Source organism: Tauraco erythrolophus, chromosome 17 (genome assembly GCF_009769465.1).
Source record: "Tauraco erythrolophus isolate bTauEry1 chromosome 17, bTauEry1.pri, whole genome shotgun sequence".
NCBI classification, from domain to species: Eukaryota; Metazoa; Chordata; class Aves; order Musophagiformes; family Musophagidae; genus Tauraco; species Tauraco erythrolophus.
Window position 1 is genome coordinate 13,868,284 of NC_141481.1, and position 69,218 is coordinate 13,937,501.

At 53.5% G+C, this 69,218-nt stretch overlaps 3 protein-coding genes across 4 annotated transcripts; 2 read left to right on the top strand and 1 right to left on the bottom strand.

Annotated features, from left to right (window-relative positions):
- The first annotated feature begins 3,986 nt into the window (after positions 1-3,986).
- Positions 3,987-29,503, top strand: SYNGR3 (synaptogyrin 3). 2 transcript variants are annotated; one of them, XM_086622329.1, is made up of 4 exons: positions 3,987-4,085; positions 15,851-16,091; positions 22,656-22,798; positions 28,263-29,503. In XM_086622329.1, exons 1-4 carry the CDS (start codon positions 3,987-3,989, stop codon positions 28,602-28,604), a joined length of 825 nt encoding a protein of 274 aa, XP_086478455.1. In that variant the 3' UTR covers positions 28,605-29,503. The 2 variants fall into 2 exon arrangements, with proteins under 2 accessions (XP_086478455.1, XP_086478456.1); XM_086622330.1 differs by lacking the exon at positions 28,263-29,503 and adding an exon at positions 24,597-25,212.
- Positions 29,504-29,959: 456 nt separating this feature from the next.
- ZNF598 (zinc finger protein 598, E3 ubiquitin ligase) lies at positions 29,960-47,879 on the bottom strand. Its single transcript, XM_086622000.1, has 12 exons — positions 47,712-47,879; positions 44,608-44,720; positions 42,782-42,911; positions 40,277-40,488; positions 39,472-39,689; positions 38,342-38,459; positions 37,125-37,297; positions 35,794-35,866; positions 34,440-35,203; positions 33,025-33,160; positions 32,037-32,181; positions 29,960-31,905 (listed from the first exon to the last, which is right to left on the bottom strand). The coding sequence occupies exons 1-12, from the start codon at positions 47,877-47,879 to the stop codon at positions 31,558-31,560; spliced, it is 2,598 nt and encodes an 865-aa protein (XP_086478126.1). The 3' UTR covers positions 29,960-31,557.
- Positions 47,880-60,745: 12,866 nt separating this feature from the next.
- Positions 60,746-62,530, top strand: NPW (neuropeptide W). Its single transcript, XM_086622533.1, has 2 exons — positions 60,746-61,107; positions 62,491-62,530. The coding sequence occupies exons 1-2, from the start codon at positions 60,746-60,748 to the stop codon at positions 62,528-62,530; spliced, it is 402 nt and encodes a 133-aa protein (XP_086478659.1).
- Positions 62,531-69,218: the final 6,688 nt, after the last annotated feature.

Here is a 69,218-nt window from a genome sequence, read left to right on the forward strand (position 1 = left end):
GAATTGCTCAGCCGAGGTGGCTTCGCTATAAATACGTTGTCAAAGCTGCTCTGAGAGCAGGGCAGTTTCACATCCCTGTTTTATTTTAGAGATGAGAAAGTGCGGCTGGTTGTTTTGCCTGCCAAATCGGGAGCATCCCACTGCTACCCTCTGCCACAGAGACAACATGGTTGGTCCTGCTAAAGAAATTGGTCCATCACCAGCGTTCCTGCGGGCCAGGTCCCGATCGCCGCGCTGGGGCTGCGAAGCAGAGCGTGTTACCCTCAGCCATCTGCTTGGAAATTTTTGCAAATGCATTCTGCTTCGCAGCGCGACGCTAGCATCGCTTACAGTCCTTCAGCTGACAACAGGTAACTGGGTGAGCTTTCATAAACTGGTTGTGTTTGGCCGTGTGCCCTGGCAAAATACCACCGCTCTTAGCTCTGTACAGCAAGTTGAAATGAGCCCTTAGCTGGGTGGATAGGGCTGACTCGAACACGCTTCGAAGAAGGAGGAAGCCCCACATCTTATCTCCTCAGGGTTGTCCCATCCAAGTACTTACCCCTGGGTAAAAAGCAGATTGTTTTTCTGCGTTGGAGACAAGGATTAAGAAGTCAGCGTGACTACAAGAAGCATGAGGCTAAACCACGACAACTACCCTTAATTAAACTCACGTAAAATCGAAACACTGACAGGTGTCAAGCACTTGTCTGCGTGCTGCTCTGTTTGCTCCCCATCATGGAAATCCAGGGGGAATGGTAAATGCAGATGGCACTTGTTCAAACCGAACAAATGCTCTGGGAAGTGCCATTTCCAAACGTTGTTCTTTCCCCCTATTTGATAAGGAAGATGTTCAAGACGCAATATCCTTTCCCGTAATTGGCTGGCTCTGCGTATCTGTTAGCTTATTTGCAGCAATAGGAAGTGAAACAGAAACACAGTTTGCACGCAGGCTAGAGATAGCTACCGGGCTTTATCTGCGCTGAGCAGGGGGAAAAAAGCTAGCAGAACGTGACGTGAACAACGGTTGTACAAATACACTGCGCACAGCAGAAGTTGGAGAAATGAACCTTGAAGAAAGAGGACAGGTTTAGAAGCTGGGATTTCAGTGAGGATCTTGCCTGAGGCATCACGGTCATGTCCCGAAGCGTATAAACCATACATCTGTCTGGAAACGGTTACTGTTTGTTCTACGGGAGCATCTAAAAGATTCAGGCAGTGTCTCGGTCCCTTGTGCTTTGCATTGTCCAAAGTATGCCTGTCGGGACAGACGAGCTGGACAAGATGTTTTAGAAAGGGGGAGGATGGAAGTGTCTGCCTCAACGCTGTCAGAAAACTAAGAGCAGACCCCAGCAGCTGAGATGGGTCCCTGTGCCGTACGCTGGGAGCACGCTGCTCTCCCGCACGTGCGTCCGACCGCACCGCTTTCTTAGCGCCGTCCGTTGTCCGAGGGTCTGCCCACAGCCCTTCACGTGTGCCAGCTGCTGGCATTGCACGGACCCCCCGGGGTGCCTGGCGTGGCAGTGGCTGTACGGGACACCCAGCCCTGGCACCGGCCACCCTTCGGGAGCGGGGCTGGCTCTGATCCGTGCGTGACTCTGGGCTGATGGAGCAGGATGGTTTGTTCTCCAAGCATGGAAATGATTTTTGAGGACACTGGAACAGCTGCCTCTAAACTGCTGAAGCTGTTTGAAAATCTCACCGATGACAATCCCTTCGAGTAAATACGGTCTTTGTTCTTAATCTGCAATTCGGCGATGAGCTGGCAATGCTCTTGACGCTGGGGTGCAGTCCTTGGCCGGCCCCATGGGACACCTGCCAGAAGAAAGTGGGAGGGACCAACCTGGCACCCTCTTTGTAGCCGTTTCTTTTTTGCATAGTAAATTGTGATTTCTACAGAGCTGATGACATTGAGGAACGAAAGGCTGAATTCTGCTTTTCCTGCTGAGAGTCAGAAATAGATCTGGAGAGATGATGACTCACCTGTAATTGAGAAAAACTGAATGGCATCATCATGAGCTTTAACAGTTAAATCCTGCTTCCACCTGCCAGGAAGAACAGACCGACAAAGCTGCAAAAGGCCAAAGCGATCCGGAGACGTGGCCCAGCGCACGGGAATCCTTCGCTTTACCACGTTTTTGTATGCGAGGGGCTTGACACGCCTGCTACACATGTACCCCGTGTGATCCCACGGCAGCGGCTCCGGTCCCTGCACGGGGAAAGGAGCTGTACGTCAGCAGGTCGGAAGGAGAGCTGGTGGTGGGGCCACAAGAAGCACCCCCAGCCCCAACCGGAGGCCTGCTCCACGCCAGCAGTGCGTGCGTGCTCCTCCCTGCGACTTTCCCTGCAGTTCTTGTCCGAAGCAGAGATGATGTCAGAGTTGTCATGGCATCGGTATCTATGGAACCGGGATCATCATCACGGTGCTATGAAAACTAACTCAGGAGATGGTCCTGGAGCTGCGGGGGGGAACTCCCTTTGCAGTAATTGAGGGTTTCCCTCTGTAAGGTTCCTCTTTTTCCTCCTTCCTACTGTCCCTGGGGAGGGAGTGGGGACGGGGCTTGGCCTCCTCCCATCCCACGGCAGCTCCGGGTGTCTCCTTTCCTGCACGAGGAAAGCAAGAGCTTCAGCCCCGTCAGCCTCCGCTTCCCTTTTCTTGCACCAGCTAAGGGGCGTGCAACGACGTGCCTTGCCACAAAGCCGCTGCCGAACCTTTCCCTTTGCTGCTCGAACAGGCTGCTCTCAGCCAGAGGTGCCAAGGGAGCTGTGGGTGGAGGACCTTGCTCCTGCCTGCACTGCGGGGGTGCTGCCCACTGCGGGGACCCCAGGCTCTCGCACCCCAGGAGAGGCGACAGCAGCCCTTCCTGGTGTTGGTAGGTCTGCAGGGACACCAGCAGGTCTGGGAGGAGAAAAGGTGTTTATCTCAGGGGACACGAGGTGTGCATCTGCAGCAGAGGTGAGCTGAGCCGCGTGCTGACCCCCCTGAGCTCCAGGGCACGGCATCTCCCTCCTGCCCACGGCCCAGGTACTTACAGCCGCATGGGTTGCCCTGGCTGTAGCACAGGTAGCCCTTGCCATTGCACGGTGACCCTTGCAACACCCCCTTACCCCTGGCCACAGCACGCCACCCCCAGAACCAACATGGTGACTGTGCCCGTAGCAAGGTATCCCGGCTGCGGCATGGCGTCCCCAACCACAGCACGCTGTCCCCAGCTGTCACACAGTGACTGCGGCTGCAGTGTGGTGACCCTGGCCTTGGTGCCATCGTTCCAGCTGTAGCACATCTTCCTCGGGTGTAGCATGGTGCCCGTGGCCGTGGCACGGTGTCCCCCACCGCGGCACGCTGTCCCCAGCCATAGCATGGTGCCCATGGCCATGGCACGGTATCCCCCACCGCAGCACACTGTCCCCAGCCATAGCATGGTGCCCATGGCCATGGCACGGTATCCCCCACCGCAGCACACTGTCCCCAGCCATAGCATGGTGCCCATGGCCATGGCACGGTATCCCCCACCGCAGCACACTGTCCCCAGCCATAGCATGGTGCCCATGGCCATGGCACGGTATCCCCCACCGCAGCACACTGTCCCCAGCCATAGCATGGTGCCCATGGCTGTGGCATGGTGCCCATGGCCATGGCATGGTATCCCCCACCACAGCACGCTGTCCCCAGCCATAGCATGGTGACCATGGCTGTGGCATGGTGCCCATGGCCGCAGTCCGGTGCCACTGACTGCCCACGGTGCCCACGGCCGCCCCCGCCGCCCCGGGGCGCAGCTCGGGCCCGCCGAGGAGGGGGGGGGGGGGGGGTGGAGGCGCGCCGGGCGCGCGCACCTGCCGGTGCCCCGCCCCCGCCCCTCCCCGCGCCCGGCGGGTGGTTCCGCCCGCTGCCCGCACGCGGCGCTGCGGACGAGCCCACGCGGGAGGCGCGCGGGGGGGGCGGGCAGGCGCGGGGCGCGCGCGGCGGGTCTCGGCGCGGCGCGGAGCGGAGCGGGCGGCGGGGGAAGATGGAAGGAGCCTCCTTCGGAGCGGGCCGGGCCGGGGGGGCCATCGACCCCGTGGATTTCCTGAAGCAGCCGCAGACCATCCTCCGGGTGACGGGCTGGGTAAGGCGGAACGGCCCGTTCCGGCGGGGAAACGGGGCCGCGGGGCTCGGCACCGGGTGTTGGGCAGTGCCCGGGCACCGGGCAGCGCCCGAGCGATGGGCAGCGCCCGGGCGTTGTGCAGTGCCCGCGCAGCGTGCGGTGCCCGTTGCAGCGTGCGGTGCCCGTTGCATTGTGCCATGCCCGTGCCCGTGCGGTGAGCGGGCAGCGGGCAGCGGGCAGCGTTCGCGCGACGCGCGGTGCCTCTGCAGCCGTGCGGCGCTGGTGCAGCCGCGGCGGGTGGTGCCCGGTGCCGGCCGGGCGGCAGGGCTTGCCGGCTCCCGTGGGTGTTTGCAGGGAGATTCCTTGGGAGCGGGGCAAGGTGCGGTGGGTGGATGTGCCGTTGCCCCTTGCCAGTTTTATCCCTGGTAATAAAAGGCGAGGGGATGGGGGTGTAAATCAGGAGGCGGAGGACGTTTTACTTCCTTCCACGCTCCGTGCATGTGTGTGTGTGTGTGTGTAACAAGAAATGCGAGAGCCAGCTCTGCCCCGCTCCCCCAGTTCTGCTAAAAGATGGCATATTTTCTGGCCGTTTCCCATGGACGGGTTCGTGCTGCGGAGCGGAGAGCAGGAGCTGGAATATGCTGTGCAGCGGCTCAGGGAAGGCTTCGCTCACCAACCGTCTGTGAATAAGCAGCACGGGGGGCTGCGCACTGATGCTCACGGGGGCCGTGGTGCCCGGCTGCCCGAGGGGCAAGGGCACCTGCTCGTTTGCCTCCCCCAGCCCGGATTCACCTGCTGAGCTCTGCAAGTGTGCATGGTCCTGGGAGCTCTGCAATGCCTGGCCCTTCCCAAAAGCCCTCGGTGGGGAGGGTCTGCCTGGCTCTCACCGTGCTGGCTCCTGGCTCCGGTGCTTGGCCGGAGGCTGTGGCCGAGCCGAGCCAGGCCTGGGGGGCTCATCCTCGCCCATGCCGTGCCTCTGCTGTGCGTGGAGGCCCTCGGCCACCTGCGCTGGCTCCGTGTCACCTTCAGCAGTGCCAAACGCAGGCGGTGAGCAAAGGAACGGTGTGATGGGAAGATGCTGTCCCCCCTGCTGCCCTCCTTCCAGCCAACACGGCGATCGCGTTTATGGGGCTCTCTGGGGTGGGGGGCCCTGGCCGAGGCCCTGCACAGCACGGCATGGAAGCATGTGCTTATCTGTAAGCACGTGAGCAATTCCAGCTGTAATCACATGCTTAACATTAAACCACATGCTTAAATGTTTTGCTGGATGGGAGCCAACGTGCTTTCCAGGGCTTTGAGAGAGCCCCCAACTCCATTACTGGAGAAGAACAGAGGCCGGTTATGGATCTGGAGCATCCAGCTTGGGGTGGATGGGGTGTTTTGGGCAGGATTCGGGCACCTGGCAGCATCATTTCCTAGAAGCTTGGCCTCAGTCCAGAAAACTTGGTCTGGATCCACCAGGATCTTCCTCGATCCTCCTTGAGTGGCAGTGGCAAACTGTTGGCAGTGATGTTGGTTTTGGGTACGGTTAGATAAATTGTTGACCCAGTGCTGGTGAGTTAGGCCCCTCGTAAAATAAATCTGCCACCATGCACCCCAAGAGCTCACTATCCTTGTCGTACAGAAAGGGATCGGACACTGCTGGGAAGCAGGAGCAGAATATGGAATACAGAGATAAAATAAAAATTCCAGCTTAGAGGATATTCATGCGTATAGTCACTGGCTGGTTTATTCGATGGCAAAGTCACTCGTTTCAGGGTTCTGCCTTCACAGGGAATCTGGAAACGGAGTGGTTCCGACTACAGAAATGCATCAGCTTAACCCCAAACAAATGCAGGGACCCACGGACGTGGATGAATGTGGGATGTGCACAGAGCTGTCCCAGGCGTAAATGTTTGCGGTGCTGAGTCGGCGCCAAAGCCCGCTGAGCTCAAAGGGACTTTTTTGCTGTTTTCGGTGGGCTGGGGGTCAGGCCATAGGAGCTCACCTCAAAAGCCCTTTTTGACAGCTTTTCCCAGGTCTCCCATTTACTGGCAGATCTGTCGGGGACCCTTCTCTGTTGCTGCTCCAGCTGGGGGGTTCAGAGCCCTGGCTGCCCTGCGCTCGGCTGTTGCAGTGCCGTTACCTGTGTCTTAAACCAGTTCAGCATTTATGGCTCCTTTCCAGTGCGAGCAGGGACTTCAGTGGGGTGAGAGGTGTGAGTGGGGCTTTCCCACCCGCCTGCTTGCGTGGCCATCGCTCTCTCCTTCAGCTTTGCTGCTCTTGCCAGGCGAGACCCGCGTCAAGATGGAGAGCTTGGCCGGAGGAGGCAGCCAAAAGGGTTTTCCTGCGAGATCTCTGCTGCCCTTCTGCTCTGCCCTGACGCTCGTCATTGCCGCCCCGGGAGAGCGCGGCAGTGCCGTGGCATGCAATGGCGTTGGCACCTTACCGCAGCGTGCTGGTGGCCGGCCGGGCGGCACGGGCTGACGCCTCGCCGTGCCGCTCCCTGATTGCCAAAGCAAACAGAGACTTTCCCGGGCTCGCCTGCCTGCCAGCACGGGGGACACGAGCCCGTGCCAGCACGTAACAGCCATGGAGGGTTGTTTGGAAAGCCCTTGACTGAGGCTTTCAGGTGTTGGGGTGGGTTTTCTTCATGTGGTTTTCCTTCCTGTGCTTTGTTGTTGCGTCTTTTTAAACGTGTTTGACCTGTGCAATCGGAGCAAACCTCGGAGACGTAACCCTGCTGCGCGTACGACGTTACGTTCCTTCGGAGTGAAAAGCTGGGAGCTGCCTGGGATGTGCTGGTTTGGGTGGGAGTACAGGTGATGGAGAAGCACCTTTGCTGCTGATCTGGCTGATGGCCATCGCTGGGGTTTCGTGATGAACTACCACCAAAGGAGGGTCCAGCTCCTTTTTATGACTTCGGGAGCTGCTTCGGGGTGGGGAATTTGGACCTTGCGCTGGCAAACACCTAAGGGACTGGCAAGTGAATGGTGACTTCAACGTAGAAATCCCCAACTGTAAGTGATGGCAAAAGTGGTTCCTGCTTCTACCTGACATTACTTGTGCTGACAGATGCAGTAATTCTGAGTATCTGAAGGGAAAAACCCCCTCCTGGCATGAGCTGTAAAATCAAAAGCTGGAAAGAACCATTTAACAGTTCCTCATTCATCTCTTCCCCCTCCGTCTAATGCAGTTTGTCAGATGAAGATGTGATCGCTTTTGTGGTTTCCTTTTGAGACTTTTTTTGCCCAGCAAAACAAACTCGATATTCATGAAGGATGCCCGCAGAATCATGAGTTCCTTTCTCTGTGACTGCCAGCACCGGTTACTTTCAAATGGCCACGCAGCTTTGCAGGGGCATTGTTCATTTAACGTAGGTTTAGGTTTGACTTTTAAAAACAATTCTGGAAAATATTCCAGTAACGTAAATGTTTCCAGTAATTCCTGTGAATTTCCATAAGAACAACAGTAAAAGCCTTATTTGCTGACATTTCGATTTTCGCCATAAAAGCTGGAAGCCCAAATACATATGGTTTGAGATGGGGTGGATGTGGGTGGAAATGCCCATCGATGGAAGACGAGTCGGAGTGGTCAGGCGCTGCGGAGCTGCCCTGCCCGGCATTGGCAGCGTGCGGTGCCCGGTCCCACCGGTGCAGCTGGCTTGGAAGGTCTGGAGCACTCGCACCTCTCTCCACCCACCCAGCCATTCCCTCTGCCTCCGTGGAGCGCAGCAGGAGATCCAGTCCCTATTTTACTACAGCTTAGAGAAATATTTAAGTATTTTCTTTAAAATGGTTGTTTCTTGCTCTGACAATCCCCTGTTGCAGCCTGCATGACCTGCCCGGCTGGACAGTGGTGCCTGCAACCTGCGCGTCAGCCTGACCCTACCTGCTGCCTTTTTCTCTTGTTTCTTAAAGTCAAATAAATTTGTAGTTCATCACCTGGATCGCTGGAGAGAGTTTTGCCTATGCAGTATTTTATCTCATTGGGCCCTGTGTTTTGTTTGGGATTTCCTTGCAATAGTCTTATGCTTTTAAGAGCAGAACCTTCGTTAAAGGACTGGGCTAGGGCAGCCAAATCTGATTGCTTGGCAGAGGCACGGCAGCAAAGTGGCCGTCCCTGTAGCCTTTGATACGTGATAGGGAACTTTTATGACCAGAGGTTACTTCGGCTGGGATCCAGCAAAGTCCTTATGTGCTCAGCTTTGCACTGGTATGGGTCTTGGTCCGTAATGCAGCAGATCGTTGTCTCTCAGCAAGGCAAATGCGCTTTTACGAGTTGTGACTTTGGTAAGGGATGTGCCCGGTGATGGTTTGATGTGCCAGGAATAGGTTCTTGGAGGGAGGGAGCGGCCCTTTCCGTCCTGGTTCAGGTTTGTTTTGATTCTCCAGGGGGTTGGAAAGGGCAGTATTTGTGCTCACGGTAAAAGGTGTGTTTGTTTTTATCAGAAAAAGCAAGCTCAGGAGCAGAAGACCCAGGCAGTGAATGAAGAAGAATATGGCTCTAGCATTGTCGCTACCGTGCACCCTCAGGACAGAGGACTTCTGAGGAGTTTCCCACCCGGGGTGAAGCTGCAGGAGTGCTGGTTTGAGGTGCTGTGGGGAGTACGTTTGGGCTTGCAGGGCTCCAGCACACAGCTCTTGTAAAGGCTTGGAGCTGGAGCCTGCAAAGCTCCCTCGCTGGAGCAGACCTTGCCAGCTCCAGGTGCCCTGCAGACACAGATGGAGGTGGCTACTTGGCACACCCAGCACTGGGCTGAGAACTCTCCAGGAGACTTCCATGAGAAATACAAGGTGGGAGACCTGGCAAGCTCTGAAATAGCTCCCATGGCCTTGAGGGGTCTCACTGACTCTCGAGCACTTGGGGCTCTTACAGAAGATCTGCAAGGCTGGCCGGGCACTTGAGGAGCCCTCAGCGATGCTAAGAATCATGAGCATGATCTTGGCTGCTCTGAACTTTGTCTGGTCTTGGCTGCTTTTTAGTAGGGTCACTAGATTTCTGTCTAATTCTCTCTTTCCATGGGCTGTAGATTAAAGGCAGAACTTAAATTTAACATTTTTGGTAATGGCATTATACAGAAGTTTAACTGCATCTGAGCTTAAAATGCTGCTAAATTATCATTTTCCTGTCATCACTGGCTCCAAACGCTGCCGGCTTGCCATGTGCTCAGATTGCGTTACTAGATGAGGGGCTCTGAATGAGCGCTGTGTTTCAGCCAGCATCTCTTGCCACATTAGAAAAAGTAATTCAGTAAAAATCAGTCATGTGGTCATCAATATGCATCCTTCCCGAGCTGATTAGCCTGGTAGACATGTCCATAAACCTATTACAGCCAGCATCATACCACCTCTTTCCATGCCAGAAACTGCATCAGGCCTTCGCTTTGTGGTCGTATCCGTAGTCCTCGTGGGAGAGCTGGCAGTGCTTAAAGTAGTTCTTTAGTCTTCACACCCTCCAATAAATTATGCAGATCTGTGCTGGAAACTTCCTTGTGATTGACAACTGTAAAGATAAACTGGAGAGGGACCCGGGACCTGATTCCCCCAGAATTTGAGCTTAGTGGGTGTTGAAGGAGGCTGGACCTCTGCCAAGGGTCTAACTCATCTCTGAGCGGAGTGTCTGCACGAGGTCCGGTGGCTACTCAAGGCAAGGGCTTAACTGGGGCTTGGGAAAACGCTCGGTGCTGGGTGGGATTGTGCCTGTGCTGGTTTGACCTGAATTGTTTTCCCTTCTCATTTGGCACCTTCCCGTGCTGGGTGGTGGCTCGAGGAGGGGACAGTGCTGAGCAGGGTGGCATCTGCCTCCCTGATGCTCGTGTTAGAGTGGTGAAGGATCACCCAGACGTCGGTGCCAGCTCTTGTGTACGTGGGGTCCGTGCCCAACACCGTTGGTCGTGAGCTACAGCTGAGCAAATTAGCGGTGGGTTATTTTTCTTTGTGCATTACATTTCCTTGATGTTCGCATTAATGGCTGCTTGCATGTGTAATCAAAGCAAGGGTTTGCAGCATCCTACAACCCCACACCTTCTGGTAATGTTTTTTATAGGTCCCAAATCAAAATACAGTGCATCAGCAGTGGGAATGTCTCACCTTAAAATGGCTGAAGCTTTCAGCTTGTGCTGTCGTGCGTTATTTGCCGGTTTTTCCTCGCCGTGGCTGTGCACAGACCGCGAGGTCTCCCGAAGCACATTTTAGGTGCCTGGGCTACAGAAGCCTAAGAGCAACGTGGATGAAAAACGTGTGTCCTGGGGTCCAGCCGGCTCAAGCCCCGGGAGGGGACGTGGCTCTGCAAAATGTAATTACAGAACGGAGCCGGGCAGCCTGGCCGGCCACCTTCTGCCAGATGGTCGGGATCTGGTGCGGAGAAGGCAGCCGCAGGTCTCCCAGCTTTGTGCACACCGAAAATGGTGTCTCCATCGCGGGGCGCACAGGCATCCCCAGCACCCTGGGCTCCTGCCAGGGTCTGGCAGCGGCTGCGGGTCCAGCAGCCGGGGCACGAGTGCCTGGGCACTGCCAAGCAAGGAACCTGCCCTCCCAAGCTGCCCCTTTCCTTTTTTTTGGGGGGAAAGAATGAGGTTTCACTCCATCTCCTGCTGCAGGGCTGCCTGCCCGCCGTGCGCCATCACCTCCCTGCCCCTCTAGCACAGCCCCTGCCAGGGCACCCACCACCACGGGGCACCGGGTGCTCAGTCACGGGCCCCTGCACTTAACAGCCATTGCCAGGGAGGACAAAAGAGGCAAGAGGGCTTGCCCAAAATGGGGTGAGTGGGGAAACTGGGAGGTGGGTGGCAAGCAAGGAAAGCAGGTGAGATGCACATGTGGGTCCAGCACTTTGGCTACCAAAGGCAGCCTTGGAGCTGCAGGCTCCTGCCCAGACACAGCATCCAGCCTTGGGTGAGCAGCATCCCTGCGGTGCTCTCCCAGGTTTTTAGGGTGATACTCAAAACCCCTCTGGTTTCAGCTTTGCACCAGCCGTTTGCCAGGGTCGTCACGGCTGGCGTACCCAGACCCTGGCACCGATCGCTGCCGACACCTGTCCCTTTGTCCTGCGTTACAGAAGTGCTTGCTGGCCTGGCGAGGTGGCCTCTCCTGCTTGGAATCAAGCTTTAAACTGGGGGAGCTGGGCAGCCAGTTTTCATTAAGAAGCGAGGTCCTTGTCTTCTCACAGGTTTGGTGTGACATGAAGCTCCATCTGCTCTTGCATGAGCAGCTGAGCTGCATCATTTTGGTTCAAAGCTCTTCATGCATCTCCCGGACCGGCGTTGTTCTCCCTCCCAGGGCGTGACAGGCACAGAAGCTCCTTTGTGTGGCTGAAGTGCAAGTCTTAATGGAAAGGATGGGAGAAGACAGCTTTCCTCCTTCCCATCCCTCCCCGCAGCTGAATGCAGAGAGGAGACTAATGGTCTGTGCCACTGGAGCTGCCGGAGCCGCCGGAGCTGTGTGCCGGGGGCTCCCAGCCGCTCTCCGACACCAGGCAGAGGCAGGGGGCTGGGCAACCTGCACACCAGGCTGCTGGCCAGGAGACCCCGAGCTCCAAGCAGATTTATGTGAAAGCTTTGGCAGGTGGGATGCGATTTCATACTGGGGTGGCTGGAGGTAGTCCAGTTTTCTTGCTGAGTCTTGCACCGGTTCACCCAGTGAGAGCAAAATTTGTTGCTGGTTGTGTTGGGTTGTTCATCTGGAAAACAGAGTGTCCTGTGAACGGTGAGGTTCCTTCACAAAGCCTGTGAGATATGGAGAAGAGCTGTTAGAAGGGGAATGGCCATGGGACACAGTGGCTTGCAGGGCAGGTGCCCCCGTGCTGTGCGTGCCAGCGACCTTGGCACTTGGTCCCGAGTGCTGTCACAGCCCTGCCCGGTCATGGGGACTGCGGTTTTGGGGACCGACCTGACAAGCAGGAAGAGGTGGGAGTCAGAGGAGCACCCCTGGAGAGCAGGACCCCTGCATCCTTGCCCAGGACCTGTAGAATCTCTCTTGCACTGGAAAATCTGACCTTGTGTTATTGCTTTCAAGTCTCTGATGAACTGATTGTGGGTTTGAGCAAGTGCAGCTTGTAGAGGTGGTTGGAAAATTGTTTTTCATGAACTTTTGGAAAAAAAAGTGGGTTTTATTTTCCCCCATCTACCCACATTTTCTCAAAATGTCTTTTTTTCACCTATACTTAGAAAGACAACGCCCAGTCTATTCTCATTACAATGTTTTACCAGCACCAGTTGTTGTGTTTTGTTTTTTTTTTTAAGAAAAACTATAACATTTCTGTCATGGAGGGAGGGGGAGAAAACCCATGGAAAGACTTGTTTGCACTGGAAAGCATGTTTTGACAGGAGTATTTCAGCCAGCGCTGATGTTTTGAGCGCATCTATCAAATGTGTGCACTTGCAATTCGTTACTATTTTGGCCTCCCGAGAAGAAGCCGTGTGTGCCACGCTGCCGGTGGCACCGAAACGCTGCCGGTGGCACCGAAACGCTGCGGGCAGCACCTCGCTGAGGGTGTCTCACAGAGTGAGTTGCTCAGGTCATCCAGCCCCAAGAAAGATGCTTTGGAGCAAACTCCTCTGGAGTTTGAAGTTTGGCAGTGAAACATCTGTTCTTTCCCTCTCCATCCCAGACGCGCTGCCTGGGCATCCTCCGTCGGCAGCTCCAGATGTGCAAACCTGCGCGCGGGCAGCCGGGCACCCTGTGTTGCCCCCTGAAACTGGCACCCCAAAGCACGACGGAGAAGTAGTCCAGGTGGTTAATCCTGGGAGGACTCAGTAAACTACTTATCGGAGAAGCTGAGTACAAGTTCACTGGCCTGCCAGAGAAATAATCCCGTGGAGCCAGAGGTTCTCAATTATTCATGTTTTCCAGAATCACATTATTTCTTCCAGGGCCTGTTTTATAAATGCTGCTGCTATTTCTGACGGTAAATAACAATTTTGCATTATTTATGAACAGATTTTTACAACTGCTGATATTACAGCTGCTGCCAAAGCACTGGGAAAATTATTATTACTGTTTGTTGTTGTTTCTTTCTTACAATGCCACCCTCTTGTTCCTTGCATCACGATGATGTGCCCGTCGTGGTGGGACAGCCGAGTGCTCTGTAAGTGCCGCGCCAGCGAGGAAGAGGGTGCAAATGCAGGCAGTCACCCTCGGGTCGCCGTCGAGCTCGTGGCTGGTGCTCGGAGCTGAGACGAGCCAGGGATGGATGGGAACAGGACCCTGAGTAGCAGTTGAATTTGGAGAGGAGGAAGGTCTGATTATCTCCCTGTGCCAGCCGTGGAGAGGTCCGTGGGGCATACATACTTCCTACCCTCTGTTAACGCTCCAGGGGAAATCAAAGGTTGCACTTGAATTTCGCAGATGCACATTTGGAAACTCACATTTCGAGGAGGGTGTCATTCAAGAACGGACTAATTCCTGGGGCTGAGGAGCATTGCCAGGGCAGAAACCCGCTCCTGCTGCCAGTCACATAGGCAGGGACAAGTGCTCACCTCTGCCAGGGTGGAGATGCTGATCCTTTTGGCTCAGCAGACCGTGGAGCGAATAGAGCAGCGCAGAGCTGGTGGGGCTCTAGGGCAGCAGTGGGAGGTACATGAGGTGTTTTGATGGGAAGAGCCCCAAAGAGCTGCAGCCGGGACCCGCTCCGCTGCCTTTCATTGCCACGCAGCGACGGAGCGTTTCGGGAGAGCCTGGCTGCTTGATTCCCTGCAGCCTTGGCACACCGCAGCGTGGGGATCTCCGGGCTGGATACAACGTGTTGTTCCTCCTGCGCATCTTCAGGTAGCTCAGGGATGCTGGATAAATTAGCAAGCAGGGCTTTGAGCTTCTCCACCACCTGACACAGGCCAGCTCAGTGCTGGCCTGAATTTTAAGTGCTAGAAGCAATAGGACTCTGGTGTCACTACCAGAGCTCCTGGCTAAAAGATGAGCCCTGCCCTTGGTTGTCCTGCTGGTGGGTTTCTGGAGGTGAGAGTGAGCATGGTGCAACCTGCTCATCCATCACGTGCTTGCAGATATCAGCATGAGGAGCTGGTGGCAAAGTCCTGGGCTTGAGGTGCTGGGGTAGCTGCTTGCAGGAGCTCCTACATGCCTACCTGCCTCAGGTAGGACGTACTCCAGAGACTCTGCTGCTTCTGCTCATCATTTATTTCAGAGAAAATAAAATATCCCTCACCAATCCTTCACATTTTAGTAATTCAGTCCCTTGCAGATCCATTTCTGTGTTCTTCAACTTGGAGGAGACTTAGTGGAGACGGTCTGAGAGGTGTGTACTAATGGGGCACTTGCATTTGTAAATAGCTTCAGGCAGAAGAAGCTCTGGCCCAGCTTCACCCCAGCACTGGAAGGAGTTTGGAGGAGAGAAATCCAGATGAAATCCTTTGGGGCAGGCAGGAGTGAGACATTTGGCCAGTGCTTGGGTGAAAACGTCTATCATGATGTTGTGTTCAAGAGTGGTTGGAGCTTTCTGAATGGTTTGCTCTTAGTGGCTCCTGCTCCGTTTCACCCAGCTCTGCTGACACTGTGCTCCGGGGGGTGCGGGGCTGCAGGAGGTGGCCCATGGGCAAGCAGCAGCTCTGTGGGCGAGATGCAGGTGACTCTGCAAAGGCCACCGGCTGCCGTTTGTCATGCGGCTCTGCAGCTGCCGCCTCTGTCTGTCGCCTGTCTCGGTCTCGTGCCCTTCGTGTTGTGCTGTTACTGCAGAAGATGGAACAAGGCTTCCAGAGCGGGAGCTGCACCGTTCCCGGCCCCGCTGCTGCTCCCGCACAGCCGCCGTGCCGGGATGCGCCGGAGGAGCCTCTTATCTCTCCGCCTGCAGACGTGGCCTCCAGCGGTGTCCTGCGCTGGTGGAGCGGGGAGGCGTGCAGGGATGCGGGGAGCTGGTGCTAGCAGCAAGGGACAAGATCAGAGGTTCACAGCTGGATGGAGGGGTGTCTGCGTGTCCTGCTTCCCTCCCTGCTCTCTGCCTTGAAATCCGGACAGCGGTGCAGCACTTTCCAGGCTCCAGAGGGAATTGCAATGCAGCAGGTCCCGTGGCTTCCACTTGCTGCCTTTGGTGTCGGAGGGATGGGGGAATTACTTGAGTGTGCAGCATCATGAATGGTGTTCGTTTAGGCAGCCGCTGCGTGCTGCCATCCAGCTCCTTCCCTGCCTGCAGGGACGTGAAACACCCTCGGGTCCCAGCAGTGGGACCTTAGCAGCCACCAGCAACCCCCCCCACACCCTTTTGTCCCTCCCAAGGCTGAAACCAGGTCACTGGGTAATGGATGCAGGCGCTGCATCCTTCAACACCTGCTAAGCCAGGCGAAAAATTGCCCTGTTGTTCACGGGGTAGCCGCTCCCCACCTCCCCACCCTGCCGTGTCCCGTCCCCCCTCCACTGGCCATCCAGTCCTTCCCTGGCTCAGCCTGCTGAGCAGCTCAGTTATCCTCTGTATCTTCATTTCTCCCCGCTCCGCAGTCACCCAGGGGGGTTTGTCGAGCGCAGCCTGACAGCGGAGAGCAGCACGAGCAGAAAGGCTGTGCAGAGACCTGGCCCATCTATTTATTTTTTCCTTCCCCAGCCTGTCTGGAGAATAACATCTCTTAAAACACTCTGCAGACCAAGCTGCTGAAAGACAGACAGGCCCACAGCAAAGGAGGACTTAGGTACCATCCACCAGCCCGTTGCTTTGGGCCACCAACCAGGCGAGAATCGGGATCTGTCTAACAAATGCCATGTTGCCATGGAGTCAAAGACAGGATTGAACGCATTTATGTTGCTGTTGGAAAACAGAGTTAGATGTAAACAGCAGCAAGTTGTGTTTTCTCCTTCCTTCTGCAGATCTTCTCCATCGTGGTGTTTGGCTCCATCGTGAACGAGTGCTACGTGAACACGGACAGCCAGAACCCCGAGCTGTTCTGCATCTTCAATGACAATGAGAGTGCCTGCAGCTACGGCATCGCCGTTGGCATCATTGCCTTCTTTGGCTGCGTCTTCTTCTTTGTCGTGGACCTCTACTTCCAGCAGATCAGCAGCGTGAAGGACCGCAAACGGGCTGTCCTGCTGGACCTCGGCTTTTCAGGTACATCTTTGGCTTTGCTGCGCTTGCGAAGGACGATGCTGGCTCCGTGGGGTGGTTGCTGTGCCCTGCAGCTCCATGCCCGAATCCTTCCCTCTCCTTCCACGGCGTGGCACAACCGTGTGCCTCAGTCGGGGGCACAGGGGTGGCAGATGGGTTGTCCCATCCAGCCATGAGTTCAGAGGCAGCATCAAGGAAGCTGGTGTGTGGTGGCTTGGGGACAGTGGGGTGTCCCACTCGTCTGCGTCACTTCTGTAGCTGGAGTCATTCGCTGAGCTGGGTTCAGTGAGGCCACCCAGAGAAGAGAGGCTTGGTGGTTGCAGCTCAGAGACCAGCCAGGGCGTTTCCCCCCCCCCACATCTCCTGTTTCTGGCTCGAGCAAATGTCGTTTCATCAGTTACATCTGGGCTTGTTTTCACTTTGTGCACGTGTGTTTTGGAGCAAAGCAGAAACGTGCTTCTGCATGCCACCGTAATCCCCCGCTGCCTCCAGGACCGCGGTGTGCAGGTGGGTCCGGGCTTCCCGAGGGCTGGCACGGCTCTTCTGCACCATCTTGAGCCCCTTCACCTGGGCTCATCCATGCCAACACAAGTGGCCAAGATGCCTTGAGCCGGGAGAGGCTGTCTCCGCTCCGGTGCTGTGCGAGTTGCCTGGCTGAGTTTGCAGCTGATGTTCTCCATTTCCAGGCTCTCGAGTTCGCAAAGTCTGAAGGTGATTTATCCAGCACAAGATTCATAGATTTCATAGATTTCTAGGTTGGAAAAGACCTTAGAGATCATCGAGTCCAACCATCCCTAATCCCCATTAAACCATATCGCTAAGTAGATCATCCACCCTATTCTTAAACACATCCAGGGATGGGGACTCAACCACCTCCCTGGGCAGCCTATTCCAGTGGCTGACAACCCTTTCAGAGAAGAAATACTTCCTAACATCCAACCTGAATCTCCCCTGACTAAGCTTATACCCATTTCCTCTTGTTCTATCACCCAACACTAATGTAAAGAGCCCTTCCCCTACCTCCCCACCATCTTTTCTCAAGTATTTGTAGGCTGTAGAGTCGCTGATGGCTCTCTGGTCCCGAATGAAAACATCTGTCATCGCCTCCCTGCACTTGCGTGTTTTTAAGGCTGTTCTCTCCTTGCTGGAAAGCTTATTTCCATGGTACTGGAGCGCCCGTGTCCAGCCCTCGTTGGGTGACATTTACAGCCCCTTCCGCAGGGCTCGGTGCCTGCAGCCCTTCGGTTCCAACGGAAGGGGAACATCCCATCATCTCCCGGCGATGCTGCGCGTAGCGGGGCGAGGCTGTGATCCTCTCTGCCTCCCACCTCCTGACAGCCGTTCCGTCCCCTGCCAGGCGTGCATGAAGCGGGACCGCTCTCCATCTCGGCCTCGTTTCTCTTTCGCGCTCGTCGTGCATCCCGTACACGTTCCCGGGCTCCAGCAGCGAGCTGGAGGAGACAGGTCCTGCCCTGCAAAGCCTGTGCCACCCAGGGGCTGCGCTCTGCCCTGGGACAGGCTGCAGTATTGCACCAGAGGTCTGCGTTGGGAAATCCACCCGGCGTAGCTGTGCTGCCAGCAGTGACACTTCATTACCCCGGGATCACCCTGGGTCAGTGCCTGAGCTCCAGGTACGTCGGGTCTTCAGCTGGTGTCCGGGCAGAGACCTCCTGCTCCCTCGGGCCATCCCCTCTGCAGGCTTCTTGGTAGCTGCTTCCTTGCTGATGGAACACATCAGTCACTCAGGTGCAGATCTGTGGACGTAAGCCTGTGACCGACACAGGGTCACCCAAAGGGTCACCCACAGCTCCCCTCCAGCCTGGCATTGCCAGCAGCTCCATACCTTTCTTGCTTCCTTTGGACAATCTTCGCTTTCCCACTTAATGAACCGTTTCCCACAGGGCTCCCCAGCGAGTGCTGTGCTGGAATCCAGCCTGGTGCTGATATAAATGGGAGCGTTGTCTGGAGCTCTTGTAGCAAAGTCCATGGTCGAGTTGAACACGTCTCCACCCAGTGCTGTTTTTCCTGTCTCCTCCTAAGGCCAAATTCGGTGCAGTGCTGCTGATGTGTCCCTGCCCATGTCAGGGGGCTTGGAACTGGATGATCTTTGAGGTCCCTTCCAACCAAAACCATTCTGTGATTCTGTGATTCTATGTGCAGTTGCCACGTTGGCTCCCAGGGGCTGGTGCGGGAGCCACCTGGGAGCCTCCCTGTGCTCTGGCAGGAGGAATCAGTCAGTGTATTTTATCCCATCCCTTCACTTTTCTAAAATTAGGGCTGCCCCAAACCTTTCTTGCAGCCCCACTGCCGTAGCCTGTACACCCCTGGCACGGAAACGCCAGGCAGTTGGTTGCTCCCAGAATAAGCGTCGATACAGGCAGATCCCGCAGCAGAGGTGAAGCACGGGGGTTTCCTTGGCACATGAAGCCTCTGCAGAGATCACAGCCCACCGTACCCCTGCGCTGCTCCTAGCAGCCTCAGGAACCCGACCAGGAGGCAGAGCTGACCCCTGTAATTTGCCTTATTTAACTACCTCCACGTTAATAACCCCTGGAGACTTCCCCTGTGGGGCTCTCTTACGCTGTCCCCTTCTCATAGAATCATGGAATGGTTTGGGTTGGAAGGGACCTTAAAGATCATCTAGTTCCAACACTCCTGCCATGGGCAGAGAAATCCTCCACTACACCAGGTTGCCCAAAGCCTCATCCAACCTGGCCTTTTCCTCCCCACCAAGGATGGGATGCTCGGTTTCCTCCTTTTTCCTTGCAACCATTCCATCCTTTCTCTCCGTATGTGATGTCTACATTATTGCTTGACACAAAAGCCTTTGCAGCTGGGAAATAACCGGGTGAGGGACATGCTCGGGTACGAGGGAGCGTTGCAAACGGGGTGGTGGGGTGGTGGTGAGAGAAGCAGGTTGTTTCTGGCCCTTTGCCCGGGTCACCCAGGAGTCTGGTGCCAGCTGCCAGCGAAGCGGGTGTCAACTGGTGGTTCCTGTCTCTGGAGGTCGTGGGGGGAGTTAATGGAAGTGTTAACCCACAGCTTGCTGCACTTGAAGGAAGAAGGTCTTGGATCTATGGCGGATCCGCCGCCGAGCCAGCTGGGGGTAACGCTGGGGCACAGGCAGGGCACAGGCAGGGCACAGGCAGGGTGCAGGCAGGGGTGCAGGCAGGGGTGCAGGCACAGGGTGCAGGCAGAGCACAGCGCTGTGCAAACAGCGTTTGCGACTTTCTCTTCCATCTGCTCTTCCAGCTGCTCCTGTAGACAAGCACTTGCTTGGGACCAGGCTGTAATTATGGCTGTGACACGTCTTTCCTGGTGTTTGCACTCTGTTGTCTGCAGATCCTAAAACGATAATTATCTGCTGGCTCTCGCGGTGCTTCCTGGCGTTCTCCTTCTCCCCGGCGTGCTGGAGGGTGCAGAGCTGCTGCCGTGCCTGTTTCCAGCTGGAGTGGGGACCGGCACACGTAGCCACGCCACGCTGCTGTCAGCTCAGCCCTCTTCATGAGGTTCTAAAATTCGTGGGTAGCAGGAGGCACCTCCAAAACACCCGTTTACACCTGATACTGCGGATACACCGGGGCTGGGTGCAGGCACTGCCAGCCCCTCGGCAGGACCGGGACCCCGTGGGTGCTGGACGAGGGCACAGCGGTGTTGCTGGTGAGGCAGCGGGTGGGAGGGGAGTCAGCCGCAGTCCTGCACCTCCGATTCACGTTATTGGGTGCAAAGTCTCATCTCGAAGGAGCACTGGCAGAAGGTGACCATGATCACAGATGAAAACAAGCGCTGGTGCAGAAACAGAAATAGTTCCCGTAGAGCTCCCTGCGAGGTCTGATCTCACACGCTGGCGAGTGTCAGTCCTCCAAACTCTAGACAACGCCTGGCTGGTGTTTCTGGAGATGCTCTCCATGCTGGACCCTGGCTGCTGTGTTGGCAGCTATACCTACCTCCCTGCTTCGCCAGGGTACTAGAGGGAATCTTTTTTGTTCTCAGGGATCCAGGCAGAGGTGGGTGTGGAGGGGAAAGGCTTGTTTCTGTGTTGTAAAACCTCCGGGAAGTCCACATGGAAGGCAGCAGAAGTGACCCCAGCCAGAGGTTTCTGGCTGAGGAAGCTGATGGTTTTAGCACTGGGCAGCTCAGCGTCTGGTGCATCTCAGTGTTGCAGAGGAAGTTGATAGCTGCAATACCCAGCGCAGCCGGTGCACGCCCGGAGACGTGCATGATGTCATTTTAACTCTTGAAAACCCTTAGAAGACACCAGTGGTAGTTGAGGCGTTGTGCTGCTGGTCGGCGGGCAGTCCCCGTGGCATGGCTGTGACTCGTGCTCTGCGGTCGTGTCCTGCCCAGGGGCGTACGAGGGAGGACGGACTGCACCGCACCGAGTGTTAAACAAACAGTCCTCCTGAACAAGTTCACCTTCTACAAACCAGTGGCACAGCCCTGTCCTGTTGGAGAACCCCCGTGTCCCTCGGTGCCAGCCCTGCATGTCCCTGAGCTTGTCCCCGAGCATCCCTCTGCTCCCCACAGTGCAGCTCCCAGTTAGCCTCTTAGGAGCTGCTCTTACGTCTCATCTCGGGTCCTTTGACTCCCAAACACCGCTGTCTCCAGGAAAGTGTGTATTTGAGCGAGAAACTCCTGACTGAGCCTTGCTCCTGGAGCAGGGGAGGGCAGCGCTCCCCGCTGCCGTGCCGTTTGCTCCTCAGCAGTGCGGTGCAGCACTGGGAGATGCAGTTCAGCATGTCCTGCACCGAGACCTGCCAGGGGACCACTGCCCACCACGCTCACCACGTACCGGTCACCCGAGCTGCAGCCAGCGCCGTATCTCAGGCATGCATCTTGCTGGGTCCACCTTCAGAGGTTGGATCTGCTTCCCCTGGTGGGGCACGGCTGCTGGCAAAGCCCAGTTAGAGCAGAGCTGGGGAGCTGGAAAGCATCTCTGTCCCTGGGGATGACCTTTGAGGAATAAGCCCCAGAGGTGCTGTTTAACACTGCTGACTAGTGGATCACCCTAAAGGGAAGTGAAAATATATATATGCAGAGATTTGGGGCGGTTTTGGTGGCAGCAGGAGCAGTTTTCAGCAAAAAGGGGCTGTTGGATTAGTCTGTAGTTTGGAGAAGGAAAGGCTGGGTGATCCTGGCTGGAGGTTGTGTTGCCATGAGGGCAGTTCAAGGGTTTGGGCACAGCCAGGCAGACAAAAGCATCCACTGGTCGGGAAGCCCCAGGGCCCATCATGCACGAGAAGGAGACGAGGGCTGCGTTTTCTGAAACTGCAGGTCGAAGCAAATTCTACATGAAAGGATGTGGATGCATCCGTGCATTTTGGGTCGTACTTGGGAACAACTGGCAAGATAAAGGGGAATAAAGGAAGCTTCTTTCCTCTCCTTGCAGTCAGACTGTGCTTTGCAGCCGTCTGCCCCATGGGACCAGCAGCGTGGCTGCTCATACTGATGTGCTGATGGTCCTTGGGAAGATGCTGGGCAGCTCAGCATCCTGCCTGCCGGTGCCCAGCATGCACTGGCACCCGGAATCGGCAGGTGGGGGGACTTTTGTGCTCAGGAAAGCTGGAGACCCTTAAACCAGCATCATGGAAGGCTCCAGGTTGTGCAGCTCCTCTTCCCAGCGCTGGAAAGCATCACTGCTCCTTACCCTGTGCGTTTGCGACTTGCTTCTCGGCTGTTTTCTGAGCTCCTTGGCATCAGGCAGTGCTGTTGGCTGGTGATCGAATTAGGGGAGCTGCAGCCCTATCTTGCTCAGCCAGCTTTGGTTCCAGTAAGGAGGAATCACCAGCGTGTTTTTGCTCAATCCTGCAGAGCCCAGAGAGGCTGAGCAGAGGAGCGTGGTCGGTGGAGGGCAGCAGGGACGAGCAGAGCTCTCACGTGAAGCCCGTGTGCCTCTTGGCTCCATGGGCTCCCCTGCCACATCCCTGCCCCGGGCATGGCACTTGCTGCTCTCATGGCATGCGCTGACATCCCAGGGTCCCTCGTGACCCCCGTGTTCGGAGCAGGGGTTAATTTCTGTCCGTGTTCCTGGGTGATTGTTACTCCCCTTCTTTTAAGCTCTCAGCTGTGTCCTTGGCCCAAGGCACAGCCCATGGCACAACAGCCGTGGAACCATCTCCGGCGCCAGCCCAGCAGCCCGGTGCTGCTCCCGGGAGTGCAGGCTTCTTCCTGGGTGAGGTTTGCAGTTTCCAGCCCGAAGTCTCTAAGAGCTGGTGGTGTCCAGGGAGCAGAGGGAGTGGTGGGTTGACATGCTGCGGTGCTGGAACTGAGTTGGTAACACCTCGACAGCTGTGAGTGGGCTGAAATCCCACAGACTGAGGTCTGCGTGTCCAGAGAGGGTGTGCTGTCCCTGTAGGTCTTGGAAATCGGGTTGAGATGTAGGTGAGCTAAACTTCAGGCAGGCAACACACTGGGTGACCCTACAAGGTTCCTGCCATCCCTGTTTTTTGGTGATTGCAAATCACCAGCTCCTTCTGGGCCACGCCACAGGCCAAGGTACCCAGGGAGTCCCTGCAGCAGAGGAGGTGGTGGGCAGGGACAGCACTGACCAGCTCTGTTCTCTTTCAGGTTTCTTGTCCTTCCTGTGGTTTGTAGCCTTCTGCTTCCTAGCAAACCAGTGGCAACGGACGACGATGAGCAAAGGGGTTTCGCAAGGAGCAGACGCCGCCCGGGCAGCAATCACCTTTTCATTCTTCTCCATCATTGTCTGGGTGAGTTCAGCTTCGGAGCCGAGGTGGGGAGAGGAGAAACGAAACCTGCGCTGAGCTCAGCGCTGAGCTGGGAGGAGGAATCTGGGGCACGGTTTGGAGAAGTGAATCCTGGTGGGCAGCAAGGGGCTGTACTGAGGAAACCCTCCAAACAGAGATGAAACTTGCAGTTTCTTACCCGGGAAGCATCAGCTCAGTCTCTTCTCGCTGGGGAATTCCAGACTTCCTCTTCTCCTGCGGCTGGAAAGTTGTGTTCCCATCGAAAACGTGTCGCCAGCCACGAGCTGCCCTCATTTCAGGGCCTCGTTAGACCCCCGGGAGCGGTTTGGTTTGAACCAAACGAGTCCCCAGGAGCGGATCACTGCGATGAGCCGTCTCACGGGATGGCAGGGGGATTTTGGGAGCTCATCAGCTCACCCCTGGGGGAAGCCAGGCTGGCTCCTCTGCTGCCCAGCCCAGAGGCAGGGGCTTGCAGAAACCCCCTTTGCTCCTGCTTTTAGGCTCTGTGCATCCCTGGGGCTGCACAGTGGCAGAGGGACCCCTGCCAGGGGTGCACAAAACCCCGCGGGGCCCCTCGCCCAAAGCTGCTGGACCCCACGTGTACCTGGGGGTGCCTGCACTGCTCGGGGGGCTCCTGCTCCGGAGGTTGCACATGGAGGAGCAGGGGTGGCCCCTGTGTCACCTCCACCCCTTGTCCAGCTTTTGGCAGGGAGAGAGCACCCAAAATGTGCAATAATTCCGTATTGCCTTAAAAGAATTGGGGCAAAAGACAGTCAGAGGCTTTCCAGCAGCAGGCCTGGCTCCAGTTACTCGCCAGTTTAACTGCTCCCTGCTCTATTATTATCCAAATAAATCTCTTTTAATCCCAGCTCCCTCAGAGCTCTTGCCCATCGCCGTGTTGCCAGGCTGCCCGTTTGATCCAGGGAGCTGGGTGGGATGCTCTCCCCCATCCCATCAGCATCTGCTCCCACCTCAGGGAGGGCAGTGGGGACACTGGTCCGCTGCCTCCGACATGGAGGCTGGCCGGGCTGGGGTGGCACCAGCAGCCCCTCCACTGGCACTGTTAACAAACCTGGCTGCTCTGCCCAATGGGCACACAACCAGTGCCAGGGAGGGCGCTGGGTGGTGGTTGGGAAGCCGTTTTGGTGTCTGCAGGTGGGTTTCTTTTATAAACTAATTGAATTGTTAATGAAACCTCCTGAAATAAGAGTGAGCGGGGTGCGCTCGCAGCTCTGCCACCCGCGTTCCCCACGGTTTGCGACCTGAATACTGGCAGCCTGGAAGAGGGTGAAGGAGTCTCGGCAGAACTGACCTATTTTGCTGGCTGGGGGCTTGGCAGCGTTCCCTCCCTGCGGCAGATGGGTTTATTGGTGCCAACGGTGCCAAATCTGCATGGCCGGGGACCCGAGCCCAGGCTGCGACTCCCACCCCAGACAGAGCTTTGGAGGAGTGAACCTGTCACATAGAAATGGCATCTTTAGCATTAGGGTTGTGGTTCGGGGTTATTTTAGCTCTTGGATATAACGGAGCGGGGCCAGCTGGGGATGCTGCGATGTGCTCGGAACTTTGCAGTGAGCCGGGGGGGGAAGTGGGTCCTGGGGGGCATGGGGTCCTGGGGGGTACAGGGTCCTGGGGGACATGGGGTCCTGGGGGGTACAGGGTCCTCGGGGATGCAGGGTCCTGGGGGGACACAGGGTCCTGGAGGGCATGGGGTTCTGGGGGGACACAGCATCCTGGAGGGCACAGGGTCCTGGTTGCAGTGTTGCCATCCCCCCCCCAACCCTCCTCCATCCCGCGGCAGGTCGTGCTGGCGGTGAAGGCGCTGCAGAGATACCGCCTGGGGACGGACATGTCGCTCTTTGCCACCGATCAGTTCGCTGCCGACCCCACCGCGCCGTACCCCGGCTACCCCACCGGCAGCGGCATCGAGAGCAAAGAGACCTACCAGAGCCCCCCCTTCACCGAGACCTTAGACGCCAACCCGAAAGGTTACCAAGTGCCAGCGTACTGAGGGGCGGGTACCGACAGACCGAGTCGTGCGGCGCAGTACCCGTAACCGGTTGATTGCAAATGTATTCAGTCCCATTTCCTCCATGTGGCGAGTCAGTGCTGGGTTCCTTACTATTAGCTAGTTGTGCAGTGGATTCTGTACAGTGGTCTTGGTTCTTGTCTTACCTGTCCAAGGGTTTTCTAAAAGCAGTGTTCCCTCTAAGTCGGAAGGAAGGAAGGTTGCTACCCCATCACCGCCACGTGGCGAAAGATGAACAAACTCTCTCTCCGAGGCTCGACGCCGGGCAGGCGGTGTTGGGCTCTGCTGAGCGCCCGGGAAAGCCCGGAATGCCTTTTCCTGTTAGAAAACACAGTAGCCGAGGAGTCGTCATTGATCTCGTTCTTCCAGAGCTAACACAGAATCGGGCTCGTGGTGGGGAGGGTGGGTGGGCAGCGCTGGGGAGAGGGGCTCCTGCGGCGGAGCTTTCCTGTCCGTGTCCCACGGGAAGTGCCAAATTAACCAAGAAATAAGTGGTGTCTGTGTTACTTTTATTTGTATATATTTACTGTACAAAAAAATGAATAATAATCCAAACCGGTGTTTCAAACTTAGCTTAGGATGGGAGCGGCATCGGGGGGGCACAGCGGGTTGGGGTTTTGTGTCGAATGTCCAAACTGCTCCTGGGTTCTGGTTGAGGCTGTAAAGCGTTACTGTTTGAAACTGGAAACCAGTTCAGCACTAGTTGGCTGCTAATTGGGAATAGCCGTTTATCAGCGGAAAATACGGCGCGTCGCAGTTGCGCTTCTTCACCGAGGGGCTGGGGATGTTCACGGATTTACAGATAGTTTCTGGTTGGCAACGTGGAATGCTCGTGCTCGAAAACACCCGGAGCTACCGACAGCAAAGGGGTGGGTGTCTCAGCGGCTCAAAGTCCGGGTCGGTTAGGAGTGGCATTGAACTGGTGTTTTTATACTGGGAGCAGCCGCCGTCTGTCGCCAGCTGCAGCAGAAGCTCAGGGGTCAAGGTGTGTTTTTTTCCCCAGAAGTGGGGAATTCAGATGGAGAGTTGCAAAGACTCGACGGGCCATTGGAGTCCGTCGTGTCGGGGCTCACGGCAAATAGTGGGAGAAGAGAATGAAGGAGAAACGCCCGGGTGAGGGGCTGAGTTTTGGTTTTCAGCTGCGAAACTCCTGCCTTGTCCAAACCACGTAAACGTGCAAAGTCCCGTAGATCCTTGTCAGCATCCTGCCCGCTTTCCCTGCCTGCACGGGCACTAAGGACCAAGCAAAGGAGCTGAACCTTGAATTCCCACCACCCTGGTGGCAGCTCCGTCCTTAGAGGCCGGCGGCTCTCCCGGCAAGCCGGGCTTTCGTCTCGCCGGATTACGCCGGCAAAACGTGCCTGCTGCCTTCTGACCCCGTGACGAGCAATAGTGACCGGACTGCCCCAGCGTTCCTCGGAGCAAAAACATCCAGCAGGTATTTTTTTTGCTCCCCGTTAACACGGCTCATTTCTGCTGCTGAATTGCAAACCGGTGCGTGAATTGATGAGCAGCACGTCTCGTCACGTGGGGACGGAGTTGCTGGACCCCCTGCTATCCCGCCGGGTTAAACGTGCGTTGCAGCGGAAGTCGGCTTCGCCGGAGCCTCGCAGGGATTTTTTTCACGCAGCATTTCCCGTTCGGACACTTCTCCCACGCCACTGCAGCCTCCTCCCACGCAGCGTGGCCGCACCGAGCCCGGGCATCCCACCGCGGTCCCCGCCACGGGCTTTCCCAGCGGGGACAGTGGTATCTGTCCCACTGGCCACCTTTGCACCCACTTCAAGGTCCAAGCAGGAGGGTGCTGCGCTGGTTTAGCCGTGGTGCTGCTTGTTTGGCTCATGCAAGGAGCAAGGAAGAGGCAACTGGGGGGCATCTGCCAGTGGCCTGTGCCAGTGGGCTTGGTGAACAGTGAGACATCTTTGCATGGAGCAGACCAGGGACACCCAAACCCCGGTACGGTGTAAGCCGAAATTAGTCATGGGACCCTTGTGATTTTTGTGGAGTCAGTCTGGCTGGGGAAAAGGCAAAGGATTTTAATACAGGGTACGGTAGAACTGTAGCAATATTTTCCTTAGAGGGAACACTGAAATTTTAGCAGCACAAACAGTACTTGTGTTAATATTTTAGCAAAATTAAAATCAATTTAAATGTTTAAATTGGTTGTATGTGAGATAATGTTTGTTCAGTACGTTGTAATTTTTCTAACTATATAACTGTTCCAGAATTTCCTTGTAACCGTAAAGAACTAAAGCTCTGTCTGACTGCGGGACGTGTCCTGACCCCTGGTGTAACCGTGATGAATATTACAACCTGTGAATGTACGCACCGAGGCCTGCCTTGCCTTTCTTTCCTCCCAGCCCTCCTGCCCGCCGGCGGTGGGACGCAGAAGGGACGCGCACCCCCGCGCACGCCCCACGGTGCCAGGGCTGACCCTACGAGCAGGGGGCGCCTTCAGCCCGACTTCAGCCCCCAGCTGAGGCACCGTTGTTCTTCTCGAGGTCAGGGGCTTGTTACAGCTCCCCAAAAGTCAGCGGTACCTTCAACACGGTGAGCGTGGAAGGACCTGGCTGTGTTTTGCCAGGCAGGAGAGGAGGAGGAGGATGGAACTCGGGTGCCCGAGAGGCTTCCTGGCAGCGGGAAGGCAGGATGGATTGCTCCTTGATTAAACCAGAGCTGGGAATAACGTGTCCAGCCACGCCAAGAGGCACCTCAAGGAAGCTCCACCGTGCTCCCTCTGCCACCAAAAGCATCAGTGAGGCGGGGAGGATGTCCCTGCTGGGTGGCACTGGGCAGGGCCGGGTCAGAGCCAGTGCAGGGGCTGCTGTGCCGACAGGCTGGCAGCACGTGCAGGCAGCCCAAAATTAGTGAGATTTTACCAGGCAATAGGGATGAGTTTGTGTATGTAGCAGCTGCGCCGAGGCTGCGTCAGCCAGGCAGGACGGGACAAGCCATAATTAACATGGTACCACAACGCCTTGGAAAGAGCGTTTGCCCACCTTGAACTGGTTTGTTGGTGAGGCTGTTGCTGAACTCCTGTGGCAGCACAGACTGGCCACCGCCGAGGCCCCGCTGAACCACACCGCGCTCGGCAGCAGGGCGAGATGCCAGCCCCGGCCCAGCCAGCGTGCCATGCGCGTGCCCCTTGTAGGAAATCCTCTTCCCAGGCTCTTCGCCAGCCCCCGCTCGCTGTTCCGTGCCAGCAGTGCCACGCGTTCCCTGTCGTAGCACGTCGGCGTGTCCGTGACCGGTCAGGCAGACCAGTGTGTACAGGTGTGGACTGTAGCTAAGTACAACCTTACGGGCTCTTGGTTAGAGAATTAGATCCATCGGTGCAGTAACTGTAGTGAATTATTTGGGGTTCAAGTGTTGGCAGCATCACCTTCTCCGTACTTCTTTTTCCCACTGTTTTTCTCCCCGCGCATTCGCTGGTACCAGCAGCTTTTCCCTGAAACCCTCCAGCCCACGTCCCAAACGCATGCCCGGATCGTGCCGCGAGCCTGTGCCGTGCCAGCTGCTGCCCCCGCAGCCGTTCCATACGTCCTCCGCTCTCCTGGCGATCTCGGAAGCGCAGCAGCTGCCTCGAGCTCGCGGAGGGCAGGACGGCGCCGCGCTCCGGCTCCGCGTGCCGATAGCTTCCGCGCAGCGTTGGCACCGAATTCGGGTGTAAAGGATAGACCCAAACACTCCTGTACCGTTCCCGGAGCTGTCCTCTGCCAAATCACCTTGCTCCAGGAGCTTCTGTTGCGACAACACGCGTATCGCTCAGCACTCAAGTGACCCACATCGCGGGGTTTTGCATATTTTTTAAAACCTATTAGAAGATTTGAAAGAATTGGAAATTTTTCCCAATGTTTTAAGCTATTCTTAGCAAGGTGGAAGTTTTGCTTTACTAATAGTCAGTAAAAAGATGTTCCCCCCACTACAACGGTAGTTTCTCACGCGGTTTGAGCAGACCCTTCCCTTCGAGTCACATCTACAAGCATTTGGGATTTCGGTGCCTGCTCGGCCCCGACACTTTGTAGGACGAGTTTCCCATCTGTCCCTGTCACAAGAGCCAGTGACAACCATGGCTTTTCTTTTCTCCTTCTGTCAACCAGCGATCCTTTACGGGGGCAATTCGCACCCTTGTCTCTCCGCAGCCGCCCCCCCAAAGGGCACACGGCCGCTCGCTCCCAGCTCCCAGGGCGCTTCAGCAGAACTAACTGTGGTCACTGGCTCTTTGCCAGTAAATCACATCAGCACTCCCGTGGGATCGGTATTCCTCTCCCTAAAAAGCTACTGTAGGTATTTACAGACTTTCTCTCAGCCACCTTTGTTTTCCTGGGGCGCTGGGGAGAGCAGATGGGTCTAGTTCCACTCTGGTTTATTCCCAGTGCTTTTCTAGACAGGGTTTTGAAGACCCTCTCCCTCCACGAGTGAGGCTCAGGAACAGCCTTCACTCTATCAACTTGAAACCGCCGTTCTGCTGCCTGCGTTTTGTTGCAATACGCATTTACACCTCAGATTCTTTAAGCGTTTGAATATCAAACCGATACCAAATGTGGTTTGCAAAGTCAAGGGTTTTTTTTGCAGATACCTCTGTACATGCAGACCGCTTCCAAGAGTTGCAGTTGTCACTAAGCTGATGTGCATTGTAAAGTGGACCGTGTATGGAAATCAGTTAAAAATGTTTACAACTTTTGTATATACTATATATATATATAAAAATATCTTTTGAGAGAACAATCTGTGATGATGTATTTTCAGTGTCTGTGTACCAACTGCAACTTATTTTCAATAAAGAGTTAAAAATGAACAGAAGTGGGCCTGAAAAAAATTTGGTAATACTTTATTGAATCAGGTGAGCACAAGGAACAAGGAAACCGCATCATCGGGCCAAAGAGATCGATCGCCTCGAGGAAACTTCCAGCAGCACCCACCTGCTGGGAATTCCCGAGCTGCTAACCCAGAAGGAATTAACTGAAAAAAATCAAGGGAAGACGTAAGGATATGCGTTCCATTTCCTCTGAACTTTACAAATTTAGGAAGAGGTGGCAGCGTAGATCAATTGCTGAGTAGAAGCGTGGGGGGGGCAGCTGGCATCGAACCCCCGTGCCGCTGGCATCAGCGGGGTGGGGGCACTGTCACGGGCACGGCCCCCCATTCCGCCCGAGGAACCCGACTCGGAGCAGGAACACGGAAGCGTCACTACTTGCCAGGTATTCATGCATTTTATGAACAGCCATGCAGCCAAACAATCCCCCCTCCATCCCCCTGTCAGGGCGTGCAGCCTGGCCCCCGTGCTGAATACAACACGTTCAGGTATTCCAAACAGTCCTAATTATTGGGAAAAAGAAACAAAAAAGCGCTTTGCAGCCTGACAGCAAGCAAAAATAAGAAGTGTAAGGCAAGGAAAACGTTGTAGCCAGGACTAGCTCTTCAGCAATACTCTGAGCTCGATTTCATAGAAACGATGCTTGCATAAAAGCAGTGTTCTGTCACTAAAAATTACATAAATTAATTCCAGCTTTAGTCCTACATGTTAAAAAAATAACTAAACCTGGTCTGCCAGGATGGGAGAGAATCAGACACTGAATTACAGCCATGGAAGTGCATGTGGGGATGACTCTGTCACTCCATCCCGTCGCAGCCGCTGCCGGAGGAGTTCCTTCAAACGATGACCCGACTCCCCTCTTGTCTCCGAGAGGTGGAATTCAGGGATGCCCAAGCAACGTAAGCAACGCTACTTCAGACCAGTATCACCATGGGAGGTACAGGATGTAAACGCTCCGTGCAGTCTGAACAAAATATCCTTGTTAGTGCAGAGCACTGTAAACAGATAAATGCACTTAAAGGCACTGCAGATAAACACGGTCAGTGATCAGCAGCATTTAATGTCCCAGTGTGCTGTCGTCTGGAGCTACCACCATTAATACATCCAAGAAATCAGGAATATGGCAGTCATTAAATAAAATTAGGGTGAAGTGTGCTTTACACAAGTAAAGCCTTAACGTTACTCTACATGCAGTGCTACAAAAGAAGTTTCTTTAAAGAACACGTTACATAAAAGGTCAGAGGCAACTTCAAATCTCCCGTTCAACTCCTCACACAGATCGGTCCAGTTCTTCAAGTAGTAGAATTAATTCCATTTTCAGACAGGAATTCTCTTGGTTGTATGAGCAGCCCAACATTTCCAGACACGCAGCTGTAACGGTTACTCACCAGCCAGGAGCATCTTGTCCTTTTCTGCACCTTTGTACCCCTGACTACTGTGATCTTCGTGGTCACAGAAACAGCACAAAAAATAAAATAAAATCACAATATCATAAGGGAAGCCACTTTTGCTTCCGTTCATTTCAGTGATCCATCATCTTCCCCCACCCCCCAAAAAAAGAAAGAAAAACCCAAACCAGATGCTTATTCCCCTATTGCGTCCCCTGTCAGAGTTCAGATCAGAAAGTGTTTTCCCAGCTATTGCATGTCACAGGAGAAAAGTGGCTCCCTGCCTGCCCGCCCTGGGATCTCAGCCTAACTCTACTCGGGCATTTGGGAAGCTCAGGCTTTGGATGTCACTTAGCTACGGCGCAGTCCAGCGATCCCTTTGCCCAGCACCGAGGAACAGCACGGAGGGCTCTCCGACAGCCACCCGGCTACTCCACTGGCACCCACGCTCGGCCACGCCACACCGCCAAAACTCACTGCAAAAAGTGCATATTCATAGACAGAGACTGTTTTATTGGTCTTCAAAAAGCTAACTGATGATCCTGCTGATTGCTTGTAGGGAGGGGAACTCCTCATCCTCGATATGCAAAGCTTTATGGGTGACAACGTCCTGCTGAGTCAGCACTTGCTTACACGTCGGGCAAATACAGCAGTCGAGATCGGAGTTGGAGTCCGTCTGCCAAACGTTCTTTTTGTTCTTTTTGGGTTTGTTGGAGCTTTGTTTTTCTTTGATTCTGAAGTCGTTGTGAGCAGAAAGCAGTTCTTGTTGCTTAACTGTGTCTGGCAACAACACCAATAATTCGTTAAAAATTTTCTTGAAGTTATCTCCAAGCAGCTCTCTGCAACTTTTGTAATACTGGGCTGCCGAAATCAGACCCTTCAGTGAAAAGAGAATTGTAATAATTAGGAAAAAAACAAAATAATAATGATAAAAAAAAAAATCCCACTGGGATTCACTTTCTCCCAGAGAGGAAGGTTTCAGCCATCCGAAGGTTCTTGCCCACTCACCTGTCTGAATTGCCCAGAATGAGTTTTAAATTTATTGAACTTGGACTCATCGCTTTGAAGAAATTCTTTAATAGATTGTATGAGCTGAATGTTCCTTTGCTGAAAGTTTTCAGGTATCAAGTAGGATCCGTGACAGGACTTTGGCCTGCATTTGAGAAGACCAAAAGTGACTTTGACATCGTTTCATGTTACACAAAGATGCTGTGGGATATACATTATATGGCTATTCTCTTCTATACTCCCTTTGCCACTTCCCACTCCCTTTCTCCACCCAACTACACGCACCATTACTACAAGCAGCATATAGCTATCCTGATGGGATGATGAAATGTGTCCTGTGGGATTACTTAGCAGATTCCAGCTTTACCCAGAAAGAATATTTAAGGTGCAAGTTCAACACAGTCTTGACTAGCTGCTTTGTAAGCCAAGTTCACTAAAAAGACGTGGGCAATGAAGACCTACACCATGAATAAAACTGAGCAGATTAATACAAATGTCTTTATTAAACAGACACAAGTTTTCCCTTCCCCTTTTCCCATAAACATCTCTCTAGCCCAGAAGGGCACGGACCATAGACCAGCTACTAGAAAGGTCTGAGCAATGAAGGCATTTAGAGATCACCAAGGAAAACGTGCTTCAGCACCTTGCTTCTGGGGCTCAGACAGAATCAGTGGGAAGGTTAAGGAGTATGTTGAAGCTGCAGATTTCCAGATAAATCTGGAAAAGACAAGTCTGAGCTGCCACACTGCTCAGGCTTTCATTTCCTCAGACTTGCATCCACCCAACGCTCGTGCATTCTCTGACACAACTCTCCTGAATCCAGCCCTCAGTTGCTAAGGGACTCCAGAACGGGAATCGTTACATGGTTGGCCTCTGCGGTGGCACCTGTTCCCAAAGATCCCCTCGGAGTATTTCGTGTGGTGTTCGAAGCCCGTATGCCACCACCGAGATGCAATGTGTAACTCAAACTCAAAGGACTTTTACTTACTCTTTCAAAGATGTAGTGACAGGTTCGGAGACATTGGTGGATGGAATTACAGCAAAACCTGGAGGGGGTTTACTAACAGGCACCGACAGTCCCGGGGGTGGAGGAGGACTCTTTAACAGCACCACAGTGTTAAAGCCTAAATGAAAGCAGAGAACAGGCAGGAAGTTAGAGCACATACCTGTGGCACCCACGTACCACTGTCTAAAATTAACACCAGGGGGCTGATGTCCTCTCCACAAGCAAGAAGAGGAGTCAGCAGTGCAGACATCACTAGATTGGTAAAAAACTAAAAATTAGACAGGTAGAAATCTGTGGCTTTAACAGTCAGGTCAAGAAGCACTTCAGAGTGGCTGATGTTACTCTGCAAAGAAACCACTTGAACTATTAATTTACTTTTTCAATAGAAAATAATTTTAAAAACCTCCTGATGAAAAACACTTTTCCATAACTGAAGTGAAGAGAAATCACTCCAGAAGTCCAACAGCACGAGGCACCACATGTCCTGGTGTACTCCACCATGCAACATCTGCAGAGCAGCACAGAACAGCTGCGCAAGCGCCTCCTGATGTGAGTCTGCTTTCCTGCAAACCACTGCAAGTCACGTTTGTCGGTGTGTTACTCCAGTTTTGCAAGATTATGGCACCACTACAAGCGAGGGCATTACATCTCTGCAAACATGGAACAAAAGTGGCCAAACAAGCCAACTGACAAGTACCAGCAGGCACAGGTCCCAGCAAAGAGAGAATCCCTTGGCCCGCAGGGGCTTCCCAACTAGATCTTGAAGCACAAAAGCACAGACGTGTGTCAGACACGACTCATCAGAAAAGCTGTCACAGGTAAAGACAGCTGTCATGGGTAGAGCAGACACCTGCAGCTGCACAGAGCAGAGGCATCCCAACACTGCCACTGCTTCCACCATGTTTCACAGAGGACCTTCAAGCCCACCGGCGTCGCCCAGGCTGCCTTTTCAAACCTAGCACGTGGTGGCAAAACTGCCCTTCACCTGGGAGCCAGAATCATAGAATGGTTAGGGCTGGAAGGGACCTTCAAAGGTCATCTAGTCCAACCCTCCTGCAAGGAACAGGGATATCTCCAACTAGATCAGGTTGCTCAGGGCTTCGTCCAACCTGGCCTTGAACATCTCCAGGGATGGAGCATCCACCACCTCTCTGGGCAACTTGTTCCAGTGTTCTACAACTCTCATGGTAAAAAATCTTTTCCGAATATCCAATCTGAATCTACCTCCCTCTATTTTAAAACCATTACCCCTTGTCCTATCACAACTGGCCCTCCTGAACAGCCTCTCCCCATCTTTCTTGTAGAGAAAGAGAAGGAGCAGTTGATGCACCTCACCCACCTGCCACAGTGCTCCAAGCTGTGCCCAAGGAGAGCTGGCCATGCCCGGCAGCACTTACCTGGTGGCGGGGGCATTCTGGCTGATCCTGAGCTCCCAAGAGCTGGGAAGTCTTCCTGAGGTAAGGGGCATTTGTTAGTCACTGCGGGCTTTTTAAGGCCAGGGGGCTCTTTGGGTGTAGTGCAGATGGCTGATGCTTTTTCCGAGTGACCATTGATGATGGCTGCGGATCTGTCGGGGGCGTGAAGCGCAGAGGGCGCGTTGGCCATCTGCTCTGCTTCCGGCGGCTTCTCAGCAGGTGACCTGGGAAACGACGTCTCCTGCAACGGGCGCGGGGATGACGGTCTCTGCTTCTCAACTCCCATCTTCTTCTTCTTGCTCACTCTCGTAAAAGTTTGTGAGGTAGAAGCTGCCAGCAAGGACGACACATCGAACATGGTCGGCGTGCTTCTGATCTCCTGGGTCGTCAAGCCGCTACCGCCGTCTTCATCGTCCGACTGGGGGAGTTTACTGCTCTTCTTACTTCCTTTAGTGCTGCTCAAGGAGGGTGGTTTTTTGGCTATCTGGCTCACACAGGGGCTGCTAATGGCTTTGACCACGTTTTTACTGGAACCATTGCTCCACGCAGATGTGATGTTAGTTACTGTTTTATTGTTAGGCTTCATTTTGGACACTAGAGCTGGAAAATCCTCCTCTTGGAAAGCCGTTTTCTTTGCAGTCGCTGTATATGTCAAAGACATCCCAGAAGAGACGGTGGGTGCTGAAGAGGATGACAAGCTTGGGAAATCTTCTTCTTTAAGCTTAACTGGTGCTAGCTGGGCAGAGCTGCGAGGAAGGAAAAGCACCCCGTTACACAACGAGCTCCATGCCTGACTGCAGTCTTCTTCAAACCATCACCTAGAGTGGCACAACTGACCCAACTGAACAGGATGCAAACGCCCTCAGGCTTGCAAACTGTGGCTGGAATGAGTCTCCTCAAAGAGGTCACACTAGTCTCACTGTGTTATCGTACACCTCACCTCGACTAGACGGGTACACACGGGCGCACCCGCGCTGCCACATCCTGCAAAGACACTGTTCTAATCATCACCGATTTCAGGAGATGATGAATTTTAAAATTCCCAGTATACGACTCCTTCAAGATAAGCTGTCGAGTTAAAAATGGCTGGAACAGAGAATACTGAGAATTTCCCTGAAATGGCACCACCAAAGATCCCAAGCCATGAACTGAAGCAACGACCGATGCCATTCATGCAGGGGACTGGCACAGAAGCAGCTTGAGGCAGAAGAGGGCCAGAGCAGAGGGGAAGCATTTGTAGTTGAAGTAATCTGTAAAATTATTTTCCCCAGAAACATAAAAACATAAAAAGTTTCTAAATCTGCCTTCTCATTGCTGCAGCCTTGCACAGACTTACCCTTGTAGGGGTCCTGCTGCTGAACCGATTGCTGGGAAGTCATCTTGGCTTAAAGCTCCGTTAGCTGCTGCTTCTTTTGGAGTGTTGACAAAAAGAGCAAAGAAACACTTTCAACTAAAATCCATGAATTTCAGAGTGGAAGCTATCAATGAACGTGACAGCAGCATTAACAAGTCCTATTGTCAGCAGCTGATGATGTCATTAACTGTGACATTCCAAAAGGACAATTTAAACCCATGCATCACTATTTCCTTCAATTAACTGCATCCACCATTATGTCACTGCGACTGACTATAGCAGACAGGAAATTCATGACACTTTACAGGAGCAAAACATTGGCTGGTAAGTACTTTCTGAGGGAACCCTCTAGAGATCGAGATGCCAGTGCCCCCAGCTGTCTGCTCCATGCTGCTCCCAGAGCTTAGCCCTCAACTGCCTGCCCAGGTTCAGGCTACTCATAAGAGCCTCAGCGCTCCGAATAAGGTATGCCAGTGCTTCTCCACCTGGAAAGCTGCTCCTCTGAGCTGTCCATCACACCTCTGCTGCACGGGTGCCCACGCTGCTCAGCGGTTAGCTCCCGGGAAGTCATTTTACACTGACACATAACTCACTCTTAATTTAGATCTGCCTCAAAATCCAAATCCGGTGCTGCGGAGCGCAGCAGTTCATGGACAGACTGGTACCAGTTTTGACACGAGCTGGGCAGGCAGCTGGGGGAGATAACCTCGCTCATCATCCCCAGCTGAGCAGTACCCATCAACCAGACGAGCTCTCAGCAGCTCTCAGTTCACAGTGGAAGCATATCATCTTTAAGTGGGAATCCAACTGTACGAGCAATAAAACAGTGGCACATGGATCAGGAGCAACAGTAATATCCAAACACCACTGCATCATCTTTATTTGTCCCAAGCTGGACCTGGTTCAAAACAATTAAAGGTTTGCTTTCACCAGTTATTAACTTTTACTGGGAATAACTTATTCTCAAAAAAGGGGAAACTCAGCTCAAGCATCACAATAAATCAGTTCTGGCATGCTGGCGTAGGCAATGGCGCGCTCTGAGATGACATGGATTTGGATGGAATATCACATATTCTGACGTTGTTAATTGCACTCGATATTTCTACCCATCTCCATTTCAAGTATAACCTGCTGCAAGAATCCCAGCCCACTCTGACACACTTCACTGCAAATCTGCTGCTGGATGACGATTCTGCATCTCTATCCATGTCCACCAGCTTTGGAGACGGACGCACGGCCAGCCCCGCGTTGGCCAGGCTGATCTCCAGGCCCACGGTGCCCCCCTGCAGCTGCAGAACGCGGTCAACACTAACCTGTGGCATCACTTGAAGACTTTGGCACACGCTTGGAGCTGAGCACTTCAGAATCCCTCAAGTCCTCCTTTTTACCTCTATCCTCTTTGTCTTCTACCCGTTTTTTCTCCTCTTGCCGTTTGGCTGCTACAGATGCCCTGACTGCTGCTGCAACATCTCTGTCTTCTTCTTCCCTACAGAAGAGGGCAGATTTTCTTGGTCAAAGAGGAAGGATTACCGAGCAGCTTTGTCTCCCTCCAGCTCTCACCTCTGCGGTGTCAGCTCCTGTGACTGTCCCTGATCTGGTGCTGCCACCTGCCGAGAAGGTTAAAACAAACCCACCACTCCAACACGCCCTGGCACTGGCCGGTGAGACAGGCAACCTTCGCCCCTGGATTTGCAAATTCTACATGTGGTAATAACAATCCAGGCCAGAAAAAAACGGAGTGAACTGGGAGAGAGAGTCCCAAGGATGCATGGGGACACCTGTCTCTCCCATTCATTTCCAAACGTATGAAACCACACTTATAGGCCACAGTCATTCTTTGAAACATGGTTTGTCATGAACCTTCAACACATGCACGACCCACATGCGACACCAACATATAAGTGTTTAGAGATGGACCTTTTTCCCCAGTGAAATCATCAGTAATGAACCAGCTGGCCGTCCAGTGAGAAGAAAAATAGATGTGCAGTATGTATAGAGCACTTGGGTCTTGTGTGGATGAAGAGACATATAAATGCAAAATTTCACTTCAATACTTAACCCTCCTCTTTTTCCAAAGCACTCAGTCTGGCCACGCAGAGATCTGTTAGTTCAATGAAAAGCATGGTCCTCAGAATAGGAACTTCATGACTACCCAGACCAAAAAGTCCATTAAGCCTGCAAACACTTGTCACTTACTTCAGAAAATCCGGTTCAGAAAAGTCAGCATAAAAACAGTTGCTGAAATTAATTTAGGATCCAGACTATTTAACCCACATGTTGAAGATTACATTGTTTGCTTCCTTGGTCAACTCCAGAGAGTTGAAACTTCACACAAAATAATTTCACTTTGACCAGGCATGTAGTCAGCACGTAGGCTAGACTGAAAACCAGTTCTACTTTCAGGGATTCACTATGGGGGCTTCCAAATTTTGTACCCATTTCCTTCCTACTGGTCCACCAATACATTGATTGGCAAATAAAAAACACCACTAAGCAGCAACAAAAATCCACAAAACATTGTGCTACTCACCTCTTGTATCTCCAGCTGCCTCTTCTGTTTTGCTGGTTTCCTCGGCCACCCAATCTGCCTGGCCTCCCCTGCCTGTTATACCTGTCCACTTCTTCATAGTCCTCTCCACCTATAACACCTAAACAAGAGGGATGGTTGATCACTTTCAAAGTTATTTCTCTACTCTGGGCATCACACTATGCCTGGAAAAAGCAAAAATACACTACTACAAACAAATCTATCTTGATTTCTTTCTTATGATTAAGTAGTCAGGATTGCTACACTGAAATCTCTTCTGCAGTATATGGATTCCACACATTGTAACCTGTGACGTGAGGTTTGAGTAATTGTGTTTTCATACAGAGATCTCTCTACATACAGTTCCACACAGGAGAAGTTTCTATGTATGTCAATCTCTGCACTCCTACGTGGACAAGCTACCCTGGTCTCATGCTCCATGTTCATCACTGCATTGCATTAACTGTAATATAAAAGTCATTCACATCATTACAAACCAGAGAAGAAAGTCAGCAATTTTCCTGAAATTATGTTATCATAATTAAATCCACACACGGGGGGGAAAAAAATGTAAAACCATTTAGGTAGGAAGAGACCTCTGGATGTCATCTGCTCCACTCCCTCACTCAAAGCAAGGACAACACCGAAACTATATTAGGTTGCCCAGGGCCCTGTCTGGTCAAGTTCTGGTTATCTTCAAGGACAAACTCTACAACCTCTCAAGGTCCTGTTCCAAGGCTTCACAGAATCATGGAATGGTTTGGGTTGGAAGGGACCTCAAAGATCATCTAGTTCCAACCCCCCTGCCATGGGCAGGGACACCCTCCACTACACCGGGTTGCCCAAAGCCCCATCCAACCTGGCCTTGAGCACTTCCAGGGATGGGGCAGCCACAGCTTCTCTGGGCAGCCTGTGCCAGTGCCTCACCACCCTCAGAGTGAAAAATTTCTTCCTTAGATCTAATCTAAATCTCCCCTCTTTCAGTTTAAGGCCATTGACCCTTGTCCTATTACTACATCACCCTCTTTGTAAAAGAATTTCTCCTTGGCTAGAAAAGGTTCACCAAATGCTCTTGAAAACCCTCAAAGCAGTAAGAATACATTTCTGTCCACCTCGCCCCCAGCCCCACTCACCCTCACTCCTCCTCTGGTGCCTTGGGGCATAGTTAAACTGGAGATCTATCTGCCGGTTCTGCCTGGCCTCCGCCCTGCTCTTGCTGTGGCAGGCTGTTTTGTGCGCTTTGTAGTCGATCTCCGTGCGGAAGGCGTGAGTGAACTGCTCCGTGCTGCACCGGCCCTCTTCGCACAGGAAGTGCTTTTCGCGGAAGTGTTCGCGAAGGTATTCGTAATCACTGGGAAGAGAAAAGAGGCCGAGCTGCAACCTTCCCAACACATTTGTTGGGAAAGCATAGCAGAAGCTAACGGTCTGTGGTTACTCTCACAAGATGAAGTGAGGACAAGCCTGGGCAGTTGGTTCTTTCCCTATCCCCAGGCACGCTTCCCAGCTGAAACCACTTGCATACAGTAGACGCAGACCTTAAAGCATGATCCCAGATGTTAAACTAGATCTGCTGGCAGATACTCATCACATCCAGCTGCACACGGGGCATGTATTCCAAAAAAGAAAATTCACTTCCATCTGCTTTGCACACAAACCCTGGAGCACTCGAGTTAACGCACCAGACAGCTGCGGACATCAGCTGTCACGCTGCAAAATGTAACTTTTGAAGTTTAGCATTAATGAAGAAAATTTTAAAACATGAACTGGACAGAAAGTGATCACTTTGGCTATTGGTTTGAGGAACAAGAAAGACTGCAGCCAACCTGCTCACATTCTTGCCCTCTGTCTTCAAGCACTGCTTTTCCCAAAATTCGGAGCAGATCCAAGCAACTTTTCCTCAAAATTTAAGCCACAGAAGAATGAACTGCTTGCACAAACCTGTAGTATTCCTGAGCACCATCAGAGTCACAGAAATGACAGAAATAATGATCTCGTCTGAGGTGTTTCAGTAACTCGTCATTATCCAAATAACGCTCGTCACAAAATTTACACAAGGGATGCCCGCGGTGAGAGGTGTCATCCGGATCCCCGTGGATTCGGTGGCGGGCAAGGTCCTTACGAGAGTACCACTTCCGTTCGTAAGTAAAAATCTGAAGGAAAAAAAAAAAAAACAACAAAAAAGCCACATATATTTATCACCTCTTGTGAACAGAGAACAAAATGGAATAAGCCGGGTCGTGCACAACTTGTTCATGTGTAGGAGCGGAAGATTTGCTTCAGAAAGATGTAATTTGACAACTGACATCTAAAATTTTCAGCGGATAGGAAACAAAATTCAAGTGATAGATCCAAATTAAATCTACCTTGCGCTTCCCTCAGTTTGAACATTGAAAACTGATCTAATTCAGCTTTTTCCCTTTCGCGTTTTTTTGGGGGGTATTAACATAATGCAAGAAACTTTAAATTAAAATCTCTGGTGGGGAAAAAAATCCTCCATATGTATTTATTAACATACAGTATTTTGAATCCTTGGACTAAAAAGCCCCATAAACCAGAAGTGAGCTGCTTCACTTTCCTCAGAGAGCAACTACCTCAAGACAGCTACACACAACCCATACAGTCCAGTGAACAAATTTTGTATTTTAAGCCATCTCTGTCCCTACTGACACATAAGCTATTTTGGTAGGAAGGGTTCTGAAGATGCCAAGAAGCTCAACACATCCTTGAGAGCAGAATAACCTTCATCTCTCGCCCAGACGAGGACTGTTAACTGGGAAAAGGTTACTTGGCTTCGCTAGGGCTGACTGGCTGAAGCTTCTGTGAGTTTAAGAACTTCTTTTCAGTGGGTACTACTGAAACGGACCATTCTTCTGTGAAACAAAAATCTCTGCAAGATTCTGAAATTAAAAGTCAACAAGTTCTACTATTGTTTGTGGATTCTCTGCGAGAGACAATGACAAACAAGTCCCTTTAGAGCTGGCTACTTAACCCGACCATGGATTCTCTTCACCAGAGCTCAAAGGACACTGCAACCCCAAGTGGCCGTGTCCTCGCCCGACCACCTCCCCTGAACGAGCTCTAGTGATTGCACAATCACAGGAGAGAGTCAGATCAGTTCACTGAAAGCTAACCCTGAAAAAAAAAATAACAAAAAAACAAACCCAAAACACCAATGTATTGGCATTCATCCAGGTCAACCTGACCACTTCTGGATCCCGTCCCTGTCGGCAGGAAACTACAGTCCTGTTGGCACAAACCAACTGTGGCACCACAGGACAAATGCACTTCTCCCATCTGATACTTTACTGGTTTCAGAGAAACAAACACATGTACAAACCCACGTGTAACGAGTTCTAAAAACGCGTATTCAGGCGTTGAATTCCCTCCTGCAACAACAAGGAATGCTGACAACGGCCAGACACAGAGGTTGGCAGTCCCAGAACTCATTTAACAGCAGCTGCTGATTTTGTCTGATGTGTAATTCAGAAACACAAACCCCACTCTAGCTCCAGGGAAAGCTGGAGTTCTGACTGTTACACCATGAAAAGCCATCGCCTGACCGACATCCCACCAGCCCTTCTAAGTGAAATTTGGGTGGGATTAAAAAAGAAAAAAGGATGATGATGGTGATGGTGAGATGAGTAGTTTTAAGGCTCAACACACACGACCTTTTCAGACATAGATAACTCAGCTTTCCAGTAACTGTTTTATCTTTAATAGGTTGTAAAATCCATTTTAGACCAGCCCTGGTCATGTTCTACGTGCGCACATCAAACACAGCAGACCAACCGCAGGCAACAGTGAGCTTCATTTTCCAATCAAGTCAACAAGGCACAGGAAATTTGCTCTGAACAAATAGGCAAGATGATGAAATATAATTATATTTCATTAAACCAGCAAGACGGATTCTCATCCTGTACATGATGCAACTACAAATGCTACACTGACCCTGGTCTGAGAAATAAGTCCACAACTCCACGATGCATTCTGCTTTTTGAACTGGCATCAAATGTTTTCTTCAGTTACAGTTTCAGCTCGCAGAAGTTGTTGCGAGTGTAAGTTTTAATAGACACTGAGTCTGTACCATTAGAGTTGCACCAAAGTCTGCCTACGACTCAGGATTAACTTCCTAGCAGACACTTAGGGTTTGGTACTCACACACGTTGGGGCAGAGGAGCTGACATCAGAAGGTTATAACACAGTTGGACTTAATTTAAAATATGATCCACTGAGAACCTGGAGGCATTCTTCATTAGTCAGTTTATGGAAGAAGAAAGACTTTAAAACAAAGCAACTGGCCTCACTGCAGGCAGACAGAGGAAACTTTAAAAATAAATCAGTGCTGTTCAGCCATCCCCTTCTTCCCACGTTCCCGAGTAATCTTGCAGGTCGTATAAGGAAGCGCCCCTCCTTCCCACACATTAAAACGTACAACTGGCTCACCTTTAAGTGTTTAACACAGAGTTTGCAACAGAAGAGCTCGTGCTGCTTCCTCATGTGCTGTTCCAGGTCTGCAAAGGTACTGAACGGCTTCACGTCCGGACACAAGGAGCATTCATGCTGCAGCAGCTTCCTACAGCACAAGAAAGATTTCCTGAAAATTATCCGGTTCCCTCTCAGCAACCCCATATCTTTATGGAAAAACAAACGTTCTGTCAGTGACAGAAGGCTGCATTTTTATAGCTCCCCCAGTAACCCCTGACGAGGTTAGTGTCCTGCTTGTTCCACGGACACTCTGTCATGTGTTGGGCACAGAACCGAATCACAGAGGCTTCGGCTGCGAGAGACGAGCGCAATGGGCACGGTGTAAGAAATGCACCACAAAATTCCGAGTGGCCTGCAACACGTCCACGCAAGGAAGCCCTCAGTGCTTATTGAAGAGCAATGAAACTAGTGAAGGGTTTGGAGAACTTGTCCTATTAGGAGCGGCTGAGGGAGCTGGGACTGGTCAGTCTGGAGAAGAAGAGGCTCAGGGGGGACCTTCTCGCTCTCTACAATTACCTGGAAGTTGCAGGGAGATGGGGGTCAGTCTCTTCTCCCATGTTAGGAATGACAGGACGAGAGGGAATGGCCTCAAGTTACACCAGGGGAAATTTAGGTTGGATATCAGGAAAAATTTCTTTCCAGAGAGGGTTGTGAAGTATTGGAACAGGCTGCCCAGGTAGGTGGTGGAATCCCCATCCCTGGAGGGGTTTCAAAACTGTGTGGATTTGGTGTTGAGGAACATGGTTTAGGGACCCTGACAGTGCAGGGTGAGCGGTTGGACTCAGTGATCTTGAGGGTCTCTTCCAACCAGATGATTCTATGATTCAGCTGACACATGCAACACTCGCATCCGATCTAATTACACCTTCTAACGCCAGAAACTGAAGAATGCGATGGGGGGAGACGAAGAATTGCAAAAGCAAACGGGGCAGGGGAAAATAACCCCAACAAAAAAGCTCCGATGATTCCCAACCAGAACTGAAGACAGAGCACTGGTCTCAGTGGGAGACACTGCTCCCTTCCACCCGGCTGCTCCCACAGAACTGTAACCTCAGCAACTCTCCAGAAATCAGAGCAGCAAAAGCAATTCCCAGAGCTGGTGTATAATTCATCAGAACACGCTTCCAGCTGATTCTGCTCACTAAACCCATACCCCAATTCCATAAATACGAAACCATACAACACTGGGAATGTACCAGCAAAGCCCCATTCCTTGCCCAAATCAGGTTGGATACAATGCACGATTCTCCAAGAAAAAGGTATCATTGCCTGCATGGTTTCATCTTTTTCCAGTCTTCCTTCCTTTTAACTGCTTTTAGCTATCTTAAAGCCTCCCAATTAAGCCCATTATGAAAAACATTTTTAGGACATGATGCTGATGCCACATTTTTCACTCTGCATTGGCTTTTTACTTCCTCTTTTTTTCCTCTCACTTAGAATCAAGACCTTTGTAGGCAGACAAGGTTGCTCTTCTTTTCGTGCCATGTTTGGTACAATTGGTTTTGACTAGTCCTTCTGCAGCACACCAACAAACACAACTATAATGGTCATTCAGTCCCTACCAATTTCCAGAGCAGCCACATAACGACTGAAAAGCCTTTCAGCAAGTTTGCTGTTGATAAAGAAGCAAAAAGCAACTTCTATCGACAGAGCAACACGGCAGCCACTCTACTCCCACGAAACAAAACCACACTGCCGGGCTGAAGCAGGCACTTCCTGCCACGTAACACAGATAAGAACATGCTGGTTTAGGGATACGTTACAGAAGGGATCCCAGTACTTACCTGTACAGTGCATAAACATCTCCATCTGTAAAATAAATGTCGTACTTCTTCTCGTGCTGCAACTGGTGAAGTGCTACTGTTGAGAAAGACGTCAGCTTCCGCCCAAAGACAACCTGCAGTCAACACAACACAAGAATCAGCGGAAGCACACTCAGACCGCACCGTCCTTGGGATTCCAGATAAAGCCCTTGGCACAAACTGTCAGGGAACTCCGCCACAGCCTGCAGCGTGGACAACCCCTCCGTGCCAGTCTCAGCTGCTCGTCACCACCCCCAGTCACTGCCCCCAACACGGCCAGCAGCGCCACTGTGACTGCCCCTTATCAACTTCCAGCGAGCGAGGTGGGCTGGACGAGCCTGGTCTTTGGATTTTGAACTAGATTAGGAAATTATTTTCTGGTATGTTTTGTTGCCACAGCTGTGCTGAGATTAAATATCTGCAACCAGTTCGACACCCCCCGCAGCGAAGGCCTGCCAAGAGCCCTGCAGTCAGCTCCCTCCTATCTCCTGGTAGGAGATCCCACAGAAACCTGCAGTCTGTAAGTGAAAAGGGACATTACTCACAGTCTGACTGGGAAGCCACTGTTTCTTCTTTTTCCTTAACTACCAGGAAAGTGAGAAACAAAACACTACATCACTTCCCAAATTATTTGTTCCACACACCCCTTCTAAGAGAAGCAGCTTGCTCGCAGCTGCTCCCACTGACCCCCACGCAGCGTGGGTCTCACACTGCAGACATTTACAATATCACAAACTCCTTCAGAAGCCACCTACCACCGGGCTGCTCCAGCACACATTCCCAGTTTGGGAACTGCTGGGGTAGCAGCAACAGTTATGGAACAGCTGGAGTTACCTGCACCAGCTCAGAAGGGCTGAGACCCAAACACAGTAATCACCTTTCAGTAGAAAATCTAGAAATACCACCGTAATAAAAACATTCAATTACAGAACAGTTGAGTCTTGTTACATCACTCCTCTTCTCTTGTTGGGGTGAAATACCAGAAGTCTTTTGTGTCTGGTTTTGTGGGGTTTTTTTTAAAGCTTTTGTTACAGTGGTGTTACTGTTAAGTTAACCAAAATGAAAAATACACCCGACTTGCTGAAATATCCAGCTTAAAATAAAAAGAACACAAGTTTAAGTTTGTTGGATAAACAACAACTAGGTCTAACTCCAATTATTTAAGAAATTTCATTTCAGTGAAATTGTACCAACGTTTCACTGCAGCCCACAGTGAGTTTTAGAAGAGGGGAATGGATTGCTGGAAAGCCCACTTTATCACAGGAATCCAACACGACTTCGCCCAGCAGTTCCAAGAACAATTGCACACACATGGACAGATCTTCCAAGCCTGATCCAAGCACCCGCCAGGGTTAGTTTGCAGGTCAACAAGCAATCCCTCCTCACCTCACCGCAACGATTACGCATCACTGGAAGCACACATTAGCATAACAAGTATATCCTGCTTTCTCCTCCGGCACGTCCTGCGCTGCCACTCATCTTCATCCCTGTATTTCCTCTGGACATTCCACGGTGACACTCACCAGTTGGGTCTATGCTACCCTGTCCGACACCAGCTGGGATTTGGTAGTGTTGGAGTTGCCTCTTCTAATTCCACACACACACTATGCAAACTCAGAGACCCAGTTTTGAGTCCTGCATGTACCTGCAGTTCATCCGAGGGAGGTTTCGATGTGGTTTATGCCCCCCAAAATCTTTTTTCCTTTCCTTGGGGCAGATGGGTGAACAGACAGAACAGTATTATAAAGGCATTTAAAGACCAGGGGGGGAAAAAAATGAGCACAGCCATTAAAAAGGACCTCTCAGTCAACTGGAATAAAAGAAACATTTTAAACAGTTCATAAATGAGGGAAAGAGATGGCAGAATGATCCAAAGTTCAGGCCACTTAACGCAGCAACATAAAAAAAATTAAAAGCTCTCGAGTTGAACAGTCCATCTGCGACCCTCAGACAAGCCAGTTTGAGGATGAAGAGCAACATCACATCTCACTGCTTCCTCAGCCAGGAGAAGCAGAGCAGCAGCTCCTCAGAGGGTGATCGGAGATAAAATTACTTTCACAGAGATTATTTTTTTTGTGCAGAGGCTCCTCACGTGCCAGTAAGCCCAGTCTAAAAACCAGAGTGACCTTTCTTGTCTCCACAAAGCCTGAGGATCTTTAGCGCACAGCCCAAGATCTTCGATCCCTCCAACCATCTGAACAACACGAAAAGCTGCCAGAGCAAATAGTTGTGGTTTTTTTTTTGCTTGGTGGTGTTTTTTTTTGCGGGGAGGAGGGGGCGGTGGCTCCTTTCGCCAAGGAGAGAGCCCCCTCCCCCAGCTATATTTGTTTCGTTTCATTTCCCAAACCATTTCAGTGTATTCCTTTCAGTGGCAGTACCAATTATTTCCCTCTTGGAGGGTTTGTTTTTCGTTTTCCACCGCACGAGTTGTGCGTCAACAAATCCACATATGGAGATTTGTTTTCCCGACCATCCTTGAACAACTTTTCTTCCCGCGGCTCAGGGCTGCAGCAGCTCCTGGGCTGCCTCCGCCCCGCAAAGCCGCGGCTTCCGCGGAACTCGGCGCCAGAGCCCGGCGCCGTGGCACCAGCAGGGCCGGGAGGGGCACAGAGATGGCACAGAGCAACTGGAACCGGGGGGAAACGACTTTTCCAGCGCACGCCCGACAGCCGGCTCACGGCAACCGGGGGCGATGGCAGCGCGGTGCGCCGTCACACGAGCCCTGGAAGAACACCCAGTATGTTCTCCCCCAAGCTGGAAATCCAGTCAGGAAGTCGGCCGGCGGATGGAGTCATCTGGGATCACGTCACTCCCACGCTGGAGAGGAAGCCTGGATGATTTACAGCCCCAAAAACTATGCCCTTTAAATGGGAAAATTTTCTCCGTATTTTGTTTCCCGCTCCCCCTCCGAACGGCAGCCGCCCCGCCGGGCGCGGGGCAGACGGCGGGTAACCGCGGGGAGCTGCGGGCCGGGGGACGCTCCCGCCCGGCTCCGTGTCCCGACAGCCCGGCCCGGCCCGCGGCCTCCCCACCGTCCCGGCCCCGCTCCTCGGGCCGAGCCCACGGGGCGCCGGTCCCGGCCTCACCTGGCCCAGCTCCTCACGGCACACGGCGCAGTACCGCACGCCGCACAGCGCCCGCATCCGCACCGAGCACCGGTAGCAGATGGGGTGGTCGCAGCGGCCCAGCGCCACCGCCTCCAGCTCGCCGCAGCACAGCACGCACGGCCCGTCCGCGGGCCCCGAGGCGGCCATGGCGGCGGCGGCGGCGGCGCCGATCCGCCGCGGCCTGAGCCCCGCACCGCCTAGCAACCGCCCGCGCCACCGAGAGGCGGCCTAGAGCGCCGCCGGGCCCGGCGCGCGACTCTCCGCCCGCCTTCCGACCATAGAGACCTGCCCTCGCCGACGCCCGGCTGACCATAGAGCCTCCGCCTAGAGCGGCGACTAATCACCGCCCCCCCCCCTCCCCACTAGAGCGCCACCCCTCCTGACGTCACCCCGCGTCCTCCAACGCCCCACCATAGAGAAACGACCTCCGGTCGCGCCAGAGTGACCATAGAGAAGCGCTGCGCGGAGCGCCTCCGCGGCGGAGCCTCTCTAGCCGCCTCTCGCTGATCTCCCCGCGGCGGGGGCGATCCGCGGGAGCCGTTCGGTGGCCGCATCATGGCGGGTGGCGGCCGAGCGAGCCCCGGGGGGGGGGGGGCGCCACAAACGGGCTCCCAGTGCCCGTGCGACAGGAGCGCGGTCCTGGAGAAATCCAGGGGTGATCCAGGGGAGATCCACGCGCTGCCGCTGCGGGAGCGAGTTCCGGCGGGCGGTGGGGAAGGAGGTGGATGTTCCTGCTGGTTCCTGGTTTTCCAGCCCTGCCGGAGCTCCGGCGTGAGGATGGCGGCTCCAAAAACACCAGAGGGTGCTCCAGGAGCGCAGGGAGCCGCGGCGGCAGCAGCCACGGTGCTCGGGATGGGAAGGGAAAAAAAGCAGGGAAGCTAGTCTGGGGACAGCGCAGAGGAAACGTTTTTTTCAAACTTTAGGATCTCCCACTTTTTTTTTTTTTTTTTTTCCCTCCCAGATTCCCACTAGATTTGAGCGGCTGAGGGAGCTGGGACTGGTCAGTCTGGAGAAGAGGAGGCTCAGGGGGGACCTTCTCGCTCTCTACGATTACCTGGAAGTAAGTTGTAGGGAGATGGGGGTCAGTCTCTTCTCCCACGTTAGGAATGACAGGATGAGAGGGAATGGCCTCAAGTTATGCCAGGGGAAATTTAGGTTGGATATCAGGAAGAATTTCTTTCCAGAGAGGGTTGTGAAGTATTGGAACAGGCTGCCCAGGGAGGTGGTGGAGTCCCCATCTCTGGAGGTGTTTCAAAACTGTGTGGATTTGGTGTTGAGGAACATGGTTTAGGGACCCTGACAGTGCAGGGTGAACGGTTGGACTCGGTGATCTTGAGGGTCTCTTCCAACCAGATGATTCTATGATTCTATGAAATGACCAATGTGGGGTCACTTTCCTCTCCAGGTGTGAAAAATCAAAGCTGATACCTGTCAACCACAGAAGTTCTGCTTCTAGATCTACCCAAAAAATTCTCCAGAAACCCCAAGATCTTGGCATGAGGTGCCTGTTCTGCTACATCGTCGCATGTGTCACCAGATGAGCAGCACGGCGCTCTGCCGAGCAAACATTCCTGGAGTCTTGTCCCCTGAGTCACGGGCTGCCATCTGTCCCAGAAATGACAAAACGGCCCCATGACCTGCAGAGCTGGTATTAGAGGATGATTGCAGAATGATTCCAGGACACCCCATGCCTCAGTGGAGCAGGTCAATGCTCAGGTTACTTGCTGGCACGATATGATAACCCTGAAAAATAAAACACAAAATAAACTACATTTTCTAGGAAGGGAAATGGAGACAAACCACGTTAAATTCTGCATTAAAAAATGTACAATAAATTCTTAGGATTTACTCACGTGTATCATGGCTAGCTGGAAGATTGGATTACCTTCCAGTACCAAAAGGGGGTCTACAGGAAAGCTGCAGAGGGGCTTTGGACAAGCGTGTGTAGTGACAGGACACGGGGCGATGACTTTAAACTGAAAGAGGGGAATTTAGATTAGGAATAAGACAGAAGTTCTTCCTTCTGAGGGTGGTGAGGCACTGGACCAGGTTGCCCAGAGAAGCTGTGGCTGCCCCATCCCTGGAAGTGTTCAAGGCCAGGTTGGATGGGGCTTTGGGCAACCTGGTGTAGTGGAAGGTGTCCCTGCCCACGGCAGGGGGGTTGGAACTGGATCATCTTTAAAGTCCCTTCCAACCCAAACCGTTCAGTGATTCTATGATTCTATGAGCAGCATCCCTATCATTGGGATCTACTTTCTTTTCACCAAATTCCTTGTGATTTTCTTCATTTTCTTTGAAGCAGAAATGATCGTTTGAGGACAGGGGAGCATATAAACCATGATGAGTTCATTAAAATGTATCATGGTGTTATCTAGTCCAACACCAACATCTGGACCATCAAACAAATAATAGGTTTGATAACTGCTTTTGAAAATGGATAAACTAAGTATTTCAACACTGTGAGTCGCTGACTACAACAGGTAGTATTTACTTTCTCCTAAAGAGACCCATTTATCCCACTTCAAAGTTGAGGAGATAATCCATGTGTTTCTGATAATCAACATTAAAGTGTGTTCGGGCGGGGCGGCGTTAAATAATTAGGAATGACTGAGGATTTGGGCTGTAATTACTTCAGGAAATGTTGCCCTCCCCCCGAATTAATGATACTGTTGAAAATGGGTTTGTGTCAAAACTGCATCACACAATTTTGGAGAGCAATTAGCATGAAATGAGATGGAGGCTGCTGACAGTAATGTGCTGTCTTAAGTGTCACTCGTCTGTGAAATTACGCAGGTACCCCGGCGCTGCGGCCAAGCGTAGGGTAATAAATATCCCTGCATAATTAGGCTTAAAAGTGACATTACTCATCGCAAGGAACATGGTGACAAAGTGACTGGGCAGAACCAGAGGTTGTAATTTTCACATTTCAGTCGTGTGGGCAGGAGCTGGCCGGTGGCACCGCTGCCGCGGGAGCACCGAGGACCTGATCCTGCAAAGCGTGTTCGGACCAGCGTGGTTTTCCCACTGGTGTGATGTACCTGGTGGAAGGAAGCCCCGGTGCTTTCCCAGGGCGGCTTGCAGGCAGCATCGCTGGCATCTCATCTGCTGGGGCACTTTCTGCTTCTCGGATAATATTTGCTCTAATCGGTGTCTGAAGGGGGAAACCGCCGCAGGTTTCGTGTCCCTTTGCGGTGCAGCTAAACTTCCATCAGCAGCGAAAGCTCATACCAGTCAGATTTCTCACTCTCCATTTTAGACTAGATCCAGGAGGTTTATTTGGAACAAAGAACACATTACCAGCCCTTCCAGTGCAGGCTGGGAGGCCAGATCCAGCCCTGTCCTCTACGTCCGACCATACGACGACCCAAACCAGCCCAGTTCTCCAGCTTCTGGCACGCTGCCGAGGCAGCCTTCGGCAAGGTTGGGGTTCCTTGACTCTCGCCTCTTGTTCTCACCAGACAGTGGGCCTGGAGAGTCCTTCTGCAAACTGTCTGTCTGTAACACAGCTTTCCCAGCCCTGTGCCAGGTCTTCACACAGGTGTAAAATGTCAGAAAAAAGGTTGCCCAGAGAAGCTGTGGCTGCCCCATCCCTGGAAGTGTTCAAGACCAGGTTGGATGGGGCTTTGGGCAACCTGGTATAGTGGAAGGTGTCCCTGCCCATGGCAGGAGGGTTGGAACTGGATGATCTTTGAGGTCCCTTCCAACCCAAACCATTCTGTGATTCTATGATTTTATGATCTGTGCCGTTTCGACGTCACCGCACAAGATACTCCTGCCTCCTTGATGTCTGCACCTTCAGCAAGCAGAACAGAGAATTGCTAAAAAGCCAATATTCAAACTTTTCTCCAAAGCCTGTTTTCAGCTCATCGTCATTCTGAAAAAATCATCCTGCCGGTGTATGTGAGTCATGGCTTTAGATTCATTTGTTTCATGGTGCAAAGAGGTTTTTATAATCCTCTTTCAATGGATTGAATCATTCTTTGCTGATGACTTAAGGATGCTGTTTTATTTCTCTAGTGATTGCAAATGGAAGCTGGATCTTAGCACTCAGTGTGACCCCAAAACAGAAAGAAATATAATCATATATAATTAACCAGGCTCCAGCGTGTATTGGAAAAGTCTTTGTTGGTACTTAGTTCTATGTGTTGTCAGATAGGAAATGTTTTCTTCCCAAGATAAAGGGTTAATATTCCAATTTCCATGTTTACTCGCCGAATATCACGTAATAACATCAGAAGAAGAAGGTACTGTTCAAGTCATTTAACGAGCAATAAATATACTTTGGAATAATTGATAACTCTGCCGATGAGCACGACAGATCCGTTTTACTCTGAAGAGCAACAGATCAAATATTTACAGTTCAGCAGTAAAATATTGTGGAAGTGTAGAGCTAAAGGTTGTGCCTTAGATTAATGTCATATTCACAACTTGACTTGGCTGTGGTTCATTTGCAGCCAAGACACTTCATGCACAACAGCAAAATTTGCTTTCAGTTGACAAAGTTTCTCTTAAAAGCGATGATTTTCTCAGGGCTGCTCCTTTTTTTTTTTTTTAAATAAATCTCAGACGGGCTTCTTTTTATTTTTTTAAAAAAATAAGTTTTAGACAGCCTCCTATTAGTGGTGGCTTCACGCAGGTACCTCGTTTGAGGTTTAAATTCACAGCCCTGACCATCCGTAGTCTTTAGAGACCGGAGTTCATCTTGCGACGCCCAACTTCCAACTGGATGAGGGAATTTTCCTCCAAGATCTTTATTTGCAAAAAGACGTAAGTTGGGTGATACAAGCTTTTCTGAAAAGCGGCGATTCCTTAAAAAGGGAGAGGATGAACGGGGAGGAGTGGGATCCTCAGAGTCTAAAGAGAGACACATGCTGGGAGGCAGAGTTGTATTTTAAGGCATTCGTAAACATGAGCCTGGGGATAGAGTTTTCTTTAGCAACGGCTTCTTGGAGGATGAGAGCTGAAGTGCAGCCAGCAGAAAATACAGCACCTAGATGGGAATTCAGAGGAGCAGTGGGGGAAAGAAACGGCATTAGGCTTTCAAGGGGGAGCGCCAAGGTGCCAATTCCCAGAACAGGCTGAGGACCTGGAGAGAGCTCGCTTTTCGGACAACGTTACGGGAGCTAACGTCAGCGGGCAGAAGCAAAGCAGCTCGGCAGCGAGAGCTCCCTCGCTGCTCGTGCCCCAGTTTTGGTACGGGGGCACATCGGAGGGGACGGGGCAGCCGGAGCGGGGCACCGCATGATGCTCTGGGTGGGGTGGGAGCCTTGGGAGCGTCTGAGGCTTAATCCAACCTGGCCCAGGGTCGGACCTGGCAAACACAAGGTCTTCAGCCTGGTGATCTGGGTGTGCTTTTCAAGTGACAAGACGCATTTTCATCCCCATTTCTATATTCAGCGATGCTAAGGCTCAGGAAGCTGGAGAGGTCAGAGAGCAAATAACGGATAACTTCAGGAGCGCAGCTCAGAGCTCCCGACTCCCCGTTTGGTGGCCTGTCAGCCCGAGCACTCTGCTCTGAATAATCTTTTTTTTTTAGTCTGCTTCTAGATTTTGAGGGGGTGTCAATCTGCATAAACAGCAGTAAGAATTGCATGCGGTCAGTGTGGGACATTGGGCTGCCTCTTGTAGCATCCTGCTTCTTGCAACACAGTTGTAGCATGTTTCGTTCTAGTTGTAGTGCTGGTCCAGGAATAGGACTGATAATGCGCCTCTTTTTTGATGTCTCGGAGGGTTTTACAAATATAGCTCTTAATCCAGCAAAGCATTCATGCCAAGGAAAACATGCTCCACCTGTGCAGGTTTGCTTAAAGACAAATTTTGTTCTCATCTACATACCTTAGAGCCCTCTGCTCCAGTTATCTTACACGTATATAATTGTGTGTGCAATATAGCCTCCCCTAATTAAATTTCAAGAAAATAGGAGAGCACTTCGGGGTTGTGTGGGATTTGGTTAAGAGATCTCAGAGCTGTCAAAGAAAAGATTCATCTCACAACTCTTCCTCTTTACAGTAAACATGCTTCAGATCGGAGCCAAATATACTCTATACTTCACACATCTGGGTATTAGCTCGCTTTCGTTATTGTAAATCACTTCCAGGAGAAAGACTGAATCACGGACTGGAGGGGGCTGAGAAATCTGCTTGCATTGGTGACAACCATCTGATGGCATCTTTTTTCCCCCTTCTTTTACTTACATTTCGGATTTTTGTCTTTGCTGCTTTTCTAAGGCAGCGCTGTCGCATCACAGCCTCGTGAATTTTTCGCCATGATTCTTTGGTGGCATTATGTCGTGTCCAGATCACTCTGTGATGACATTACTTCAGCCCTTGAGATGTTTAGAGACTCTCTTAGTGTTCTGCCAACCGCAGCTGTTGGAGGCAAAACAGGCAAAATACAGGGCTGGCTGGATGGGCGATGTGATGGTGTCTGACAGTTCATCCCTTCACCCAAGTAGCCCCATCAGAGGCAGTTTCTCGAGTTGATGAGTCACGTATGAAGTGAAGGATCATGCCTGAAGCTTGTCAGATGATGGACTACTTCATTAAGCTTAGATAGGCGAGGACCGATGAGCGGAGTTTGGTGGGGAGGGCTTGGGTCCGTACCTCAGCTCAGTTTTGGTCTCCAATCAGTGATTCAGTTATTCCCTCTCCGTACCTCAGCTTTAAGCAGAAATAATTCCACTGACTCAGCTGGGTGCGATGGGGCTTAATTATTGTCTGTAAAGGGCTTTGAAATGCTGAACGATCGATGCCTTCAGAGTGTGTGTGATTCCCTGTTCCTTGCAGGGGGGTTGGACTAGATGACCTTTGAAGGTCCCTTCCAGCCCTAACCATTCTATGATTCTATGATTCTAAGCAGGGTGCCACGTTGTGAGCTGAGCTGCAGAACTGGAGGGAACAAACAAGTTCGTTGGGCTCGGAGCGGGGAGCTCCATGGAGCTGCAAAAGTATCGCGAGTCTGGGTTGTTTTTTTTTTTTTTTTTTCAACTTAGTGCTAATGGATCCATTGTTTCATGCAAAGGTTTCTACCACTCTTGTTATAGCGTGTGTGACATTTACAGTACTCTTTGTTCCATTAGCAAAGTAATTTGAGACAGTTTATTATCCTTTGGAGACTTTACTGCTTGCTGTTTAACTTCCACGTGACTGGACCCTGGGAAAAAAAAAAAATCTCTTCAAATATTTCGCGAGTCTAAAAATAGTGAGGAATTAGTCGTTTCTTAGGAGTAAAATAATTAATTTAGTGCACTTTAATAAGAAGATCTGCAACATGAGGAAACACCACGTATTGTTTCCTCTTTCTCTTGAGAGCCACCAAAACACGCGGAGCCAAGGCGTGTCTTGCCTCGCAGTTGGAAATCGTAATTTGTGCGTATCAGCCACCGTGCCTTTATTTCGGAGGAACAAAGAAATAACATTTAATCAGCATGTTCTGAATCACTGGTGGAAGGAATCGCTCCGTAATCTGGTTTTATTGCATGAGGACACACTCTAGATGCAAGAAAATGGCAAAGGTTGTTATTCCTGGGAGTATCTGCCTGGGGTGCCGTCACCGCGGTACCCGAGGGACCGAGCCTGCTTGGGCCCCGCTCGCTAAGTGCCTCATCCCCACTCCTGAGCAAAACACGCTCGTTCTGATTCCCCACGGAGGCTCAGCGGTGGGTCGTGTGCTGGGAAGCTGCAGGGTTTGCTCAGCCACATGTTGGGGAATAGTTTTTTTTTCTTGCCGCTAAGACTTCGCTCGCTCCCCGGTTGAAGTAACGCAAGAGGCTGCAGGGATGGGAATCTGGGAAAGCAGGTGAAGGGTGAACCGCCGAAATTCGTCGTGCAGGCAGAGATGGAGTGGTGGGAGCCAGGCCATGACTGTGGGGCGGCCACATGGGGACTTTGTCGCGTTCACCTTTTCAGATGGGATCTTCGGTACCAGGTTGCTCAGAGGTTGAGCTTCGAACCTGGTCAGAAACTGCCTGCAGCAGCACCGGGCTCGGCACCGGCTCGGGAAGGAGCGTGGGGACGGGCAGCAAAACACGTCCCTGGTGCAGCCTCGGATTCCAGCTCGTTTGCTCCAGCAGATTTCATGGCGGTGCAGCCTCTTTTGCCTTTTGGCTGTTTTGTGCCTGTCTCAGCCCTGCGCGGGAAGGCAGAGCCAGACAGAGTCTCCAAGCGAAGAACCTCGGAGCAGGAGGCTCCAGACCTGCCATTCGCTCGTGTGGTCCTTGGCAACTCACTGGAGCTCTCTGGGCCTCAGTTTCCCAACCTGAAAACCAGGATGACCACGATCAACGACGGCGGTGTGAGCCTGCAGAGTGCTCCGCAGCTGGAGGAGGAGGGCAGGCTCCGTACCAAACTGCACCCAGCTCCGCATCCAAAGTGCTGCTGCCTCCGTCCTCTCATCATACTCCCACAGGGAGATGCTGCAGAGCCCAAATGGCCAAAATGTGTCATGTATAGGATGAGCACTAACGACCAGGCGTGCAGAGACCCTGTCACAGCGCTGGCCACTTCAATTGCTTTGTTTTCGTGCTCGGCTGAGTCGCTAACCTCCCAATAAACACCAGAGTCGTTATAATAAAAATGTGGAAAATGCTGTCATTAAACCACACCGGTTTATTTTTCAAGTGCCTCTTTCTGGGACATCAGATTCATTTAGATCATTCTCAAAAGCCACAAACCCTGAATGGGTGCAGTAATGTGTGTGGTGGGAGGCGAGAGCACAGCACACATTAAATCGGGTAGAGTCAGGGCGCCGACAAGAGAGCTCGGCTGGCTTTATTGCAGGGGTTTAAGATGTGATGCCTCCGGCTGCTCACCCCCCATTACCCCAGCCAGGTGGTTTTCAGACCAAAAACCTGGTTTGTGCTCTGCTATCTCAGCTCAGAGCTGTGGTGGAGATGGCTGGTCCAGCAGGGAAGAGGGAGGTGTATCCCTCTTCTAGATTTAGTTGTGGCTGCCCCATCCTGGAAGTCGGATGAGGCTTTGAGTAATGTGATCTAGGACAAGGTGTCCCTGCCCATGGCAGGGGGTTGGAACTAGATGATCTTGAAGGTCCCTTCCAACCCAAACCATTCTGTGATTCTGCCCTTGAGAGCCTGAGCATCCATGGGGGCAAGGAGCTGCAGCTGCCTCCTTGGTGACCAGGAGCCAGGACCCTTCCAACAGTGGAGTCTTCCTCTTACAAAAAGATTAGTTTTGTTTCGAAAACAAAAGAAAAAGACCTTAAATCCTCTGAGCAGCAGAGCCATATGGTTACATCCCACTGCCCTTCACCTCAACAAATGTGGAATAGCATCATCAAGGGTTTGTCTGAGCACTGGAATAGATGAGCAAAGCCTTGGCTCAGTGTCTGTGTAGTTGGTAAATGTGATGCTGGAGCTAATAATTGTGTCTATTAAGTGAAAACGTAAAAACAAGGTTTTCTAAAGGACTTGAGATCAGCTGGACTCTGCTTGGGTGAACTCAAGCACCTGCACCTTCTAGAAGTGTCACGAAAGGCTGAAATGTTAATCCCAGAGGTGTCTGTAGAAAACTTCCATAGGAGCCAGGATTTGTTCAAAAGCTTTTTATCTACCGAGAAGAACTGGGATTTTGTTCCTCTGGGATGGTTCCTGGCATGAAAACCGCCTCAGGGCAGCACGATGAGATGTGTCCACTGATGTGCTACGGTGTTTGCGGGAGCATCAGTGTCTGCAAGGGAAACAGGAATCCTAAAATTGTATTTTAGCTACTTAGAATATAAATAGAAGACAAATTGCTTGTCAGCTGTTGTGTTCAAAAGATGTTTTAAAATACTTGGGAGAGGAAATGTTCACTCTGCTCGAGATCCGGAGCTTCCTGTAGAAGCCTGAGGGATCTCCAGGTGCCTGCAGACACAACAGGCTGGCTGGGAGCAGGAATCGTTCAACGTGCCGGGAGGGGAGAGTTCAGTTCAGTTCCCGGAGAGTTTATCAGCGTGACGAGTTATTCAAGTTATGCCAAAAATACACGTCAAAGACATTTCCTGGGATCTCTAGGAATGAGAAAATCTTCTGTTCCCGGGTGGGAAGGTTGAGCCCACGTCGGTGTGTTGCTGCAGCAAAAAATAAGCTGCGAAACCGCCTGTTTGCTGGGGAAGGGGGGGCAGAGGCAGGAACGAGCCTCTGCCTTCTCCAGCCTGAGCGCTGGGTCGTTCGGAATCGATCCATCTCTCGGGGGGAGAAGGAAGTATAATGGGTTTTTATTGAGTGAAATCAACCTGGCAGCGCGTGCCCCGTCGTGGGTGACCAGGGAGGGCTGGGATGCTGTTGTCTGTGTGCTGTACCGCTGCCATTCATTAATGGCTCCGTTAAAACCTGGGAGTGGTGAGGCCGTTCAGAATGTCCAGAGCACTCAAAGGGTGACAAAAATAGCCCACCCGGCAGCGAGCGGCTCGGTGGGAGGTGGGAGCCCGGCTTCGTCCTTACTGTAAGCCCGGGTGCTTCCAAGAAGTTGGGCCATGGGCCAGTTGGACTCTCTGAGTCTGGTTTATTAACAGAAAAAATCGTTCTCTGCACAGACATAAATTCCAGCACTCCGCTCGGGAAAAGGCTGGGATCCCCATCTTACCAACTGGGAATTTCACTCTCTCGCAGCCTTCCCAGAAGAGGAAAACGGTGAGGCTTTGCACCGACCAACTCTACACCTCCTCATGTCTTATTGCTGCTTTGCACTCTTCTTCTACTCCTCCTCCTCCTCCCCGCAGCCCCCAGCCCCGCTCTCTTCGGCCCCTGCCTGGCCATGGGGCTGCTTCCCACAGGACGAGGTTGTTGCTTGGTGGAGATGAGCAGAACCTGCTCCCGCACGCCGAGGGGTCCCCAGCATGGGTCTGTCTCCTGCTTGAATGTGCAGACACGTCCCCATGCCTGAGCAGAGGGTCACAAACCACCGACGTGTGCAAGCTGGGCTGATGGAGAAAGCTTCACTGCTGGGAACTTGTGCTTGCGGGGCGTGAGAAGATGGGGGCTGGATGGGTGCTGGTAAAGAGCTGGGGAGCCCAATGGTGGGAAGGAGGCTGGCCAGATTCCTTGGGAGCATGTTAAAATAGTATCAACAAGGAGAAATGGGCACACATGAACATGCAAGATGCTGAAAATACAATTAATCAAGCTACTGTGTGGCCTGAAAATCAAGATTTTATTTAATCATAGTTCAGTGTATAAAGCCAAGAACTTGGCTAATAAGCAAGAGGAACTGGAATTGCTCCCTGATGAGCATAAATTTGACCTGCTTGGTTTTAGTAAGGAATCTGGGGGGAAAAGTCACCTGACTGGAGTGGCAAAATTCAGGGTAATATCCTATTTAAGAAGAACTGAGTTGCAGAAGAGGAGGGGAAGCAGCCTGGCAAATCCCCTGCAAATGGTCTTGAGGGCTTCACCACAGGACAAAACTGTCCGCTCCCGAATCGCAGCCGGGAGCAGAACGACCAGCTCCTCATGGCCCTCCAAAATATCCACGGGCAAAACATCAAGATTTTGATCCAGGCAACATAAAGTGTCTCTCAGCAGGAGGCAGCAGGGATGGCGTCGCTGAACCCCCAATCTTCATGTTTCTTAAGAACTGGGACCAGAGGAGTGTTGGATGGGGCTGGACATAGCAGGTCCTGGAATTTCTCTGGATTATGAAGGCGGCAGGCTTCGGTGAGAGGAAGACAAGTTGGCCGGTGTCCCGTGGGAATCTGGTGTTAGTCTCCTGGGTCATCTTAATTGATGACTTAATTGAAGAGGTGGAAGAGCAGGAGTTACTCATGAAGTAGGTGTTCGGGCAGGGGGCAGGCAGCCGGCGGTTTGTAACTGTGATGGAAAAGTGACCGCAGCGGACGGCGATCCCAGGGGTAGCATTCGTGTGGGTGTGAGCTGTGCACGAGTGATGGAAAAGTGACCACAGCAGCGTCTGAGCGCCCTGCACAGGTTCAGTGTCTCATCTCTTCCTATTGCTTTGCACCTCTCAAGCAGTCGGACTTTGCCCTGCACCGAGACAAGTTCATGGGCACTCAGGACCCCCGAACCGTGCGTGAGATATTAGTTTGAGCTGAGCGAGATGGGGGTGAGATCCAGATCTCACCATTTTGTAGGCACTATGAAGGTGGAGAGGAGCCAGTTAGGCCCTGTACCGGAGGACGGCCATGCTCCCTGGGACATGTGTGGGCCCTCTGCTCCCCTCCAGCAGCAGCTTTGTCTCTGCAGTGAGGCCAGTAACAAGAGCAGGGCTTCACTCTGCATCACCCCCCTCGGTCCGGTACCTCCCTCAGGACGAATTTTGCTGAAAATCGCCTCAATTTGTTCTCGCTTACAGGTTCCTCCAGGGCGTCTTCCCGTGCCTTGCAGTCGGTCTCTCTCTAGGCAGTGAGGCTGGGGGTCATATCTGAAGGAGGGGGGTGCCAGTCCCCTCTGAGGGTCCTCACTTGCAGTCAGTTTATAACATCTCTCTTCCTCCAGCAGTAAATCCTGCTGCTGTCGAGCAGGTCCTGAGGGGCCAGGAAGGATGCTGGGCTGTGGGGAGGTTCGTGGGGATGCTGAGGGCAGCAGGGGATGCTCAGCGTGGTGGGGAGGATGGTCAGGGTTCCAGGGAAGATATTTAGGGCCATGGGGAAGATACTTGGAGTGGCAAAGGGGACCACGAGGAGGTTGCTTGGGCTGTGAGAAGGATGCTCAAGGATGCTCGGGATGCTTGGACATGCTCGAGGCGGCAAGGGGGATGCTCAAGGATGCTCGGGATGCTCGAGGATGCTCGGGATGCTCGAGGATGCTCGGGAGCATGAGGGGGATGCCGGGGGGAGGTTGCAGGGGGAGGGCGGGAGGCCGCTGGGGGCGGCGGGTCGGAGGGGCGGGGGGGCCGAGGCTGGCAGCGGAGCGGCCCGGGGCTGCCGGGGCGGAGCCGCGGGGTGCCCCTCCCGACGGCGGTATAAACCGGCGGGGCGCGGGCGCGGGGGCATCCTTCGCTGGGGCGCCGGGGGCCGGGGTGCACCCCTGCCCGCCGCCTGCCCGCCCGGAACCCGGCGCGATGGCGAGGGGGCAGCTGTCGGGGGGCGCCTGGGGGGCCCTGGTGCTGCTGGGGCTGATGCTGCCGACGGGCGCCTGGTACAAGCACGTCGCCAGCCCCCGGTACCACACGGTGGGACGCGCCTCGGGGCTGCTCATGGGCGTCCGCCGCTCTCCCTACCTCTGGCGCCGGGAGCTGCCGGCCGAGCCCCCGCACCGCCCCGGGGCAGCCGCCCCCGCCGCCGCCCCGCCGCCCCCGGGCGGCCCCGCCGGGGACACCCCGCCGCCCGCCCCGCCGCCGCCGCCGCCGCTCGGTCCCGGCCGCCTCCTGCAGCGCCTGCTCCGGCGGGGATGGGGTTGGGGCGGCCCCCGCCCGGCCCCCGCCCGGCCCCCGCGGAGCTCAGGTAACCCCGGGGCTCGGGCGGGCGGGCGGGCGGGGGGGCGGTGGAGCCCGAGGGTGTCACCGGGGGGGGCCGCAGAGCCCCAGGATGCTTGAGGGGTGTCACCCGTGCCTGGGGCGCGGGACTGTTCCCGCGGTCTCGCTGCGGCACCCTGGGGTGCTGGGGGGGGGGGGTGTTCATAATGGGGGTGCACGGAGCCTCGGGGGGGTTTCACCGGGTACCGGGGTGCACGGCGCCTTGCTGCAGTCTCCCCATCCCGCGGGCACCGGGGTTTTGGGGTGCCCCAAGCAGAGAGCTGGGCTGCCCCATGGCACCACCCAGATGTGGGGAGCTGCCCCCCAACACCCACACTGCCTTCTGCACCCCAGACCTGGCTGGGCTGGGAGGGTGTGGGGGAGCGAGGGGACCCTCGCCCTGCGGGACAGCGGGGTCCCCGGGGGGGGGTTACAGCCCCGCCACCGCTGCGCGAGTGCAGCTGCAGGAGCGGAGCCTCCGCCGCGGTCTTGAACTTGAACCACAAGGTGCGTAGCACCCGGTGGAGCGGGACGGGAGGAGGGGGCTGTGCTCCCCGCTGTGTTTGGAGGAGCTGCACTACGGCTTTAGGGCAGAAAAGGGGGGCAAATGATCTCTGTGCCCCCCGTTTGCTGCCTCCAAACCTGCACCCGGCGGGATGGAGCTGCCAATGCTGGGGGGGACCAGTGGTGGTGAGGTGCTCCCGCCGTGGCCCCTCGGTGAGACCCCTCTCCCTGCCAGGCTGCGTGGGACTGGCTCAGGGCTGTCTCCAAACATTAAATCTCTCCTCTCGTGTAAAGCTGAAGCCAACATCCAGATGAAATCCACGGAGGCTTCTAGCTGTTGGATCAGCCCCTGAAAGGTGTAGCTGTGTTCCTTCCTCTCCTCCTTTTTTTTGATGAAATCTGGAATTGGTATATTTTTGGGAAAGCCCAGACAGGCCAAGTCAGCCCTGCGGTACATGTGTGATGCCCTTGATTGGGCAGGCTGTGCATGGGCAGAGCACCCCCGGGTACCACGGCTGGGGCTCTGCACCCACGTACGTGTGTGCATCCCTCTCATTTCACAGCCAAATTTCCAGGGCAGCCTCGCAGGCGGGTCCAGACCCGGCGTTTGGGTGTCTGCGTGGGCTTCGATCCGCCTGCACGGCGGCAGAAAGGGGGTCTGCAGTCACCGTGGGTCGGAGCTGAGCCCGCAAGGGGGAATATTTCATGGATATCAGGAACGTGGCGGTGGTTTGAGCACTGTGCAGAGGGGAAACGCCGTCCCTCGTGGGGAGGCAGGGGGTGGCGGGGCTCGGGTGCGCAGCCAGACGCTCATGAGGCTCTGAAATAACCCGTCCCCTCATCTCCTTCCAGCTTCTCCTGCTTGAAGCCGTGGCTCTGGTCCGCTGAAGGGGCCCAGCAGAGATGCTTCCTGCACCGGAGGAGCGTTGACTGCCCGAGGTGGAACCGTTCACCCGAGCTGGCGAGGAAGGGTCTCATCGGCGGATCTCCTGGTACTCTGACCTCTCTGAAACCATACAGACAATCTCATTCCAAAAAATCTTGATTTTTCGTGGCCGCTGTCCAGGCGCAGTGGTAAATTCATCTTGTTTTCAGGTCAACCTAGTGCTATAAACTTGGGGAGAAATAAAAAGGGAAGATATTTATTTTTGTTTATTTTTTTAGATTTCTGTACTAGTTTGTTTGCAATATGATACAAACATGTACTGTTTGCTTCCTCGGAGCCTGCCCTCATTAAAATGAGAATTGATCAAAGGAAACTTTGGCTTCATTGTGCTGTTGTGGTTTGTTTGTTTTTTTAAAGCAAAACCTGGTACGGCTCTGCACGGGGCAGCCACTTCAGCCGTCGGGTCACTCCCAGATTTTTCTGACATGATTTAATTCCTTGACACGGTGTCTTCTGCAGTTTTACAGTAAATCTCTTTCACTGCCCGACGGGGAGTTACTGCCAGGCTAAGTGTCAATTAAGATGACAAAGTTAGAAATCTTTCCTGGACTGGGCTGAACAGAAGCTCTGTGAGTCCCTTCTTAGAGCTTAATTTTATATACGGCTCCGCTGATGAAAATAAATAAATGTTATTCCCTATTAAAATATGGAGAAGCCTCGGGGTGGGCAGGAGCACATAGTGGAGCGGGAGGGATCTGGGTTCTAGAGAAGATTGAGGTTTGGGGGCCGAGTCCAGCTCCTGTGAGTTGCTGAGCTCGCACCCACCAGCACTGGTGGATTTTGCAGGAAATCTGGCAAAAAAAGCCGTTTCCACCCCTCTCGGCGGGGACCACCTGCTCCTGCCCAGCCCCTGCGGCCAACCGTGGAGCGGGGACAGCAGCGTTTGCGCTGCCTTTGGTTCGGATCCGAAGGAAAAATCCCCTCGCTGTGCTTGTTGGGGAAGCCAGGCACACACCGAGCCCTGCCCGCCGCGCTGCCCCTTGCACCCAGGGGCTGCCCTCACCCCTCGCCGGGTCTCGGGGAGGATTTCAAGTGCTGTAAGACATGAAGGATCATTCTCTCCCAGCTGATTCTCAACGAGTTTCTCCTCCATGTCCCCTCTCTGTTCTCCTCCATGATTTTCCCATTTCTCTCTCCGTCAGCGCAGCGCGGCGCTCGGACGGGCCAAATGAGACATGATTGCCAATAACCCATTAGGCAGCTGCACTTGAAAAGGGCCGTACCTGTGCGGGTGCCAACGTGCCCGTGGAGTGGCAGCTGAGGCAGATTGCCCTTCTTGATGGAGGTAAGTGATAAAATGAGGTAGAAAACGTAAAGCTCAGCTTCACGCAGGAGGATGCACAGAGAGGGGGATGAAGGGCGGTGTGATGAGAGACGCGACTCGAGTGTGCACATCCACCCTCGTCAGTTGGAAAGAACCACTTGTACGTGCCAATTACTGGGGCAGAAGCAGCGAGACACTCAGTTAACCACAAGCCCTTCACTTCTCACCTTGTAAAATCATTTTTCCAGCTGCTGTTGAGGAGCATGAGCCGATTCCCCAACGGGGCTGTAGAATAGTTTCCTCTGTGCTCCCAGAGGTCTGGGCCTTCCCCAGGGGTCAACAAGCCAAATAAAATGGAAGAAAGCTTAAGAAGGTGTTTAATTACGCCTCCCACCTCGGGGCAGGACCCAGCCATCCCTGATGGATGTTATTCTAATCCCTCCTAAAAGCCTGGTCCCAGGGGAGATGCCATGCTCCCCATGGACTGCCTCCCATCCCCCTCGCTCTGGGGGGCTGCGTGTCCAGAGCACGGGGACCCCAGAGACCCCCTGTCCTGGCCCCTGTGGATGCCCCAAGATGAAATGCAGCTCCAGGGATTCTCGGGGAGGATGTTGGGTCCCTGTCTGCCATGGGCTGGGTTTGCAGCCGGGAGCATAGTGGGGGGATGAATGTTTTTGGGGGGATCAGCACGGCGGGTCCTGGCCCCGCTCTGGGTCCTGGTGCCCCCTGACCACCACAGAGCTGCTTTGCAGGGGGTAACTGCAGCCGAGGAGGGCAGTGGCACTTGGGTGGCTTTGCCATGCCATCTTGTGGCCACGCTGGTGCCAGGGGCTGGGGAGCTGCAACAGGGTTGAGGACGAGCCCTGCCACCATGACCCCATCCCTGCACCCTTGCAGAGTGGGGAGCTGCCCCCATGGGTGCACAGCCCCAGCCAAGACCATGGACCTGGGAAGGGATGGGAGCTCTGGGCTCAAGCCTGTCCCGCTGCCCTGGATTAGGGCAGCCCAGGGATGAGGCTGCTCCCGGGCTCTGGGTCCCCATGCATCACACGTGGGGTCCAGACCTGGGTCTGGCCGCTGGTCCAGGTCCATCCCCGAGGTGCCACGTGGGAACTCTGCAGATCCAGCACTGCCAGCCGGAGCCAGGGCCGGCTGACGCAGCGAGGCTTTCCCGGACCGGGTACGCCATCACCCAGCCTGTCGTGCCAGCGGATGCATTTTGTTCCAGTCCAAGAGGCGGGCGAATCCCAGGGGCTATGGCAGGCAGGAAGACGTCCCACCCCAACCTGGCCTGAGCCCAGGGCGGTTCCCTTTCCTTCCCGGCTCCCCGGCCTCTCCCAGGAGACCAGCAGCATCCACCGAGGCAACTGGGCACGCGGAGGCTGGGGGCTTTGGGTAGGGCAGCGTCTGGGACAGGAACCGGCAGCCCCAGGGGAGCTGGTGTGAGCTCACACCAGGGCTGGCCCATGCACGGACAATGGCTGCAGAGTCCCTGCGTGCACCAGGAGGAAGAAAACTCCCCAAGGAATTTCCTCCATCGTTGGCTCTGCCCAGAAGCTGTTCCTCAGCCCGCCGGGATGCAGCCAGGGCTGAGCCGGACTGGGTCTGAGCCCCTCACCGGTGGCTGGTCCCTGGTGGCTGTGGTGGTGGCTGGGGATGGAAAGCCCTTGGGCAGAGCTAGGTGCTCCGATGGTCCCTGACATCCCTGCTGGGAGCCCTGAGGTGCAGGACCCCGTGCTGAGCAGGGGTCCCGTCCCGTCCCATCCCACCAGGCTGTCCGCACCTTCCCGCTGATGCCGCCCAAAGGACTTGGCCGAGGCTGGAGATAAGGGGTAGGAGCTGCAGAGAGCAGGAGGTTACGGTATCCCGGTGCCTTCTGCTGTGCCTATTTCCAAGCTGTCCAGAGCGCTGAGAAGGTGACAGTGGCTTAGAGACCCGGGCAGGGATGTCCCCGCCGAGCTGCAGCAGCCCAGGGCTATTCCTGGGGTGCCCGAGGGGAAACGCGGGGTCGGGATCCTCCCGTGGGTCGGACACTCCCAGCCCCGAGCCCCCCTCCAGGCATCCCGAGGGCGGTGCCAGCTCTGGCCTCCCGTGTTGACTGTACACAGGGCTGTATTTGGGGAGTGCCCGCGCTGCTTCGCTGGGCATCTCACCCACGGTGGCTGTGTGCTGCCGGGAGCGGAGGTGACATGTGCCAGAGCTGCCCTGCCTGCACTGCCTGGCTCTGCCGGCTCCCCGGGCATCCTGCCAGACCCCCGTGCCACTCCCCGCTCACTCCACCACCACCCCTGGGCTCGGGTCCAGCTCTCACATCCTGGGACATCCAGCTCCCATGTCCTTCTCCTCCTGGCAGGAGAGGAGGCGGCTGCGGTGGAGCGCGGCACGAAGGAACGCCAACGCTGTCCTTGGGTGGCAGCGCTGCCTGCCCAGCTGGGCGCTGGCAGGGACCTCATGGGCACATTCCTGCCCAGGGAGGTCCCCTCCGCCGTGCTGGCACTTCTGCGGACATGCTCACCCGCGCTGTTCTGTAGCCAACCTCGCCCGGGGTGGGTGCTCCCAGGGGTGGGTGCTCCTGGGGTTCAGTGCTCCTGGGGTTTGGTGCTCCTGGGGACGGGTGCTGGCAGGGATGAGTGGTCTCAGGGATAAGTGCTGCCAGGGATGGGTGTTCTGGGTAGGGATGCTCCTGAGGACGGGTGCTCCCAGGGACATGGGGCCCTAGAGCAGCTGGAGGCCTCAGTGCTGCTCTTACATCCACATCCTTGTTGCGGCGGGCACAGTGGCACACCGGCGTGGCACCGACACCGGCTGGCATCCAGCTCAGGAAACAAGCTGTGCCAGCACCAGCCTCTCCAGGAGCAAGTCCCTCTGCAGCCACGTTATTCGTGCAGATTGGCTGTAGCCACTAGAGATATTTTGGCTCTTCTAGGGCAAAATGGTGGGTCAGCGGTGGGGCTGTCGCCCTGCGTCGCTCAGGCAGCGGGGTGCCCGTGCCGTGGGGGCACGGTGGGTGCGGAGCAGGGCGGTTTGCACGCCGCCGGGGCGTGGGAGCAGCATCATTGCTTGCACACTTGTTGTGGGTGTGCTGGTGCGTGGGAGGGCTCGGGTGTGCCCAGCCTGGCCGGGGACCATCGCCAACCCCAGGGCTGCACAGCACCAAGTGCCACCGGGCACTCTCCGCTCCGTACCTATAGCGCTGACATCTGCTTGCAAACAATAAAGGACCTGGGTGGGTTCCTACCTGCCAGCTTGTGCAAGAGGGATCTCCCAGCTCTCACTGAACTTTCTGGACTTTCACAACCCACAAAGCCTATAATTAATCCTGCTAATGATCAGTTCTCCTGCTATCTCTATACATCTGACCTGGAAGATGTTTCCAGCTCAATAGTGCCACACACAGAGGCCTAGAGAAAACGAGACGGTGCTTTTTACGAGCTCTCCTCTCATTCCCATTTCCTCCAGCAGCGCAAATAAATCACCAGCCTCTCCCCGCTCCTCGAGAGCCCCACGCTGGGTGACAGCAAAACGAGGGAGGAATGAGCACGACTGCAGCCGTGCCAGGAGGAAAGCCCCAGACTGCATTAATTAATAGTCAGAGCTAATTACCGCCGTCGCAGCGGCTCTCCGCAGCTCCCACTGGGGACCGTCAAACACCGCTGCCGACACGGGACATCCCTGAGCTCGGGCACAAGGTGCTGTGGGCGGCCAGGGTGTCCCAGGATGTGGAGCCCCGCTGGAACCGGGCCAGTGAGCTCCAGCTCCGTGGTGGAAAGCTGGGTGTGGAGCAGGGGGTGGATAAACACCCGCCGAAGCGTGCTGATGGGGAGGAGGAGGAAGAGCATCTCCCTGCCAGCTGCTCCCACGGCTGAGATGGAAACTGGTGTCTCATGAACGTCGAAGGGAGGGGTGTCCGGCAGCACCCAGCCTTTCCCTCGCCCTCCCCCTGCCTCTGGCGACGCTCCCATCCTTGAGCAGGACAAGTCCGGGGGAGCGCCCGCATCCTGGGAGAGGGCTGGGAGAGCGGGGAAACAGAGAAGCCACAGGATCTGCCCAGAGCCATCCAGCAAGTGCGAGATGGAGCCGAGAGCGAGACACGGGGCTCCTGGTGTCTTGACGTGCGTCCCTCGGGTCAAAACTCCTCTTTGGTGGGAGATGGCCCAATGGCACCTGCAAAACCTCTCATTTCTGCGGAAGCACGGGCACAGCCCAGTGACCCTGTCACAAGCAAACCTTCCTCCCCATCAAACTGCCCCTCGCCCCGACCTCCCACCCGCCCGCCAAACAAGCCAGCCTGAACGGGCTCGGGGCATCAGCCGAGCTTTTGCCAGTTTCTGAATGAAGATGGACTTTACGGGCTCCAAAAATCCCTCCCTCTGACACAGCAGGGAGCCTCTTGGCCGAGCCCAATTTCTGTAATTGTGAAACTTCTCACAGCACCGGTATTTTGCACCAGTGATGCAACAGGATCAGGCCTAAACGACGTTCCGGACACAGGTGGAATTGTCGCTGCTCAGCGGAGTGCACTGAAGGGATTAGAAGCAGATGTCAACCCAAAAGAGCTTCAAACCCTTCCAAGGCAGTATGCACACAGGTCCCGTGAAACGCGGACTGAAATATCTGCCCAGATCAAAAGACACAGAAATTTCAATGGAAAAATCTCGCCCGTGCAGTATCTGCTGGATCTAATCGTGGCTCCGTGACACCATTAAGTGCAGGAGCCCTCCCGGAATCTCCTCTCTTCTTCTTTTCTACGACGAGCGACAGACGGGAAACGGCAGGATGGCCTTGAGAACCGGAGGGGGTTTGTACCGTGCGAGGATGCACCCTTGCACGACGCATTTTTGATTTTTTTCCAGCTCCTTCACACGAAGCTGGAGCCTTCCCCATCAGCTGCAGCGAAAACAAAACCCCAGCGATGGGCAAGGATGCTCGGGCTGGAAGGTTTGCTAAAGCCTTCGCTGGAGTGGTTTGCAGGTCCTGGCATCTCTGCTGGGTTATGTCCTCTCGCCAGACAGGTGGCACTCGGTTCCTGGCCCTCCTTAATTTCTCTACAATGAATAGCTGGGTTTTGGGGAAAAAAATGCCTTTTGGAGAGACTGAGGTTGAAAAAAAATCAACAAATCTAGGTCACACTTGAGAAAATGCTTACGCTCGAAAAAATAAGCATTTTTGAAAAATTCAAACATCCCATTTTCACCCTTTTGAAATGACATTGTCTCCTTTTTTTTTTTTTATTTTGCAAGCTACCAACACTTCTAAAAAGACATTCAAAAGCGTTAAAATATTCTGTCCGACCACCCAAAAGATTTTCTCCCTCCTGTTTTTATTGCACTGAATAAAAAGAAAGACTTTTTTTGTTCAAATAAACT

Coding starts and splice junctions, on each gene's coding strand:
- SYNGR3 (XM_086622329.1), top strand. CDS start 3,987: ATGGAAGGAGCCTCCTTCGGAGCGGGCCGGGCCGGGGGGGCCATCGAC. Junction 4,086..15,850: donor TCCTCCGGGTGACGGGCTGG/GTAAGGCGGAAC, acceptor TTCCTTCTGCAG/ATCTTCTCCATCGTGGTGTT. Junction 16,092..22,655: donor GCTGGACCTCGGCTTTTCAG/GTACATCTTTGG, acceptor GTTCTCTTTCAG/GTTTCTTGTCCTTCCTGTGG.
- ZNF598 (XM_086622000.1), bottom strand. CDS start 47,879: ATGGCCGCCTCGGGGCCCGCGGACGGGCCGTGCGTGCTGTGCTGCGGC. Junction 38,460..39,471: donor GCACCAGAGGAGGAGTGAGG/GTGAGTGGGGCT, acceptor CCTCTTGTTTAG/GTGTTATAGGTGGAGAGGAC. Junction 35,867..37,124: donor GTCTTCAAGTGATGCCACAG/GTTAGTGTTGAC, acceptor ACACTCCAAAAG/AAGCAGCAGCTAACGGAGCT.
- NPW (XM_086622533.1), top strand. CDS start 60,746: ATGGCGAGGGGGCAGCTGTCGGGGGGCGCCTGGGGGGCCCTGGTGCTG. Junction 61,108..62,490: donor GGCCCCCGCCCGGCCCCCGC/CCGGCCCCCGCG, acceptor CCTCATCTCCTT/CCAGCTTCTCCTGCTTGAAG.